Source organism: Anopheles gambiae, chromosome 2 (genome assembly GCF_943734735.2).
Source record: "Anopheles gambiae chromosome 2, idAnoGambNW_F1_1, whole genome shotgun sequence".
NCBI classification, from domain to species: Eukaryota; Metazoa; Arthropoda; class Insecta; order Diptera; family Culicidae; genus Anopheles; species Anopheles gambiae.
Genome location: NC_064601.1, coordinates 20,097,160 through 20,169,248, shown reverse-complemented (window position 1 = coordinate 20,169,248; position 72,089 = coordinate 20,097,160). Strand labels below are relative to the sequence as shown.

The 72,089-nt window shown below is 43.5% G+C and overlaps 1 protein-coding gene across 21 annotated transcripts; it reads left to right on the top strand.

Moving 5' to 3' along the window:
- The first annotated feature begins 33,599 nt into the window (after positions 1 to 33,599).
- Positions 33,600 to 64,666, top strand: LOC5667581 (protein sidekick-2). Of its 21 annotated transcripts, XM_061644202.1 has the most exons (14): positions 33,605 to 33,833; positions 35,891 to 37,007; positions 47,027 to 47,193; positions 47,801 to 47,927; positions 48,090 to 48,213; positions 48,572 to 48,753; positions 52,740 to 52,927; positions 60,758 to 60,872; positions 61,834 to 62,040; positions 62,128 to 62,405; positions 62,525 to 62,641; positions 62,744 to 62,889; positions 63,598 to 63,811; positions 63,890 to 64,666. In XM_061644202.1, exons 2-13 carry the CDS (start codon positions 36,920 to 36,922, stop codon positions 63,788 to 63,790), a joined length of 1,932 nt encoding a protein of 643 aa, XP_061500186.1. In that variant the 5' UTR covers positions 33,605 to 33,833; positions 35,891 to 36,919; the 3' UTR covers positions 63,791 to 63,811; positions 63,890 to 64,666. The 21 variants fall into 21 exon arrangements, with proteins under 21 accessions (XP_061500201.1, XP_061500204.1, XP_061500186.1 ...); XM_061644217.1 differs by having other exon boundaries at positions 33,600 to 33,754; positions 36,292 to 37,007; positions 63,598 to 64,666; XM_061644220.1 differs by having other exon boundaries at positions 33,603 to 33,738; positions 36,292 to 37,007; positions 63,598 to 64,666.
- Positions 64,667 to 72,089: the final 7,423 nt, after the last annotated feature.

Sequence of the window (72,089 nt, the reverse complement as noted above, 5' to 3'; positions counted from 1 at the left end):
CCTGAGGTTAGATCGAAACCGTAATAAACAATGAACGAAGCCATAGAAGAGAAACAAACAAACACACACGCACACATATAAAAGCAAAAAAAAAACAACAGAGAGTTGAAACTGAGAGATAATCAATCACAGCCGGCTGCCCAAACCAGACGAAGCAACTGAGTCTATTCATCATAAGCCTCATGATTACCGTACTTCATTCCGCACACAGGTACGAATCGGCGATCCGCTTCGAATGCTGCTCCGAGCTGCTTAAATTCTTCTTCTTGCAACTCACGCTCGCTGGAAAGCGTGCTCAATCTCTGGGGCATTAGCACCAACCGAGCAGTGGCGCTTTCAACGGTGTCGTTGCTTCCAGATTGTTGACGTTCGAGAAAGAAGAATTTTCCTATCAGATTAGATTCATTTCATTTGTCGAGCTGTTTTTCTTTCCCGCCGCCTTTTTCAACACTGCGCCCTCGCAATGCTCCTCTCGGGTGGACATTGATTTGAATGCCCATCGATTTCATGCTTCGACGCGGTCGATCGGCAGCATCTGGTGTGTGAGCTTTCGCCTCGGTGTGTCTTTGTTTCTTCCCGTTTTCCTTCTCGCTGCTTTATATTGTTGTGCAAGTGTTTTCGTTCGCGATTGCTGAATGATTCATCATAATGGTGATCAGACTACGAGGGAGGGGATGCTGGGCGACAGTGGCAGGGCAGGGATCGAGCGCACGAATTGATTGCTTCCGGCGTGGCCGCCCGGTCGGTGGGGATCGAAAAGATTTCGCCTCCCTTGACGGCAGTGTCGTAAATCATCGAACAGCTAAGGAGTGCGGCGAGGAGGACATCTTAAGAAAACGAAGCCCATCCTTCCGCTTCGGGCCGGAAGGTGAAGGCCGGCTTATTGTATTGTTTTGTTTTTTTACTTTCTTGCTTCTTCTTTAGCTCAATTTGGGCTTTTTTTATTCTTTTGCTTCTCCGTAGCAAACGAACACATCCCACAGGCAGGATGCACGCTGTGTCCCGGAAGTGTCAGCATTCCCGACCCAGCTCCTTTCCCGCCCACCAATTGGGGCACTGTGTCGAGTCGCTCGCCTGGAAAACATCCGATCCTACGGGTAGCTGCCTCACCACCACCGGGATCGAAGCACTTGGAGCTGATGTGCGTGATTTGTTCTATTTCTCAACGTCACCGGCCACATCGGCCCCCGCACTAAGCGTTGCCCACCTTCACGCTTTGGCTGCGTCCGCGCTCTCCGCAAGCGACACTCGGCGACACAGGAAAGCGGATCGGGAGGAGGTCCGCTTAACCGATGAAAAATAGTCCTTATTTTCGTTCGTGTCCGACCAGCAAGCCCCAAGCAGCTGATGCGCGGGGAAGCATGAAGGAAAATGGAGAAAGGCTTCAGCAACAGCAAAAAAAAAAAACCGTAACTCCATTTGTTTCCGCTTTCAACAGCACCGGCGAGGAAAAACCTTTCGCTCGGCATCATCCATTCACCCGGTTTGGTTGAAGCTTTTGTGTTTATTTTCTGTGCGCGACACCGATCGCCGGTCCCAAAGCAGCTGTCTTTCGGTGAAGTATTTACTGGCCGGACCGATGGTTCGGTCTCTGCTTTTGGTTCTTGTTGCATTTTTAATTTTTAGTAAAGGGACGTGGTCTTTCGGGGGGGGGGGGGAGGAGGGGGGGAGGGCGTTGAAGTCAAGCGAGCGCGAGGTTGCGCGAGCGTCGCAATTTTCGTAAAAGATTTTTATCGATCCTTTGTTGATCCTGCCTGCGTGTGCCTACATTATGGATGAGGGAAGAGGATACATAATATTGGCTTAAATAAAAAAAGAGGAAACCTTCAAGTGTTTGTGAAAGAGTGGAGGAGTTTGCCAGTAGTGCGAAATTAACTTGTGCTTCAGCACGGTGGTTGCGCACACGAGCGCACACAGCATATGAAGCTTTGAGGGTTTCTCGAAGCAGAGCAAAACTGAGATGAATAATCAAGCCATTTTTGGTCGGTCTTCTCCTGCGGTAAGCAAACAGAAATTCTCGCTTATATGTGTTGTTTAACTGGCTTCCTGCCGGTGCAGGATATACCTGCATTAAAATCTAACCACCATACCTTGCGCCATTACCCATTTGCGAGCCTCGACATCTTACTGTACAACAAGGTACGTGTTTAGAGCCTTCCTCTTTTCCCCAAAACCAGCAAACACATACACTCACATACAGACACCGGGCGGCAGAAACCGTCTCGGGAAGCCTTCCTTAATTGAAAACAGCACGCCAACGGTGGCTTGTGCACCATAAAACAAAGCCCATCGCGAAGTAATACATTCTCCGCCGCCAGAAGGCACATGACTTTCGAGTTGTCATCCGAAATGCCAGAGCACCGCTGATGGGCCAAAGCCGCTTGGGTTGGGTGGGTGGCGGGCTGGTGAGCTTGTCCTGGTTATAAATGGCCTCATCCTTCTCTCTGGGTAAGGCGTCCTGTGTGGATCGCCTTCTCTCTCTGTGTGTTTGTGTGCGCTTTTAGCCACACGAACACGTACCGCACCGTGCTCGCGTGTGGTGCTTTTGTGATGGTTTTTGGGGTTTTCTGGCTTAAAAATAATAGACGAAAAGCTAAACAAACACACTCAAGCGCATCTTCAAGCGGCCGGGAGCTTAGATGCGATACGTTAGGATGGATTGCGCTTGGAGCAGGAGTCATTTTTGAACGGGGAATGGTGGTTTGTTTTCCAGACTACGGACTATGGCACAGCGCGATTAAGTGGTGTTGTAGATTTTTGTAGAATGTTTTGTGTGGGTTTCTACCTCATACTTTTATATTATTTCATTTCGTATTTAGTGTACTATATGTTACACCAAATAAAATGTTACACAAAAATGTAAGCTCACTGGTTTCCGGTAATTGTTTAGCATAAAGCTAAAATGCAGATAATTTGTAGATGATAAATTTTAAATGAATTTTTGAAATTGTTTACACTTTAACGTTTTTATCCAGGTCAGTTTGTAAATTCACTACGAAAGCCTGACTACGAAAGGAGTGAAATAGCACATATTTTTGTTTTGTATGTGCAAACTATTTCTATACAAATAAGCTGATTGTGTGTTTTATTTACGGTTTTTTAATTATATTTTTTACACCACCTACATGGAAACAGAAGTTCTTTGCCTGCCTTATAAGACATTGTTTTGTTCTAAATGCATAAAGTGTAACAAGAGTGTAACTTAGATGCTATCTTACTAAAAACATTTGGGCAAACATGTGGGATGAAATCCAAAATCCAAGGATTTTTACAGAACCGCTTTATGCGTCCCAAGGTAGTTCTGATAAGGCGTCAATATTCACAATTCGTCGAATTAATGCTGACTTATCAGCCAGGTACATTTTCGTTTGCTTTTCCATAATTGCCACCAATGAACAATCCGTGTAAAGAAAATAATGTAAACGCTTCCCTGGAAACGTAAAGCTGAGCAACGAAGTAATGCTACAAATCAAACAAGTACTTGTGCAAAAGTGCATTAATAATGATCGTTACCGTAAGCACCGGCTTCAGAGCTACAGGAACAAGAAAGAGTTCAAAATAAACGATCATAACCGGTGCGCTGCAATCAACAATACCAAACATCTTCATCGCAAACGTTCAATAGTTCAATAGGCAAGGCACAAAAAAAAAAACACGTAAGCAATCGACAAAATGCAAATCGAAAAGAAAGGGCGAGAGTAGCAGTTCGAACTGTCTTTTTGACAGCGAGTAAGCAGTTCCCCATCGCCCACGTCACGAGGCCCAACAATAAGAAAGGGACTGTTGTGGAAGAATAATGAAAAATTATTGGCTGCACATCCGGTTAGTGGTAGTTGATGCTTGAAGCGGTTGCGGGATTTGCATCGAATTTTTCGCGTCTGGCAATGCTTGTTTCGCATACTTATTCGCTTTGCCCATTTGCCCCGTGTTTTTAAGCAGGATGGGTAAAAAGCTCACTGATAAAGTGAAAGAGATAGAGAGAGTGAGAGAGAGAAAGAGAGAGAAGAGTAAAAAATATATATCTATCAGAGGCATTTGAAATATGTATTCTTCCGATTTCTTACCATACAACGACGACGACGACGACGACGGCGGCCATCGGATCCATTCGCCTGATGGGTGCTGAATTTTATGAGATGGTGCAAAGAGTGGAAACATTTATCTTTTTCTCGATCCGCTGGCGCTGGTTTGCATCGCGTGGCGCGCTCACGTACCGGTTCGGTTGGTGCCGCTTTCTTGCGCTTTGGTGGCCGCGAACAAACGGTGCTGCATTCCGTTTCCCCTTGATTGCGCTGCATTCTGGCTGCGGGCGAAGAATTCAAATGTTCAGATTCTTAACCTTAACGAATCGAAGGCAAGAAAAACGGTCGGTTGCCTTTTCAGATCGAAGAAATGCAAAGAAGCATGAAGCGGAGAATGGATGAAATAACACTCACTGCAAGGAAATCAAACACCTACTGGGGGAGGGAGGGGAGGCACTGCAGGAGCAGGGCGGGGAGCTGGGTTTGATTGCAGCTGGAAGAGAAATGTGTGCATCGTTGTTTACGCGCACTGGCAGCGCAGTCAGTGGTGGTGGTGGTGGTTTTGCAACAAAGAGCCGTTTGCGCTTGAGGAAATATTTTGATAAATTTCATCTTAATCTAAACGATGGCGAAACCCGCCCGGGGAATCGTAAGCAACCGTCGCCTGCCGGTCTGCCGGGAGTTTGGTCGGCCATTTTACAACGGGGGCCATTGCGGCTAGCCTCAACGCCCGGGAGGTGGCACTCCCTGGCCCCGGGGCCGGTACGGTTGGAATGCAGAATCTCGACAGTTCTTGTGGCACTGCTGTTGGTACAGTTGCGGTGAGCAGATGGTACAGCCACCAAACGGCAGTGCAAATGGGGTAGGAAAGAATAAGCAGCAAAATTACAAGCGACAAGGCTCCCAGGACCCCCGTCCCCTGTGTACGGAAGGAGTGTTCTTGGAGAGGTGAAAATATTCCATTTATTTAAATTGCATATTGCTCTATTGCCGGTTTTGGAGGTCATGATGGCGGTGGGTGGGAAAGATGCTGCCGTCCGGTACGGTGGAAAACCGGGCAACGAAAAACCGGGTGTGTCGAACTGAACGGAACTGAAATGGAAGAGGCCACAGCCAACGGGCCACTAGTTTCACTAGATTTCCATTGGCTACGGGACCGAAAACCCATTTTCCAATTTACACTCGAGACTTCTTGTCAGAATTTCCAGCCGGGTAGCTCATAAATCTTTTCTCCAGCATCGGTTTCAGTCGGGTGCGCTTTCATGTTTCTGCTTTCTCGCCCGTCACTCTTGCAACGGGGTGGGTGAGGGGGAGGAGGGGAGGGGCAGGGATGGAGGAGTGAGGTGGAGAGTCTTTCGCGCATATTCTCATATGCATACTCGGCGGTCACTTTGGTGCGATGGGACAGTTGTGGTGTCGTGAAAGGTTTTATCGTTTTTTTTGGTTATAAGTAAAAGTATAACAATTTAATAAGAATGTTAACGTAATGGTATGAAAAGCAATTAAACTGTTTTCTTAACAGTAACAGACCAAGTAAAAAAAGGGCATCCCCAGTAACCACTCTTCGGTGACGCACTGTATACACTCTGCATTACATATCTAAACACTTTCCGTGTTTTTCTTCACTCTCCGGCACGTGTGCTGTGGTAAATAGCATCACCGAAGAAGTACGACCGGTAAAGAAATAATTCTTCCCCGCTGAAGCGAGGCGAAATTACAACTCCCCTTGCCCGGTTGCCGTAGGGCCAAAGGCATTAGGCATTAGGTAAGGGTTACATGTCGTACGTTACCGGTTTCCAGCTCTCAAGCGATCACATTAAAAATGATGGCAAGCTTGTTTTACGTCCCGTAGCAAACAGCCCTCCACTCCCCCGTCGCAGTGCCACAGTGCAGAGAAAGGGCCGGAAATGATGGTATAAATAACCGGAATATTTCTACTGTCACCGGAGCCGGGCGGCAGCATCCCCCCGAGCAGGTTTGCGGTTGGGATGAAAAATATGGTGTGCCACGAAAAGTGTGCCCGGGCAGAGCACCAATCTCTCCGATGCTTTCCGATGTTCATTTGTGCTAAAATCATGGCACACTTTTCCGTGTGCGGTGGCGAGATGCTTTCATTCCGGTGAGTGTCAGCAGTGGCAGCAGATTTCGGCAGTGGGAAATGACGTCGGGCAACGGTGCGATCGCATTTAGCTTGGTCGGTGTCGGTGTATTTACACTTTCTCGTCATCATTATTCATCGGCAAACTCGTGTGTGTGTGTGAGTGAGTGGAAATGCATGACCTCTCGCCGCGCCTCTCTTTCATCACGGAGCTTAACGAAGGATTATTGCAACATACACGCCGTCCATTCGGTCACCCCGGAAAGCTACAGAGCGCCTCTAGCTCGATGCAGCAAATATCATATCTGCTGGGTGATGGGGTACGCAGCGGTCCTTCAAACGGATAAAATACCACCGTTCAAAAGAGCACCGGACAACCGGGAAAAGACTCGACACACGGCTCCGCGTCCCCGGGAAGAACGTCGTGCCATAGTCCAAACGGCAGTGCACCGTACCGGCCGGTTGTGTCGCGCTTGGTAGTGGTGGGATGAAAAATATCCCCAACAAATGCACACTAATCAATCGGTTTGACTTTTGCCATTGGAGCAAACATCTGTCCCCTGCAGTACGCCAAACCTACCGACGGAAATGGAGCAACCATTTACCATTGGGAGAGTGGTATGGTATTTGCGGGTGTCGAACGCTTGCGGACGGATTTACTGTCGATTGCGGTTGGGCTGGGAGCGGGCCAGTTGAAACGATGCTGTGCGAGTGCGGAACGGTGGAGTCTTAAATACATCTACCGACGCCGTCTGGGATTACGAGTCCCGCTTTTCGGGGAGGAAGAGAAGGTAGAATTTGCTGTGCAAGCGATACATTGATGGTGTGCACCAATCCATCACACCGAAGCCGGGTAGAAGCTGGATTCGGTTCACGCTTCTCCATACGTGTGCAATTTGTTGCAATGTGAATAAAGCGCATTTGATGGTGAATCGGAGAATGGTTGTGCTGTTGAAGAGAAATCATCAACGACCGGCAGACAGACCCCGGGGTGTACGAGTGTGACGTGCCGGTACAAATTGCAATAACGAGGTTTTGAGGGTGGTGAGCGTTGTGTGGCATGCGTGCGGTATTTAAAAGGTTTCCCATAATGAAATGGCATTAACGATAATTCCTTTATCGTAGAGTGAGATATCGCATCAGTCGCTGTTGAGGCATAGAGAGCTTTTGGGAGTTATTATTAAAATTTATGTTAGTAAAACTATTAACACACAGGTCTAGCTGTTATATACCGTTGTTTTCATAGTATTGAGCCTCATATGAGGGCTGTTGTATCCATAGTATGCAGTTTCTATTTGCATTAGGTGTACTTTGAAACAGAAAATCATAATAATATGATCAAAATGATAGCTTCATTAGGTTTTAACCTTAAGAATTATATTTTGTACAGGGCTGCAATGAGTTGTGGATGAAGCTTGTGTAACCGCGCGGCTACATAAGGTGAAATATACAGCGAAATGAACTATTTGACAGGTGAAATATCTGACAGGTACAGCTAAAAGGTTGGGGGAGATACAACATCCGCTTTCGAAATTCTATTAAAAATAATGTCTTCTTAAGCAGAATATTCCCTATTTGGAAGAAATTATGAACTGTTGACTGAAAATTGATGAAGTACTCGATATTAATGTTATTTAATGGATTTATTAACGATTTTGTGCACGTTATTTGTTTACATTGCACATCAGCTGGTTGCTGTGATGCTTTATCCGTCAGATATATCATCTGTCAAATAGTTCATTTCGCTGTATATTTCACTTCATGTGGCCTCGCGGTAATAAAACTGAGCAAGACATATTTAAACGTACACCATAACAGCCTTCCAAATTGCTTTTTAATCCTAGAAGTATCTACAGGATAGTTGTATTTGAGCTTCTACAGGATAGTTGTATTTGACAACAAGCCCATCCTTTGGCTTCGTTCAGCTTTATCCTGTTTAAATGGGCTGGCAAGCAGTGACTTACACACAGGATGTCTCGAATGGGAAATCAATGCACAACTGCAAATGCAGAAGTCTACGGTTCTATCCGTACCCAATCGAAAAAAATCATGATAAATTCTTGAACTCTAAAGGCCGGGGGACACTGTCCGTACTCGCAAGTCTAATTTTGATTTACACTAGCGCATCTGGCGGCGGCTGGTGGAAGTATTTTTTTGTCATCGAGGGAATGGTCATGCCGGATCTCAAAATTAAGTAGTTTTTCCATCGTTTTTTTGTCATGAAAATGGCTGCAATGCATGCAGAACATGTGTATCTACATTTCACAAAACGTTTCTTGTCCGATTTAAGAAAAAAACATGAAAAAATAACATATTTTCTTCAGCTGCTCCAAATTGTTTGGCAAAATGCTTCGGTCAGCCGCCGCCAGATGCGCTAGTGAAAATCGAAATTACACTAGCGAGTACGGACAATGTACCCCGGCCTTAAGATTATAGGGACTGAGGAACATCGCATCAATGTGTAGAGCTTAAAAATAGAACACAATGAAAATTGTAGTTTGCATATAGTTTCACTTTCAGGTTCTATTTACTCTTTTACCCATAACTTTCACTTTTTTTAACCATCACTAACGCATATAAAGAAGATCTACCGTAGCGTTCATCCGCGGAAATTATGAAAAGATGCTCACGTGTCTATCATGCTTCACCTTACCCTGATTTAAAGGCAAACAAACACAATCTATCATTTATTACCGGTCAGCATTGCATCCTCGGGGCAGGAGCGTTCACGAGCCATACAAATAACTTTGTTTTTTGCTTTCAATTACGATCGCTCTTACCTTTTGCTCGCGTTAGAGAGAGAAAGACAGGGAGAGGGAGATATGATTTTGGGCAGAACACGCAAACTTCTTCCGATTGGGTGCTTGGGGGCAGTATGCTTGCGCTCATCCTACTTTTAGACCATTTGCTTTCACCGGTCCAAATGGCCGTAAAATACCGGAATCAATAAGCTGTATCGGAAAGCCTGGGGTGTACTTTATTGGCAAGCAAAAGTTCGACCAGCACCGTTCTCCTACGCCCTACCATCCGGGTGGCCGGAAGCACTCGTTAGTCCGGTCGGTGGAGCTTGGGCAGGCGCTGCACCAATCCAGGGGTAGGAATTATTTCACCCGAATGAACGTTGACGAACGGATTTTTGGCAACCGTGCGGTGCAAAGGTGCGGTGCCGTATTCGTGCTTCACCGTCGTCGGCCACCGCACAGCGGGACGGAAGTTTTATTTGCTTAGGATTTGCAACTCCACCGGCCGCCCGGAGCGGATCTGGATCTGCCTGCGCCCTGCGCTGGTCGAGAAGCGACAAAGTCGAGATGAAATATGAAACGACCCATTTGCACGTCCACCGATCCCCACTCGTCGATAATGATGGAGTTTTCACCGAGAGGTAAAGGTAAACGAGCGTCATGTGCGACCAGTGGGTGGATTTCGTCACGGGGCCATAAAGGATTGCAGGGTGGAAAAGTTTGCTGATCTGCTAATAACAATAGTCTGCCTGCGGTGCATTCGACCTATGCCGCTTTGCTTGTTACGATACACGTAAGGGGCTGTAGATCCTATCAAACTTTGGCCATCCTTGCTCGGGGGAGGTGTTTGAAAACATCTATGCCAACAAATAATGAAATTTGATTATTGTTTATGATAGTGGATAAAGTGGAAACAACGCCGCCCGCCTTTAGCCAAGCTATCTTTTGCCTCGTTAGACTTGTGGAAAAGGCGGCCCCAAACCACATCACCTTGAAAAGTTAAAGTTACAGCACAAAGGAGGAAAACTGTAATGTCACAGCTATCGCTATCCTAGCGTGGTGCCAACCTAAAACAACTACCAACCTGAAAACCGCCGTCACTCTTCCGGGGCCGAATAATTACCATACTTTGGCTTTTTCCAGCTTCTATGCCAACAAACTCGGCACCACAATCGGAACCACCCGAAGTGAATCGACCAACGGAACGGAACAAAACTTCCTACCCGAGCACCGTAGCTTCGTGAACGGGTGAACCGGTTACCGGTTGAATGGTTTTTTGGTGAAATGCTGTGCTTCAGCAGCAAGTTGTACACACAGTTTCGGTGAAATTTGCATTCAACGGTACTAAATCAATTAAGTAAATTAGAGATACAAATTAACTTTGCTATTGCCCACCCGAAACAGCTGTGTGCCGAAAGTTGTGCAACACGGCGGACACATTTATCTGTGCCAATTTTCATGACGATCGGGTTCGAGAGCTGCGATGAAGCGTCTTCATCGGGCTTGAAGGTTTGTCCCGTACATAAAACCACGAACACGGCGCTTCATTGTATTGAAAGTGGTCCGTTCGGACCGGGCGGGGTTAGATGAGAGGGCGGTTAGTTAGGGCGGCTAAAGCTGGAACATTTTTACAGTTGATTTACACTTTTGCGTACAATTTCTTTGCGGTGAAGCAGCGTGAACGGCTGTAGAACTTTGCTGTAGAAGTTTAATACGGGGAAAAGAAAGTTTTAAAAGGGTGAGTAGTGTTTGTACTTACTTTGTAAGTAAATTTAGCTCTTGAAGTATTATTCATGAAAATGCGTTTTTGAAGAGGATGGTAACCACTCTTAAGTTTAGTGAAGTTGTTATCAATAATTCGTGGCACAGAAAAACTTGGTGTGTACTGTAGTTTCAAAATGTTTTAAATTTCATTACCTGCAATAGTGGAAAGTATTGCTGCAGTCTTAAAAACTGTTGAATACTTTTAAAATGGTAAAATGGGATAATACAAGCACAGTGCTACTGTTAAGTGCTTTAAGATTGCTCCCATTTTTATAACTCTCACTAAAATATTGGATGTATCTGATTGCTACAGACTGCTCACTTTTTCTGTACATTATACGGCACACAACGAACAAACAAATGCACATACTAACGACACAAATCGTCGCACTAATCAGCACATGGCATTAGCAAGCACACCTTGCACTACAAACCCTGAAAAAAGCAATCAAAAATAAAACATGCTTGCCTTTTCTACGCGGCCGATCCGACGAAAATGCTGTTCGAAATCAACGTACCATCGTCAGCTGCTTCCTTTGCCTTCACCTTGAAAACGAGCAGAACGTTCAGAAGGGGGGGGGGGGGAAAGCCTGTCCCTGGCCACACACACAGAAGAGGGAACCGATGATGGCGACGATGGCAAGGAGCATGGCAGCGTGTCTCATTTCTTATTTTGCCGCTTGGCAAATGGTAATTTTATTCTCTGCCTCACTGAAGCACGACGATGAGCTTCAGGCACGAGTGGGTGGTTGTGCGCGCGCGTGTGTGTGTGTGTGTGTGGTGGGAAGTGGAGTGCGAACGGGGTGCGTCCAATCTGGGAAAATCCATTCACCCACCACTCCGTCTCCCACGCCCCATTATGAGGGTTCATAATTATAGGGACTGGTTGAAAGTGGTAGCTTGACCCATTTGTTTCTTTACTCTTTCACCACAAAAATGGAAGTATTGGGACCGGGGTGAGGACGAGTGCGAGCACTTTGAGTTTGGCAAGAATTTGGTGCCGGATTGTTTGGTGCCCTTGTGTGTGTGTGTGTGTGTGTGTGCCGTGGCACTACGGGCCGAGCAAAAACGAGGCTTGCAGGGACAAGTGTGAAGTGAAGTGTGACAGTAGCATCGTTGCCTGTTCTTGCTTCCATTAGGGAGGCTTTCGTTGATTGTCGGCCGAAATTGGGTGGACGTATAAACTGACCAAGTGTGCGTTTATCCGTTTGCATGTTTCACTGTTTTTGTAGTTTCAAACTCTACCACTCTGAATCGATTAGAGGATTTTTTGCAGGTTTTTGAATGCGTGTATAGTTTAACTTTTTTCAAAGATTTATCTTTCAATGCAATAGACTCGTATAAGATGGGAGCATACACAAAAAAGTGTGTTAAATATGAAACCTTTACTTAAATATGTTATCGTTTGTGTAACATTTGTCCAAAACGATTAAATTGATACCCGTTTAAGAGAGACTTCAAGAAGAGGGTAAACTAGAATAAAAGAGAAAGTGTTCAAGGTGTTCCAAGCACTTCCAAGCATTAAAATTAAGTTTGTGTATTTTCCGATGGCCATTGTTCCACTGTTTACTCTCACTGTCTCACTAGACAAGCGACAGGAAACACAGGAAAGCTAAAACCCGTCGAGTAAACGTAAGATATAATTCCCATGTGTAAACATCCCATTTACCTTACCGTACACATCGTAGCGCATGATGGAAAATAATACAAACCCACCCTGAGAATTTGCCAGTGAATAGTTCCTAATGAATCGTACACAGCGTCATAAAACACTCAAGTCTTCCACGTTAACCGCAGACGTAGCCGCGCACGACAGTCTTTGCAGTGCAGCTTGGAACTGGAAACAATACAACCAATCCTCTCCGGCATATTCGCACCAAGAACTCGAATGTATCCCGCCCTACGCTCCACTTGTCTTGTGCTCCATTGGTCGCTTCTTCCCAGGCTTGATGCGATCCGTGCAAACCTGATCTTCACGGCCGGTGCATATTTCCCACATCGCTGTGCTGGGCCGCAGGTTTACGTGTTCCATGTGTGCCACCCAACGCCGCTGTTTGGCGCACAATGAAGTGCCGATGCGGTGGAAGTGCTACGGCCTGAGACCGAGTCTGTGTAGGTTTGAATTTAATTAAATGTTCCATCAGTTAAACCGCCGGGTACACGACGCTGGTGGTGGGGGAATACCAGTCCGGGATACCAATTAGGAGGAGCGTGCGATGGCACTGGCCAGCGTCTGTGTGGGCGGGCGAAATTATCTTCATTATGGTGTTTGCATGCGCCGCATGACAACTATGACAGTTGTCCACGGGCCCATAATTGGGCACTTCAATTACAGCCGTCACGGTGCATCGTCGGATCGATTAGCCGCTAAAACTGGGCCGCCTGGCCTAGAGCATTTGAAAATAATCATTCAGTTGTGCGAAATGGAGCGTATGTGCCATTCGGGCGCTGGATGGGGTGTGTGATCACCTCTGCGATATAGAGTGTATGTGTGTGTATTTTTAGGGGTTTAAAAGTGCATATGTATTTATGATGGATTAAAACAAAGGTAGCGAATAGGGCTAAACACATGCAGCTCAACGCAAATTAGAACGCAAATCAGCGCTTTTATAATAGAAGAGATGATTCAAAAAACCAGCACACATCATATAAAAGAAGTGAATATCATATTGAGGATAGGGAAAAGAGGAAATAAAAACACTGCAGCTGCACAACTCTAATGGTGGTTCAGCATCATCAAAGACCTGAAAGAGCCCGTTTGTTTACTAACATCGTTGGCTTTGACGCGATAGCGGGTACTGCTGGAAGCAATATGTCGTTTTCACACGTGTCGCCTCCAGGCAAGGATGCGAATAATCAGTGCAAAACCACCTGAATTCGTCGTGTGTTTTTTTGTTGCTACTGTTGCCACATTTTCGTTCGTTAAACACGCGCGAGCGTGATTAGTGGGACACGGTACGGGGTAGCACTATGGCCGGAAGCAAGCGGAATCCGGCTGCCTTTGGACGGGACACACATAAAGCAGCAAAGGACACACCCGTGATGTACGAAAACCGACCGACCAGCCAGCCGTTGCTCGCTGCTGTCGCCTGAAGATGGTTCTATTTGGGACGGATTCACTGCTAGCTTCTAGCTGAATGTCTTTCTTTTAATGGTTTATCTCGCCGTACGGATAAATGTGAAGAAGCATCAACCAAGAGAAGCAGATAGAAGAACAATGCGTACTGGTGGTAGCATGCTCCATGCCATGCTTTACCTCCCAACCCTGCCGGCTATGTAGGTAATAGAAAAATTGAACCCATCAAGCCATTTTCACTCAATCCGACAGCACGACGGCATCAAGCAGGCATGCTCGGTGAAGTGTGCTAATAATTTCTGTCGGAAGCGTTTGATGTTAGTCCTCACACCGCACCCACCGCACCCACCGTAGACACATACATAAAGTCAAGGGGTTTCTCTTTTCACACCTGCCGTTGGTTGTCGGATGGTATGGGGCAGTGTGGTGCTACACATTCAATGGGTAAGCCAGCGTGTTCTATTCAGATCAAAGGGATGCCGGGTGCGAAGTTGTGCTTGGGCTGCGCTGCACTAAGCAAGAGGGACTGAAGGTGCGAAAAAGAAGAATTTTAAATGTGAAAGGCACGTGATACGCCAGCCCCGGCGACGCTGGTCGTGGTGGTTGTGAGTTGACGAGGGGAGGGGGAAAGGGCTATGAGCAGCGGGTGCCGTATCGTTTGCCGAGTTGTTCTGTGACTGACGACCATTTATGTCTGATAAACTGTGGCTAATGTGACAATGTGAAAGATAAGTTTGACAGACTGTGCTTTGTGGTGAAGTGCTGTAGGAGATGAGCATTTGAGCGACAATTGGCTGTCTTCATTTGAATACGAGTTGGTAAGTGGAGTAGTAGCACATTAGCCATGCTAGAAATGCCATACATTTTACGAGCAACGTCTGCTGCCAAGATGCTTTCTTCGTTTTTATATATGATGCATACACATATGTATTTAATTGCTTTGATTCAACAAGAAAACATAATATTATTCGAACACATCTCGCGATAAAACATATCATTTTGATTATATATCCCGCCCCATTAATGCGCTGTCATCTTTTACCAAATATTGTATAACATTGCAATAAAAACAAAGCTTTCATTCGTTTCGCAACATGTTGCAATATAAACGCTTCGCCGCGTCAGGATGAAGGTGAAGGGAAATGAAATTAACAAGTTTTCTGTGCCCTAGATAATGGGAAGCTCGTCGGTGTGCCGTCGCTGGTGCGTTGCTGAAGCGAGCCCGGTGTCAATTAGTTTTGAGGGATGGGATAGAATGCCACGTTTTAGCAATCAGTCCCATGGTAGTCCCAGCGGAACGTCAATCATGTAGATAGTGCCTGGACATACGGGAAAACGTGAGGCGACTGTATGATGCAGCTCGTTAGTGTTGCCGTTTTGCCAGCATCAATCCACGATGACTGGTGGGATTTAGTCTGCCATCTTTTTCTTGTTTTTTTTTAGCTCCGGTTTGCAGCGAGTCTATGGCTTGACCGGGGACCCCCAGGGCTTCAGGGGTTAACTTCGAAGTTTTCTCTGCGTTGTAACGGATAGACGTTTTTTTTTTATTTAGGAGAGGTGAAAGCATGTTTAAGTTACAATTGTAATGTTGTCATGATGTGATCAAATTTATTTATTATTTCTAATATTGGGGCCCTTTCCGTTTTAAGTTCGTAGGCTGAAATTTCAGTCTGTCAGCTGTTTGCATTGTATAGCAGTTTTCGAGCAGCTTTCTAAGTGAGTATAATATACAGGTGGGCTTATCCCAAGGTGTTTGAATTTATAAGGCTGATTTTTATCGCTTCGGCTTCTGAATGCAGATTTGAATGCAGAGAGCCTCCAAAAAGCTCGTTGGAGCAAAAGTTCTGTCAAAAAGTGATGTTCAAAATTGGTTATAAAAAAGGCTATGAGACCACCTGGACTACATACACTTTGATTCCAGATTCCACCACCTGATCTCTTTAATGCACCTTGGGATAAATGTAAACAACAGCGTGTTTTCGAGCAGGTACTCGAATCTAATTGTAGTTTTGAGGCTAGAATAAACTAGACTGAAAATTGCAGGCTAGTTTTTTGTGTGGTTTTGTATGGAGTGTTTACATGATTTCAACCTCCAACTGTCAAACTCCATACAAAAAACTAACTAGAATCGTGAAGGCCCCCATTAGTAGATATGTTTGGGTGGTTTGTTATACACGATCCGATACTTGTCTTATCGAAGCAATCGAAAAATAAAAAAAAGCTTAGGATTTTAAAGCTTTATCTAACCAATAGCACATTTGAGCGTGGTTTCTCAATGACCCCAAGAAACTTTTATGTCTTAATGAACACACCACCTTCACTTCGGTTTGCAATGGAAAGTACCATTGTACCACGTTCTAAATCTTCATCACTTCATCACATTTCTCCGGCTTGTGTTTGCGGTTTGCTAGCGGTAGAAGTGCTTGCTACTATCGCCCACGATCGACTTGTGCGTGCCCGTAGGACGTCTTGAAGGATTATCATGCCTTCAGCTTCGGTCGGCCGGCTAGCAACCACACCCACAAAATGCTGCAGCTCTGCACCGCAGTGCATTACAGTGGATTGCTCTGTCTCAAAATAGTTTGATCAGTCATGTCTTGGCCGTGGTTGGCGTTTGTGGTAAATCAACATTGATTTATGCAGCCAGAATGGGTGATCCTTGCCTAAGGAACAGAGCAGCAGGCTAGCACTGGCTTGTGGTTGGACTTTCGGCCTTTTACAGGCGTGTTTGCTCCCGGAGCGTTCAAACGGTGCTCCATTTGAGAGTGAGAATTCTTGTTTGACATAGTATCTGTGTGCCCCGTGGCGTCTAGCTGCAGTTTTACGGCACCATCGACTAATAGTAGAAGGTATAAATTATGGGTACCATCTTTGCTATAAATCATGCTAAAGCCTTTATTGGCCTGCATGCATGAAGCACATGCGAAGCCTGCAAGGTCGGATGGGAATACGATTTAATGAGCAATACCTAGCCATGTCCAGTCTACTGATGTGATGCATTTCAATTTGTAAATATTTTACAAGATCAATAAAATGAAGTCTTAGCCTTTCGGGCATTGTAGGTTGTCTTTGTAAAAGGGCATACTACACTGCCCTGCCAAAGCAACTGCTGTAAGAACATTGACTGTGGTTAAGAGCATCATAAAATTATCCTCTACTTGGTACCGTACAAATACAATAATTTAGCAAAAAGGTACAGGGTCAGGTCAGGGTGGTGTCTGGGAGTTAAAAGATACTGGCTCAAGATCTGGCCGATAGAAGAGAGATTTTCTATGCCGATCTGTAGGAAAGGGTGTACCCAGAAGGAAAAATAATTACTTTCCTGGGATACGATTCTCGCAAGGGGCATGAATAAGTATAATTCCAGTTGGATAAATTTGCCACAGGCATTGGTAGCATTGAACGGGGACATAACGGGGTGTTGGAGTGAAGGACGCTTCGGCTCGACTGGGTCAATGAGCCATTGGATGCAATATTAAGGCAGCTTAATGTTTAAAGAGACACAGCCCGTATTGCTCGTTTGTTCGTTAGTAGAGAGTGTTTTTTTTTCTTCTTTAACATAATTTCTTTCATCCCTTTGGCGCACACAACTGCATCCAGCAAGATCAGACTGTGCTTGCATCATTCATGAAGAACTGCTTTGCTTTTCCGTCCAGGGGTGGTTTTACTTCGCTACGATTAAGCGACCCATTGGCTTGTTGATTTATCCTTCACTTCCCAACGTGCAAGCACCATCGTCTGTGCTATTGCCGCCCTTGTTGATGCCGGTGTAGCAACCCGACTGTCCCGAGCCAACCAAACAGCACCGATTCTCGGGGTCAGTTTCCCGTTACGATTGTCAACTGCAGCGCCCGGAGTGCATTATGGTTTGCGGGCGTGCACATGACTGCAGTGCACAAGATAAACTTTCTTCACCGTTCGCCAATCGTCTTGCGAGAACCGAAGTGGATTCCCTGATCGGGTTCCACCGACAGCACAGGAGCCGTAAGCGCTAGATCACTGGGCGCACTCGAAGTGCACTCGAGAGCCAGCCCCGAATGCTCGATATTGTCTAATTGTCTGCTGGTTTCCGGGATCAAATGTTCGGCAACAATAGACCAACCCGCTCTACTACCAAATCCGACAAGGCTGCAGGGCCCATGGGGTAGAGGGGTAGCAAGGGAGCATCAAATTGTGTCAGCGCAAAAAGTGCCAGTAGTACTGGCCATTGTCTTCCGGTCGTCTAGTTTCCGTGCGCTTAATGGAAATGGAGGGTTTTGGACTAATTACTCAAATAAGTCGCTCTTGTGCTGCGTTTTTTTTCACTCTCTCTCTGTGTCCTGTCTGCTACTTCGGAGATTATTAGCAGATATAAGAAGTTACGGGTGCGGACCGGCTTGCAGTCCAGTACAGTGTGCAAACACTGGAAAAAAGTCCAAAGAGACTGCGACTTGAGCGTTTCGAGCAATGAAATTAAGCGCAATAGTAACTCGGGAACACATCAATGGCCGAAACAGTTGAAATGAAAGTTCTCTTGTGTTGATTTTTCCTTCTGTTCGTTGTCAGAGCAAGTGTACTATTGCTGTCATGTTTATCATGTTTTAGGGGTTTGTTATGAAACATTTATAAAAAGTAGGAATAACTAAATTAAATTTTCATTATCATGATTTTTTATTGAAATGTTTTTTATTCGAATGTGTTCGAGCGAAGAAGTACTATAACGATTGATACTAATATACTACTACTTAAAGAAGTAATGGTTGCTTTTCAAAAGTCTTATTTAAAATTAGTCGGGTTGCCATTCATTGAAAGATATTGAAAGCAATTTAATTGAATTAAGTAGCTAGAAACAAAACCCATGTTTTTATGCCTAATAAATAGTCTTGTTTCCTTTCATTTAATTCGAAAATTGAATTGTATCTTTATTTAGTTGTATTGTTTTTGGAGATAAATCAATATACAAAATATAGACTCGTTAACTTCTAAGTGAAAAATTTCAGACTACATAATTTTATCTTCTCTTAAATTGTTCGTTTCTTTACTATTCGATTACGATTCGTTTATTCGATTATAAAACTATTCTACATTTGTCATCTAATCACTCTTTCTCTCTCTCTCATGCTCTCTTGCTCTATCTCTCTCTGGCTCTCTTCTTTGTGTATCACACAAACACATACGTTTACTGTTTCTCATACAATCTGTTCACTGAAATGGCCATTTTCCGCGGCATTACTTTATTGCACTATGAGCGTTTTCACACGTGACGCCAAATCACAGCACATTTCCCAATTCCCCTGCCCGCAGCTGCGTTACCAACTCTCCACCGCCTACTTTGCCCTAGGATACGTTTTAAATTTCATGAGCAGAACCATATGTCTTGCGACATTTCCCAAGCACCTTGTATGTGTATGTGTATGTGTGTGTGTATGACGAGCGTTGTTATGCGTCGACTCTCGGTTTGGCTTTCAATCTACCCTGCCCTTCCCTTCCGGGCAGCCTGCCCGCTTCGCAGCGCCGTGGGAGTGCGTTGGCAAATCACAGAACAAAACCAAACGGAAGAAGGGTTTGTTGCCACACGTGCAGGGAAAAGTTTTGCCACAGCCAGCCTCGGTCGGTTTGGGTTGGTTGTTTGGCAGCTCCGTTTCTTCTGCCGTCGCTTGTTCACGCGTGCGTTTGTACAAGGGAAAGGAAGAACAAAAACAAAAAAAGGCCAGAATCACAGGGACGTTCCGTCGCTGTCCCGTATTTATGGCCGTGTCAACCGAAGTTCCGTGTGGAGCTTTTTGTGTGTTGATAGGTATGTGTGTGTGTGTGTGTGTGTGTGTGTGAGTGAGAGTTTGAACGTCCCACACCTTACGAGCAGAAAGTTTTGTGTTGATTTATTTTGGCGCAGGTGCCACTCGGGTTGCTTTGTTTTATGATTTAAACCGTCCAGCCCGTTTGCAGGAGCTCTGCCCGGGCGTGAAAGGGCGAAGAGTAGGAGCAGAATAGGCGGGAGTGTCCTTTTGCTGTGGGTTCGGTTTGCAGCGTCAATTGGTGCGCTGACGGGAATAGAATAAATAGGTAAAAGACGAACGAAAAGGGTTCCCATGAAAACCCCACGGGCGACGATTGTGGTGGTGAAATGTGCTGAAGATGATAAATATTCAACACACTCTTTAACATCTGCTGCCAATTTTCAACTCACCCGTTGTCGGAACGGGAAACACAGGCGAGCGCTTCCTGGCTGGTAGTGCTACTGGTTGGTGTTTTAATTGCTGCCAGCTGTTGGGAAAGCGGTAAGGAATTGTTTTATTTCTTTAGCGTGTGTAAGCATGCCTTCTCATAGCAAAGGAAGGTGCAACGAAAAAGGACAACGGAATCATTGCAATCATTCAAACTTTTTCATGAATATGTTAGGGCTATGTTGTCCATAAAAGTTTATGTTGGAAGCACTCAAACTAAGATATTGTTTATTATTCAGCTTATTTTTATCCAACAAAAATCATTTTCCTTTGTAGTCTGTACATGAAATTTCATCAGCTTAGTGTCCTAACACTTTTGTATTTACAGAAATGATTTTGGGAAAGAAAAAGCTTGAGGATCATCAGATCATTAGGTCATCATCATATGAGGTAAAACATAAGTAGAAAGAAAATTATAACCTAACAGAAACCATTACTTGAAATGATATCATGTACGCTGTTTTAGCCACCGCTGATAAATCCCTTAATCTACTCACTGGCTCCAGCACCCGATGAAACTGTTGAAACCACTAACTGCTAGCAAAAATACTGCAAACGTTACAATGAGTGGGGGGAAAAAAGCACGAACCAAACAATTTTACCCCCATACTTTGCACTAGCGATGTCTTCCACTCAACCAGCTTCACGAAATGAGAAGAAAGCTCTACTGTTGATAAGGGGGAAAGAGCGAAGCAAAATCCCTGCCCAGCACTCGTAGAAAGATTTGTGGTCTACGAATGGTTTAGCGTGATAAAAAATAAACAACCATCTAGCACCGTCAAACACTCACAGTGTGGTTCGTACTTTTTGTTTTCCTACTTCTATCGCCGGTTCTTTCGCTTTCCTTCCGCTTCGGTTAAATAATTAATTGCCCAGCAGGTTGGATGAGGGAAAACATCACACGATGAAGCCACTCGAAATTAGTTGTATCGGTAGTGTCTTGGCCACCCAAACCGGTAGGATAAGATACAAATCCTTGGTTGGCTAAGAGGATTTGAGTGGCCAAGAGGTCTGCCCTTGGGAAGGGAAATGGGGGAGAAGATGCACGGTACACGGTTTGAATGAAAAAGTGAGGGAACGGCAAAGTAGGAAGATCGGTTTCAGTGGCTCAATTCTTCTTCAGTTGGGCGAAAAGAAATATGACCGTACCTGTGCTTTAGAGGTTTCTCTGCAGAAAGTGGAGTACGGGACGAAGATGCTGAGGTTTTCCCATTGAGGTGTGCTTTTGTAGTCCATACCAAGCTGGCTGATTGAGATTTTCTTCCGGATCATCGCACTGGAGCTTAGTTTCGATTTACCTAAGCAACTAAAAACTTAGTAAAAGGCCTTTGGATGGAACATCTACAAACGTTTATTATTTAACCAAAGCTTTTTTTACTGTTTTAGATGAATATGAACCTATATTTGCACCATAACCTGGAACGTGACATAATTTGAGCTGTTCGTTTACACAGTTCCCCAAACATTGCGTTCAAGCAACCACTTCGTGAGACATAAGCTGATTAAATTTCCATTTCATGAGTCTCGTGTGTGCAGTTGCAGATTGCAACAAATCCCAACGAGAATGCAAACGGCGCAAAGAAAAGAGCTGTTGCAAAGGGTATTGGCGTCTGCCGGTTGGAAGTGGTGTGCATTTGGCTTTTAAATGTCGATGCTGTTCGAACAGCATACAAGCAGCAAACAAAAATCCATCCAGCAAAGCCAGCTTGCGAACGGTATATTTTAAAGCCATCATCGATGGCACAGTCTGCCGACCTGATAAAGTCGCTCCCATGCGGCTTTAGTTTGGTTATGCAAGCGAAAAGAGGTGAAACTTTCAGGTGTTTTTCTTTATTATTTTCATGGAAATAATGCGATTCCTATGGTGTTGTGGCATGCGGGACTATCATGCAGTGGCCGTACAAGATGGGCAAGCATCGAGAACGGTCTTGAAGCGGTGCATGCCCCAAGGAAAGTTGGTGAAAGTTGTTATGTGAGCGTGCGGGTTGATTAAAACTTGCAACCATATCAAACAGAGAGAATTGTACATACTCACGGGTGGCATATGGGTTAAAGCAAGGTTCAGCGTACAGTATAATTTAATAAGCGAAGGTTGCTATTGGTTGAAAGTTTGTGTACAAAGGAGTACTACTGGATCATGAATGAAGCATCAAATGGTGCTTATTCGTAAAAATATAACCTAGTTATAAATTAACAAATAATTCAATAATCAATAATAAATAAGGATAATTTGAACATAATACAGGGATTTCCAAGTCACTTGTGAATGTAAACATTGTTATTTACCGCGTGCAACATGTTAATCCACATCAATCAATATTTCATTACCATCACAAGTATTTTTAATTTCATCAGCATGATTGTCAACATGGCTCAAGCTGGAACGTGTTTCACAGTTCTTTATTATGTGTTGAATATCATGCTTATGAAATAAAAAATTATGATGATGGAAATGAAATATCGGATTGAGGTGCATTAACAATTAGCACGCGATGAATAACAACATTTACATTTGAAACTGACTTGGAAAATCCTGTAATGACGTTTAAATGTTCACGCCACATTCAAAACTATGAGTTTTTTGGTGGAGAGCATTAGCAGAGCGTAGCTCAAAAACATTATAAAACACTGACCATTTTAAGGTAAACGAAATGTATTAAATTCAAGTGGATGGAAACTACTCTTACCCTCCTCAATACTGGCATGTGTTTGTTTACTCTACCTAAAGCTTATTTGCACAAGCACACACACACACATACACACACACACACACACACACACACACACACACACACACACACACACACACACACACACACACACACACACACACACCAAACATAATTCTAATATTTTCTATCCAGCGTGTATGCGGGCTGCACTTTTGTGCCTACGTAATGTTGGGGCTTTCGAACCGGTCTGCTACATCGTGATGACAAACGATTGTAACGATATAGAGAAAGAAAGAGTATGCAACAACAACAATAACAACAAAAATAGTCCAACTCATCCATGGGTGGCATGAGCAAACAGTTTTGAAGTTGTTATCTTTTTAACAAACTTCCGGATCGGCACTCGTGAACGAATGCACAAGAGGCACAGTGTCGAATGCGGGTTGCAAGTGCGGGCACGTGAAAGCTTCACCCCAAAGCAAGACCCCACTGATCGGTTCGGAGTACGGAGTGGCACGGGTGAGCGAGAGCACGCTTTAGAGGTTTGTCGCTACTTAAGAGCATCCTCGTCAATCAGTTCGGTGGAAAGCGTTCCTTCCGTGGTCAAGCAATGAAGTAACTCGGTAATAGAATGTCAATCAATTCGTTTGCTCGTACGCCACCACGTACGTGACGGGACTTACCGATGCGCGCTGCGCTCTGTATCGGTCTACCGGGGTTATAGCTGGGCGCAAAGGAAGTAAAGAAGAGCAGAAACTATAACAAAAAAAAAGGCAAATACACACATTCAGCCCATCCAGAACCGAAAGCTACACACATACACAACCGTACACACATTGGATCACATCCGAAGGATGCTCCGCAAACCGAAACGATCTATCTTTTTCCCGGTGCCAAGTGTCATCCTTTCCCAGTGCGGTGCGGTAGCTGTTCTGCAAGACCGACCCTTACACCCTTCGCCACATTTTCCCCATCCCGTAACGTACCGTCCATCATCTCATCTCCGACCATCCAGCTGTCGATCCAAACCATCGCCCGAAACGAGTCCACACCCATCGTCCGGGACGTGGATGGGACGGACCAATTTATTCATGTGTGAAGAGATCTTAAACGGACACCCACGGGGGAAAGGCATGGCATTTTTTTCCCCCTATACGGCCACTGTGTGTGTGTGTTCAGTAAAGTGTAGAACAGAAGGGGCGTACAGATTCGACGCGTGCTGTTCCGGCTGGGCAGGGGATAGGATGACCCTTCGTACTCGTTAGCTTGCACTAGGGGTCGTTTCGAATCCGGAACGGGCGGGCATTCATTCGGTTTCGTTTATTCAAATGTGCAACCGACCGACTTGCCTTGGCTGACTGCGAACATGACTTGCCCGGGCATGGCAAGGAATGGCCCGTAACCTGCTGCTGCTGCTGCTGCACCACCCTTGTAATTAGATTCCCAGAATGTGTCCCACCGGCTCCTTCCGTACTGTTTTGCCACGGGCGTCACTTCGTTTACTGCATGAGTAGGGAGTTTTTTGTACTACCATGGGTTCGTTCCATTTTTCTGCCATTCATGGGTAAACCGTCCCACGAAACGGGGACGGTGACGGTGTGGAATGCTTTGTTTCGCAAAATTGTTACGATAAGGGCTGTCCAGTGATTAGTGGAACAATAGTTATACCCTCTTTGGAATATAATTGAGTTGCTAAGCAGTGCGCTTGGCGGAGAGCGCGCTGTGCAAACCATTCGCTCGTAGGGGTGAAAAACTTTTACAATGTTTTCTGTTGGACAGGAATAGCTTTGTCTAGTTTTTGGAAACGAAGTTTAAAAACAATTTCATTATTGTGTAGCAAATTAATTGAACGCAAATGGTTTTATCCCAAATGAGCTTTTTAGTGGTGTTATGAAATAAGCGTTTTGGTGTAGGAATAAAATTGACGACATAAGTCAAAACAAAAGATTGAAATACAATACAGTAACATAATAATTAAAGATACAAAAAACATAAATTGATTATGGAATATTCAGACATTTTTCCAACAGTTCTTTTCATGGTGGAGACGCATGGTAGTTGACGTGAACATACGATAAACGATGGAGACGCATGGTGGCTGATACAAAAAAATATAACGAAATGTGAACATTTACTAGGTACACACTATTGAAATATATTAACTAAAAGGGAATGATACAATGGTATAGAATCAAACAACAAATGAGTCAGTTATATTTGAGTATGGTGATGCTATAAAATCTATAATTGTATTATTTTAGTAAATTTCAAAAAATACAGTGAAACATAGAAAACGCAGAACTAAAAAAAAAAAACTTTGCATGTTCGCAATCATCAATACAAATTGATGAGAATCGATTTGCATGTATTGATTTTTTTCATAAAAAGGATAACGTCATGTAATATCTGATTTATTATACTGTCAAACCTGCTTTATAACTGAATCTGTATTACTAAATACAAACTCTCATTTTTTAATCACTTTATTATCAGCAAAATGATTCGAGTTCGAATGAATTCAATAGCTCATTTGAAATCTAAAAGTTTGACTAATTACTAACACAAAAACTGCTACCTAGATGTTGCACCCCAGATATTCAGTAATACAAACAAAAGCGAACGGGAGAAAAAAGTTCCATTAAAACACCCGAAATAGAAAGGCACAAAGTGAAAGCTATCAAATTACACACGATTTGTAAATAAAAATAAATGGTCACAGCACTATTTTAGCTGGCTGCAATCGCTGATGTATGGGTGTGTTGGTGTGTGAAAGAGTGGGTTTTTTTCCCTGTTCGTAGACAGGGTAGCTACAGTAAGCAATTTCGATAATGATACTTCTTCATCACGCAAGAAGACAACTGACTGGCGGCTGGCCGGACTGGCCACTGTAATGTACGTGTGCCATTCGGATCGACAGATATGCAGCGACTGGAATGTGTTGGCGCCTGTAATACGATCTGATTTCAGATTTTTTCCCATTACTCAGCCAACACGCTCCTAGCGCTGCCCTTGCCTCACCTACGGGAAGGCTACCGAATGGCCTTCCCTTACCCGGTGGAAAGTATTAATGGTACCACGTTTCGTTTAACACGGTAACGACATTCGGCTCTCTGTATGTGTGTGTGTGTACAGTATCGGACAGAAAGATAGGGCATTGGTTTTTTAACGCACCGTGCACCCGTTGGGCCAAGTTTATGTGTGGTTTGTATGTGTTTGTGTGTGTGTGTGTATGTGTGTGTGTGTGTGTGTGTGTGTGTGTGTGTGTGTGTGTGTGTGTGTGTGTGTGTGTGTGTGTGTATGTGTGTGTGCATGTGTGTGTGTGTGTGTGTGTGGATGTATGTTTGAATGTGTATTGATGTGTGTGTTTGTTTCACAAGTAGGTCGTTTCGGATAGATTTGTAAGTAGTTTTTTTGTGTTTTGGGTTAGGTTTTTGGTGTGATAAGCAGGACCACCGCCCTCGCGATCAGTGTGTTTTCGATATATTAACAATGTTACGGTCTTCTTTCGCCGTGGTCTTCTGAGGACGTCCGGTTGACTTGCGCGTTTCGGTTGTCGGCAAAAGTGCGCGATCGTTCCATTACGAACTCGATCCTTTTGCGCTTAATGCCAGCAGCAGCCATTCGCTTTTACATATGGCGCTGATAATCGGTACAACGTTTACCTCGACCTATTATTACTAATATTGCTTGCTTGGACCGTCAAGAACGCGCTGGTTAAAAACATGGACACGGCTGATCCCGTGCTCTGCCTGCGTTATACTTCTATACGCGATGAATTACATCGTTTTGGAGCAGCGAAAACATCGCATGGATAAAAACTATCAACGAGTACACGAATAAGCGTCTTCCCTTCAAAATCGAGAAAAGAATACTGCCGCGCTCATGAAACAAAACGCCCATTGAAAAGAATAACTGCGCGCCAGCTCAATGCACGCACAAAGTTTACCATTCGCACACAACGTGCAACGCAGAGATGCACGAAAGCCTTTCAATGGCGTGCACTGGAGAAACACCTGTGAGGGAATGCCGAGTTCATTGCTATTGTGCGCGTGTCCATTTCGCACCGGTGTCGCGTTCACATTCATGAAACAGCACACCTGCGTTTTCGTCCGAGGAACAAGCGCTGCTGTCGATGCAAACTTTAGTTTTTATCCAAGTGTAAACGCACAATGGGCCTCATCGCGAACGAAAGTCGATAAAAATTATCCGATCGGTTAATCTGCTCGAATCCACCGGTGGAATTTATTTTCCACCGGTGGATAATTTTCTCCACCGGTGGATAATTTCTCCACCGGTGGATAATTTCTCCACCGGTGGATAACTCTTTCCGATTCGAGTAGCCATTGATTTTGCCTATCTGTCAATCACACTTTTGTTTACATTTAAAGGTGTTGTTTTGCGGAATGAATAAAATAGTAAATTTGGCTTATTTACGGACCATCTAGTGAAGAATCCACACCAGGCCTTAGACAGTACTGACTGTAGGCCTATTCAAACAATCCGGGTAAAGTGTAAAACGGGTTGTAGGCTGAACAAGTATAGTTGAAACAAAATCGTATGAACTGGAGGACGAGGTTTGAATCCTTTCTGAGCTTGCCACCTTCACTGACGCTTGTCCTGTGCCATATACCATGTGCGTCCATCAACTCCAGCCACCGCGAACGTTGGATCCGTGAACGTCCGTATTTTACGCCCTCGTGCAAAAATATATTGAAACAACGCGGTACACTTATTCCGTGCAATAAGGAGTGTCCGAAACCGCTTACGGTCTCTCGCCCTCGCCAGTCCATTATCCTGGCCTTAATGACTGACGCCTTCAAGTCATCTGGCCACTTAAATTAAAAACTTACTACGCCCTCTCCGCAATTGCGGATTTAACCGTAAGCGGACTGATTGGCCGCAGGAGGCTCCGTGGATATAAAGTCCAGCATATATGGTGTGTACAGTAGTCTCATCGTGGACCTCCATGAACGATAGAGGCTCCATGGACGAAGGGACTCAAAGACTACAGGGGCCCATATATGAGGGATTCCGACCAATACCCTGGGGGGGCTCCCCCAAGAAAAAAATTTAAGTGTATTTGATTCAAAGCCAAGAGATGAAATCTCCCCCCACCCCCTCTCCCTGCACAACACCTGGGACGATCGTTTCCATGCCTTGAACAAGGACCGTCCTCTGAAGACTGGCGAGCTTGATACGACAATGAGTGTGCTTCCACACGTACGATGATGATTGCGTCAGATTTGATAAAAATAAAAAAACTACATTAAAATTGTAATGTATGTGATTCAGAAGAGAAGCTATTCAAGTGTACATATTCGTTTAAATGGATAAACAAAAAAATTCATTGGGTGACACGTTTGTCACGAGGCGTGGAACATAGCGATGTGTGTGTCAATCCGAACACTCCCGGGCTGTACCCTTCCATAAGCGACCCTGAGTTTTTGGGGATGGTCCGGAAGGTACAAGTAGGCACAACACCTTCGATAGGTGCAAAACAACGCAAACGATTCCGACCGGAACTCGCCGCTCCAACGGATATGAGTTGCTTATAATTTCTTGTACCTAGTGATAATACTGGTCTTCCCAATCTCGTTGCATTTACGTGTCGGAACCGATTCTAACATGCCATAAGGCCATAACATAAGGATGGATAAAAGAGAAGGATTAGCAGAAAAGGATTTTTTTTATTTATTATTTCTTAGCTTGAACTATAAACACTAGATACCTGTTATCAACCTAAATTTATGTGTTTTGATTATTTATTTAAAAAAAATAGGTAAATTTATATTTTCTAAAAAATAATATTTTAGCTAAATCGAGTGATAAAACATCTTAAATAACTCAAACAGCGATAAAACATCCTTTTTTGCGAGCTGTGAAACATGGTTTTAATATTATTTAGTTTTCCACTGTTATATCAACTGGGGTGGAGCAGTAGATATGGCTATCCGACTGAAATGGTTTTTTTTTATATGAAGTTTTCAACTGCATATCCCACTGCTCGACTTTTTAACCACGTTGCTATGGCGGCAAACACCATTCCACTCCACTGCCAAACCAATCGGTTAGCGAAGATTCTGATTGAGAAAACGCAATTGGATAACATTGGAATTTTGCTAACCGATCGGCTAAATTATCCACTCCGTTATCGACTTTCGTTCGCGATGAGGCCCAATGTTTCACATGATAACACACATAATAAGAATAATTTCAACGCAATATGACATCATGGCAAGCTATGTTTTTCAGACACAAACCCGCGCACTTGCAAATACACATTAAAAAGCACACTCTCTTTCTACTACTACACACACACACACATGCACACACATACACACACACACTCACACACACACACACACACACATACACACACACACACATACACACATACACACACACAAACACAAGTAACGTGGTAAAACAAGTGCACGGTGCATTGAAAAAAAGGGTCCTATCTTAATGTCCGATACTGTATGTGTGTCTAGGGGAGCGGGAAGCGGGAGACTAGCGCACGGTATGTTTGTTGTTTCGAGCGCAAGGCCATACCCACACCGAAAAGGTGGAAATGACGTGACGCATTGTCGATTTACGAGCGGTCGTATTTCCCGACGTTTTCATTTCCATCAGCCAGCTGACCGGCGGTCGGCTAACACGGCCAAGGATGAACCGTGGTGTCCCGTTCCCGAGATCTAGCGACCGTGCACGGGCACGGGTAAATGCGGACGGAGGGAGTTGATTAGTAGAATTAATGCTTAACTCAATTTCGTGGCCGTAGTGTGGTGTGTGTGTGGCTGGAATGGTACAGGAATGGTATTTTTTGTGCAAAGAGTGTGTGTGTGTATGCGGAGTGTACTTTATGCGGATAGCGGTGTGCGAAGGATCAGGAATAAGTTTTTACGAGTTAGATGCCAAGGATAACTGGGCGCAAAGGAAAACGGGAAAAAATGCGAAAAAAAACACACACACCCACACTTGCAAAAGCAAGACAAATACAATCGTTGAGAAGATGTGGAAGGTATATGTTTCCGTAGGTTGCACACCGGAAGAATCGCTGGCGCGTTTGGGGCGAAAGGGGGACGCGCTGAAGGTAATAAACACCAGCCAGCTTATCAGCGGACAGAGAGCGACTTTGAGAATTTTACGCTCGACATGCTTGCTGATTGCTTTGGCGGAGGTCGGACCACCGGGAGAGGTGAAATATTTATTGGCATCACAGGTCATTCCGGTTGAGGAGCTCGAGTCGCTGAAACCTTCCCCTAAGGAGGGATAACCAACGCCATCGAATCATCGGGCACGGTCAACGATGTGGCTTTAAGAGATGTAGTTAACGGACGTGTCCGTGCGCGTGTTGGTCGGTCGGTCGGTCGGTCAGGCTCTCGCACCCCTTATGATTTCTTTACGGCGGCTGGATAATGGAGAAGTATACGAGCGTTGGCGCCATTCCTGCGGGAAACTAGGCTATGCGCTGGTAGAACGGCCGACGGTAAAATGGCTGAGCCGGAGCTGAGGTAATGAGCTTTTTACCCGTCAGTGGGTTCTAAATGTGTATAAAGCGAATTTAGCTTTGTGAGCAGCAATTTATACGTTTGCAGAAAAATGCAACCATATTCAATGTGGAACAGACATTTACAATTCAGGGCCAAATGTACAACTGGTGACACTCAAAAATATATCAATTCATTTGATTATGTATTTGTGTTTAAATGGTGTTATTAAAATTTGTTTTGATTATACGAGAAAATGTGCATCATAATCCTGTTGAGGATGTTTAATAACGGTGTTAACAATGGAATCCATTATTTAAGAGTATCACATAGGGTCCATAGTACAGAACCGGTCCATACAGCAATTCAGACCTTTTTATTTCAATTCTGTTTTCGGGGGATTAGTTTAGTGTCTACGAGCCGGTCTCGTAGTACAGTCGTCAACTCGTACGACTTAACAACATGCCCATTATGGGTTCGATCCCCAAATAGACCGTGCCGCCATACGTAGGATTGACTATCCTGCTATGGGGGGAAATCAATTAGTCACTGAAAGCCAAAGCCCACTAGTGGTACAGGCAGGCCTTGACCGACAACGGTTGTTGAGCCAAAGAAAAGAAGAAGAAGTTTAGTGTATATGTATGGAGTAAAATGTTTGAATTATTATGCTTTCTTCATGTCTATATGTCTAGTTTGTATGCCAAAAACCTGTGCAAAAACTAACCAACAAACTAATGATATGCTATAAATAGTTTGGCGATCGTTTTTATTTACAAAGTTTATTGAAATATGATGTAAAAAATACTTATTGCCCAATTAACAGTGCACTACAAATCAGCCACTCCAATAGTTAATATAATGGTCGAGATGCAATCACGATATAACTGACCGACTTCAACTGCCCACAACCTTCCACACTTCTGCTGCGCTTGTGCTATGTGATCATTTTCACACGAAGGCAAACCAGCAAACCATTACAGGGCAAGTGTGCTTTACAAGTCGAAACAATCGAGTTCGAACTCTGGCAACTACCCCCGGCTGAATGAGTGGTCAGGCAGAAAGTGGTCCCTAATGGAAGCAGAAGTTATCTTAATTTTTATTACCCCCAAACATCACCCGCTACGAGCATCCCGATGAACCGCAGCACCCGGCGGGACGGACAGTACCGGGTACCGGGTTCCGGATGAAATGTATGGATTTGCTGCGGTTGATGCCGCCCTTCCCCTGGAATGGATTGGGTGGCAACTACTAAAAGCTTCTGTGGTAATACAGAACACACAGCGCAACAATGGTAACCCTCAGCAGGGCACGCGGGGTGTTTGTGTGCTGGACACTGAACAAACTTTACCAGATCGAGCGGGTGGGAAATTAAGTCCCTCCGCCCTCGCAACTCCTTCCGGCAAGAGTGACAAGTGTGGTTGTCTAACGAAAAATGTTACATATTTTAACTACACGAACCACTTGCTTACGCAGCAGGATGGTAGGGGCGCAATTTCTGCTACACTCTGGTTGTAGCTTAAATGGACGTACCACAATCAACAAAAAAGCACCCCTCGTTGCATAACGTTTGGTGAGTCTTTGCTGGGGAGAAAATTATTTTCCTCAAAGGTGTATTTTGCTCACAGACAAATACACACAGACACTTATACACACGATTCCGCCCATTCCAAACAAGTTCAAACGAAGACGAAACTTTCTCGCTCTCACCTGAAGTGATCTTGCTTTTAATAGAGTATGTGTTTTATTTTAAACCGCTCACCGGGTCACAGCCGAAGCTTTACGGCAAAGAACGCGGGTACCAGCGTCCGAGAAACAATAGTTTGAGGAGGCTTTTGCGAAAGCGGAAGTTCCAAGACACAATGGGCGACTTTTCTTTGTGCAAAAGGCCAGCCCTTGAACCGCTGAAGGGTGCTGTTCTTTTCACTTTCCATGCGCACCTACAGCTGTCAAGATGTTCAATTTACAGTGAAGGACACTGTTTGGTGCGCGTACTGGCACCTGCGGGCGAGAAGCACCCTCATAGAGTCCATCGGTGAAGTGGAGACATAGGCGTAACTGTACACGACACAACAGAACTGCATCCCAATCGGGAGCAGAAACATAAAACCACAGATATGATTTAGAAAGGGAAAGATGGAGAAAGAGAGAGAGAGAAAGAGAGAGAGAGAGAGAGAGAAAAAAATGATTGCTTAATACAAAGGCAGTGGAGGCTTGTGTACGTAACAGTATTCGTCGAAGTACAAATCCTTGTTTCACAAGTGGCACGATGCACCACATAGGAACTATTTTGCTACGAGCCTCCGGTACATTTGAGAGCATAAGTAACCCTTTGAAGTTTGAAGGAAGCATTGTTATGTTGTTGTAAGTTTTGAGAGCTTTTCCGTGTTGCACAGGTGTGAGTTTTGGGTTTGCGGTGACTATGTTTGCTAAATTATTGGTATAGCGCAGGATTAGATTAATACACAAGCAAAATAGTTCAATAAGTTAGATTATATACTTATTTTATTTCCAAAAATGCTATTATCTCCAGTGCAATTGACGACCCTATTCAAAAAAGAAAATTAACGAAATCATATGGTATGCGTTCTACACGGAACTTTAAAGAATTTTGTTTATTTTGACATGCACTCAAATTTTACTTTTTATGTATGGTAATATGTGTGTTAACAACGTTACGTTGTGTGTTGATGGTTAATATCATATTTTTCGCAATTTAATTAGACCCAATTAAATAAGTTCTTCTCGGTTGAGTGTCTTTTTTTCTTTTAAATCGCTTCCGACAATACTTAATAATTGAATTGGCTGTCCGATTCGATGAATCCATTGGCCACTTTTTGTTCGCCACTACCGCTGTGCGTCTCTCTTAAACGCCCCGTAGCAGTATAGTACATCACGCAGCTGACGGCAAGCAGCTCGTTATGATGAGTGCAAGCCGATGGCAGCTAGAATGACGCTGATAAAAAGCTCACTTATCACTTTCCCCTCCGGTGGCGGTGGTTGTCCGTGCCCTCGCAGGAACACCATACATCAAGGGGTGTCAATGAAAGGAGATTTATAAGCTCTAAACGAATCGGTTCTGTCAACCGCGAGAGTTACGTAATCAATAAGAGAAAGCTGTTTTGCCCGTTGCATGACATTTTCTCTCGGCACGATCCGGTCGGGCAAACCGCCACCGAAGGTTGCCGCCGCCTAGCTGCGTCTCTTTCGTATCCTGTCTGCAGCGTTTCCCTTAATCAGTGCGCTCTATTTTTATAACATGCTTTATTTATTTAGCAAACCACCACCACCAGCCTTGCGCCAGCCCAGCGCCAGGAGTGTACGAGGAAGCACACTTCTCCGGCCACTCGATACGTTGTCTCGCTCGAGACCGTAGCTGGTGCTACCGTGTGTACGCTGGCAGTTCACGCTCGCGCTCTTGATCCCTGCACTCTCTCTCGCTCTCTTTCTTCTCGACGTCTCGGCGGAAACTCTCTCGCCTGGAAGAGAGTGCATGCAACAAGGGAAAATCGAGCTCGACGAAAACTTCACCAGAGCACGATACGTTCAGTATCGCATTATCCTTGTACGAGCGCGCACCTGATGGTGAGGAACAGCTGCATTTGCGCGAGGGCACCGGTCGTGCATACCGAATAATCGGCAAAGCGTTCGGCGTTCACGTGGGAACGAGTGAAGGTGGCATATCGGTTCCGTGAGTGAGTGTGTCTGTGTGTGCTCACACACATAAGCCCTCCCCCCCCCTTCCATGGCTGTGTATCGTTGAGTGGTGGGTGAGTGTAGATGCATGCGTGTGTGTGTGTGTGTGTGTGTGTGTGTGTGTGTGTGTATTGAGCATGGTGGGTGGAAGTGAAAACAAAGAGCCACCTTCTTGAAGGAGTTAAATTTCGCTGGGCCAGCAACTCGACTGCCGAGGGCAACGTAGTGCTCTACTCTATTACGGCCGTGCGGGAGTGTTTGTGAAGCGAATGTGTGTGTGTGTGTGTGTGTTTATTTTTTGTTGCCTTCCCACACAAGTACGATAGCACATGGTGAGTGAAAAAGGGTAGCGACATACAGAACACGCTGGATAGAAAATAAGAAAAGCATCTAAGCGCTAGCAAAGCACGAAATATCACCACCGTCATCGTGTCGCCCCGTGAACCTTCTTGCGGAAGTTGCAGGCCGCACGAGTGAAAATAAAGCAATTACGGTGGATTAAAAATTAAACCCCGCAACATCAAAAACAGCGAACAACAGCGTGTGCGGGAAAGAGTGATGATTATGTTTTTTGACCGTTGGCTCACGTTGTGAACGATTCAGTGCGTTGTCCGCTCGACCCGCTTGAAGCACATTCGACTTAGTAGCTAAGGGCCGCTGGCCACCCTTACCGTCGCCGTCGAAATTATCATCCGCAGGAAATGCATTTGTGTTCCTAAAATGCAGCTCAGTTTAGCTACGAGTATTTGCACAAGCGAACCGAGGTGCGGCAGCTGGACGGTGGATGAGAGATGCACATGCAACGTAAAACAAATATAATTCATCGCCGCAGTGCCTATTGGAGTTTCAAAATCGTTTCAGTTTAGTGCTAGGATTATTGGCAGAGAAAAAGAGAGAGCGATGAAGAGGGAGAGATCGGGAGCGATGGAGATAGAAGAACAAAGAGCAAGTGCATGAATGTGAAACCAAATCGAGTAGGCGGTGAGTGTGCAAACAAAGTTTGTTAATGGATGCAATCGATCGCCGAGTGCATTTCACGAATGGTTGCGCCGGAAGTGTATTTGAGAAGAGTGCAATTGATCTAGAAATGTCCGCGGTGTAACAGTATGCTTCATTTTCTATGCGGATGATGATGGATGATAATGTTCTAGAAATTAAAAGAAAAAACGGTACGAGTTGGATGAGTTTGCTCGATAGTTTTATGAACGATACAGACGAGCTTTACACCCTTGTTTTATATGTTAGCGTTGGAGAAGAAATTTTTATTTATCAGAATGCTTAGTTTAAAATTAAATATTTGTTGTACCATGTGTGCAAGTTCTCTTCTTCTCAAATCAAATCAAATGCTTATTAAATTTGCACCGTAAAATATAATGTTAGTATATTAATATATTTACGATCTATCATTCATAGCTAGACATTCATATTTGTACACCAAAACTCTTACATGTATAGATTATGTTTACAACCATTTTAACAAACTTCTCGAATTATTAATGCTATTTGTTTATCAGTACAGGTTTCCCCCGATACACGCGATTTTTTTTTAAATTTGACAGTTCTTTGAGCACATTGTTTCTATTTGATGCATCAAATGTCGTATGCCTAATAAATTCCCCTTGTGGTCGAATTAAAAAACCCATTTTAAAAGGTTGAAAAACGTAACATTTAGTTGATATCAGCATTCATCATTCATTTAATCAAAATAAGCAATAATTAGACTATAAAACTCTAAATTCGAGTTACGCTAATTTTCGAGACACGCTATTGCCTCCGGTCCGCATTAATAGCGTATATAGGGGTATACCTGTAATTTAAAGTACTATTATAATTGTGCCTTAAGAACAACCTTGTATTGTAGAGGAGGAAGTCGGAATATTTTTTCAAATGACTAAGAATTGATGATTCTTCATTTGCTAGCTTTTAAAAATAATTTATAATTCTCTGTTTGAGGAAGAAGCGGACCTTCCCTACCTACATAGTTTCAGTTCACCGTGTGTGCAATTTGATTTCATATGTTTGCGGTATCACCCTTCGATAAACCCCTTCCATAAACGTTCTAGAGTGAGTTGGTTTTAGCCACTAATACGCCTGCCCGTCACGTGCTACCGCATGTTTATTCTTCAAATAGATTGTGTTTCAACCTTGGACGAGTGCGTTGATCGAATCATCACAATAAATCAAGCCTATTTCTGTCTCAGCGTGTGCCGTTGTAAGCAAACGCCTTGCCTATAAGGCACGGTGGTGTTGCAAAAGGCTTCCCAAACAGGCAGCGCGACCCAGTAAAGAAACAACACCACAACTGATAGCAACTTGTTTTCGCCTGTCAAACGCATCGGACGCGAACGCAAGTGGTACAAACGGCGTTTGCCAGCAGGTCCGGGGAGCCGCCGAATAACAACGTCGGTTATGCTTTACCTTTCCCCACACTAACACCCCTTCTCTTCAACGCCCTCTTCCCCTCATCCTTCCCCACCAGGATGGCCATCCTTCGCACATTAAATCAACACTTCTCTCGGTTTATGGCAGCAGTATGGTGATGGGTGTTGTTGTTGCTGGCAGCAGGCGTAGCAGCGAAAACAACGCTCGACAACCGCGACAGTTCGGAAGAGCAAACAAATAAACAACATGGAAGTGAAATAAATTCGAATCGAAATTGAAACGAATCTGTGCGCCGTGGCCGCATAAAAGCATGTGCGAAACGCGCCCGCACCGATGAGCGACGACTGGCACACCAACACAGCGATCGACACCACGCGGCGTACCCGTGTGTGCTACTTTTACGACCGTGCGAACGTGATACCTCTCTATATGCGTGCGTGCGTGCTTGCGTGCCAGCTGTGTATGTGAATGGGTTGTTGTGTATGTGTATAGGGGAGTGAAAAGCTTGCTCAAGTGAGGGAAAAGTGTCTGTGCACACGCATGTGTGAATGTGTGCGTGTGATTATTGTGAATCGCTAGCCCCCCGTCCGTAGGAGGATTAAATCGCGTACGCGCCAAACCCGCTCGCGTTGGATCTGGCGCCGGTAACGAACGTCGGCACACCCGCCACAGCACCCGCTGCGTGAGCGAAACGTCCTTTCCCATCCCTTCGACGACAAAACAGAAAAAAAGCAGAGCCCGGCGTGTGCTAACGAGCCCGTAAAGCGGAGACTGCACGATGACTAATCTCGTTAATACCAACCTGGGATTTATTGTCTATGGATTAATTTTTGCTTCGTTCTACGGCAGCGCAACGCGGATATTCGGTGAGTGTGGGCGAAAGAACAAAAGTGGTTTTTACCGCGGGAAGGAGTGCGGCTGTCGCATTAGGATTTCTGCTTCACTATTCCGTTTGTACCGTTCCGTGTGTGCTTTGCTGGGTAGGAGCTTTTGGTTGTTGTTGTTGTTGTTCGTTGCGTATGTACCAAGGAGATATTAATTTAAAATTTAAAGCTCGATGTACTATTCCACCAAACCGTTGCTGTGCTTTGTTTGAAGATAGTTTATACTTTCTGTGGATTATCATAGCATGGGCAAAGATAATGGAAATGGTTACGGTAAAACCTATCGTATTTAATTATAACATTTTCATTCTTACTTTTTGAGTTTTAAACTGAAAACTTCATTGGTCTGTGCAGATGCATTCAATATATAGGCTTAGGGCCTGCATGGGATGGACATAGAATCAATTATTATTGTCATCAGCATCACAGCAACATCGATACCACGATATCCATATTCAGAATAACATTCTAAATTGAATACAAACGCTGACAAAAGTAAATCACATGGATTGACACTACATTGATAAACGAGATGCGTATTTGAGTTTGGGATAGTCTTTATCAAAGTCTATGTAATACAGAGGTCGATGCATAGCTCGATTTTGGTACACCATTTTGAAAGCTTGTTTTGACATCTTTTTTGATATTTGTCAACTGTTTCAAGAACAAGATTATGAACAAATCAAAGCTTTCAGACTGCATACACAACAACTAAAACCTTAATGCATCATGCGATGAAACTATTGAAGCTTTTTCATCCAGCTGTCAAAACTTTCCCACGCTTTTTGATCAAATGTTCTGGATGACTAGACCTCTGTATTATATAGACTTTGGGCTTTACATAGGATATACAACATTGGGCCCCTTTCCGTTTTTAGATAGTAGGCTGAAATTTAAATTAAATTTCATTTAGTTTCAGCTGTCTGCACTGTAGAGCAGTTTTCGAGCAGCTATCAAAGAGGGTTTAATATACAGGTGAGCATATTCCAAGGTGTATGTATTTAGAAGGCTGATTTTGATCGCTTCTGCTTCTGAATAAAGATTTCAAGAGTGTTTTGTGTATTCGTCAAGCTACCAGAGAGCCAGTTCGAGCAAAAGTTTTCATCCGTACTGTCAAAAAGAGACGTTCAAATTTGGTTATTGGGAAAAAAGGCTATGAGTCTACCTGTTCTGCATACACTTTGATTCTAGATTCCACAACCTGATTTGTTTAATGCACCTTGGAATAAATGAAAACAGCACCTTGTTTTGCATTTTTTTCGAGCAGGTATTCGAATCTAATTGTAGTTTTGAGGTTAGAATATACTAGACTGAAAATTTCAGGCTAGTTTTGTGTGTGGTTTTGTATGGAGTGTTTACATGATTTCAGCCTCCAACTGTCAAACTCCATACAAAAAAGCTGACTAGAATCGTGAAGGGCCCTATTAACGGAATAGTTAAAAGAATCGCAGTGTCAATGTTTCCTATAAGGTCGACAAAGGATCGGTTTCCATTTCAATCGTGTCTTTACCCGTTTACTTGGAACAATTAAGTCTAGTAATGCTGTTTCAACCCGGGCATGGGTTCGACAGCGAGGGGTTCATGTTCAGAAGCAAAGGCTGTCCCTTTCAAGCAAGGGTACAGTTTATATTCTGTTAAAAAAAAATCTTTGTCCCATTACTTTTGGCAGCCTTTTCTTTGTATTCCCTTTCCACTTCGCAGGAAGTTTCCAGCTTGTGGAATATTTGTAATCTTTTCAAACAGCACAAAGACTACAGCTCAGGGTAACTAAACTAAGATGAATACCGTGTGACACTCGAAGCTTTTCGCAGACAACCAGTTTATCCGACCCGGCTTCCTTTTGATTACCATTAGTAGTAAGTTTCCATGACCTTTTCTAGCAACCCACACCCCGATGGAGAAGGTTGGGGTATGGGAGGTGGGGGTTGATAACCCTTTTCAAAGCAAACAGTAAACTTTAAAGCTGCACAATCTGAGTTAAATCGATGAAAGAGCTCCCAGCGGATGTGGCCATGCTGTAGGCAGGAAAGTGTTAGTAAAAGCAAACCTAATCCAATGTGAAAATCAGTTCGTTTGGGCCGGGCTGGAACGGGGCCTTGCAAGGACGCAGAGGTAGTTTCGTGCGGGTTTGAAATCCCTTTTGTAACTCAGCGCTTGGCAAGTACACGACAGCCGGTTGCCTACGGTGTGCTACACCGATAAGAAAAGTTTCAGGATAGTATTCGCCGCTGGGTTGGCTCTTCTTTGTGCCCTAATGGTTGCATCGAATTGTTTTGCACTGGTACTGACCTTTTTTTTTTATTTAGCTGTGGGTAGCAAGGATGAAAATTAGTTTGACAGTTCGTTTGTTTCTGAGTGCGTCATGTGAGTTGAAGACTGTACATGAAGTGAAGGAATTTTCCTACAATCAAAGGAAATTGCAGTGTGATGACAACCGTAGCTATACGATGAATATTGCCAAAACTGTTCAATAACTTCCGGAGCTTTGTAAAATGCTCTTCGGTAGAGCTTTTTTTATTCGTTGGAATGTCACAGAACGCTTTTTCTGGTAATGGGTCTGGTTCGAAAAAAAACGTTGTGCCATCGACTCTCTACATGACTGTTATGCTCATGCATGGAAGCCCTTTTGTTATCACGGGCTTAAAAGTAGCTTCTGCTCGAAATTTCCAATTGCAACATTATCACACGAAAAGATAAAAACACAGGTCGTCAGGTCGCTCTTGTTTGTATGCAAGGAAATTTTAGCTACATTTCCACGAAAACATAAACTACCACGTATAGCTAACGTAACGTAGTAAACGGTTAAGCGCTTTATAGAAAAGTTTCATCTGAAATCTACCCCCACGCACGTGTGTTGTTCCTGTGCATGGTTACAATAATGGTTGATTGTGTAGCGAGCAGCTTAAATTCGTTTCCACGAAACGGAATGATCCTCCCCAGGGGGCTCTAGAATTGCATGTCCCTGGCGTTCCAAGGCCATGTTAAAGCACACCCGCTCTGCGCTGCAAACAAACAGCAACAAAAAGAATATAATATAATCCCTCGCACAACAGAACCGGCCAAAACGGCACCGCCCGTCCATCATGTCATGTGTTTGCCCGAGGGGGGGCAGAGCAAAGCAGAGTGGGTGAAAAGTTCTACCAGCTGCACCATCACATCGCATCTGAAAGCTCGCACCATTGTGCGCTGGCACAGTGCCAAGGCGGAAGAAAACGTGAAGTATTATCGATTTACGACCAGGTCGCACATAAAAGCGCTCGAAGGAAAAGTGTCGTGGTCCGATTGAATACACCCTGCCGCCCCGGAGCGTTGAGCGCGCGGTAACATTGGGCGGGACGGGGCAGACGGCGTGTGAAACGGAAACGGATAGATCGTTATCGTAATACTCTTTCTTTTGCCCGTCACCCGTATTGTAATGGTGTGTAGCCGTTTTGTACAGCGAACATCAGATGGATTATATGGAACGGATATTCTGATCATTAGTAGACGAATGCCACCGATCGCCAGAATACCTTTCTAGTCCCGTGCTGAATTGACTCGTTACACACAAACTGCGGGCAGTGGCAGGGTGGGTTCAAGATGTGCTGGAGGGAAATGCGGTTACTGTTGCTTGGCGAGAAGAAAAGGCACAGAGGTTTGTTAGATATGAATACATTTTGAAAGCTTGCTGTGCTATGTTATTGCTTTGGCTCGATGGGACGGGTTTTGGATGACACAGGAACATTATACCGTGCGACAAGTCCCTGTAGAATCGATGGTCGGGTGCAAGAACAAAAAGGACGGATGGAACTGAATGTAGCAGCGTGTAATTTGCATTGTTTTTATGTATCGTCAAGTCAAGAAAATGGTTTAACATTTTGATAAAGGATCTCTAGAGCAAACTTCAAAAGCCTTACATTTCTAATATTATTATAGAGATACCAAAAAAGTTGAAATGTGATGTGTTTTCATAATTGATTTATATATGTTGACAAAATAGAAACGGAAATCCAATGTAGCTTCTTCTATTGCATCCATTTTGGCGCAACAACCTACATGGTCATGCTGATCTAAACCGGATTTCCAGACATTTATACCGGGTTACTAATAGCATTAGTACCACGTAGCTAAATGAGACGTACTTAAGAACAGTCAATGAATTTGGAACAAGCTAAAAAAATCGTTTACTTAGCAAATTCGTGCTGGACCGACGTGTATAAGTCTGCTGTTACAGTCTATTGTATGTTATGTTGATTTTATTCGAAGAACGTATACATGTTTAAAGACATATAATTGCAAGTTTCAACATTCATGTAGAAACAAATTAAATGACAATAAGGTGTTTTTACCATTATTTAATCAATGCCATTAAATGGGCTTGAAAGGTCAATTGCTTTACACATAATTTACTGAAATAATTCCCTTTGATGCTATTTTGTGTATTTTGTATATTTGTGATGCAATGTTTGCTATACGTGATCTAAACGAACTAATATCGATCCTAAACTAAATTACAAGCTTATTTAAACTCATAAAATTTGCTACCAAAACTTCTCTGTAAAACCATCATTTAAAATCAGTTGACACACAGGGTACGGTGGTTGAAATAATTGAGGATGAGGAGGATATTGAAGTTCGGTGTTATTAGATTTAGTTCAACTTTATTATTTTTATATCTGTTTCATATTTTTCTTTTCCTCGTTCTGTGATATTTTTATATTTACTTTGACAGAAGAAAAACGATAGACTCGGGCGATCATTTGATTAAATATATCGATGGAATGAAGGGAAGGGCTTGAAAACAAGGAGTGAGTTTTTTCTTTTCTGAGAATAGATGATCCTTGTCCTTTTGCATCCTTTTCTCCTGTCCCACGACATTCGGCTCCGTCGCTTATTGTTCCCCCCTTGTTTTTGGCACTGATAGACCGAAATCTATTGGTTGTATTATTTTATTTTAGGTCATGTGTTTGGCTCCAAAAACGCTATCATAGGAAGCATTTATCTTCGTAAAGCCAGCAGCAGAAGTAGCAGCAGCAGCAGCAGCAGCAGCAGCAGGAATGAGAAATTGGTTGCCCAGCTTCGATTGGCAATGATTGCTTTGATCGTGGGGAGCGGAGCAAGCGCACGGGTGTACATCCTGTACGGATTGGTGCTGATACCTCTCCCCTGATAACCTTTGCCGCAGCGATGGGCTATTGGACATTGGACGATAAAACAAAGCGGTGCGCTCCACTTTCACCCATTTTATTGAAGAGATTATGAGCTAAGAGAAATAAATTGCTTCTTTCCGGTGGCACGCCAACCAGCACGGATGTGAAAAGAGCTGATTCAACCACAAACAATCACCGGTGCAGGCTGGCGCTGCTGGTCACCCGGTTTGTAGTGTGTTTCTTTTATTTCTTATTTTTTACCCCCAGTAGCAGCCGCCGATGCCATTTCCCTTTGATCCGGCCGCTTGCGTTTGGCTTCAAGGGATAGGATTTGGTTTGAGTGGTGTTATGTAAGAGGGCGTCTGATAGAATTTGGTAGACATTTTCCACCCGTTATTCCAACGACTGTGGAATATTTTGTTTTTTTTTCTCTCTCCAATGGTTCCGGCATTTCAATCCGGCCCCGGGTGTGCCATGTATCGGCTGAAAGTTTTATCGGATCGGAGTTTTTTGTGTTTAGATCGGACCGCCCAACCCGGGTTGATTCAGATTCGCTTCGGTTGTTTCTCGCACATCATCAAATTTTGAAGAAATCGCCGAATAAGAAAGAACCCACATCTAGCGCAACGGAGAATCGAAACCGTGAGACCAAAGAAAACAAAAAAAAAGCAAAGAAAAAAGGATAGCTAGCGGACCGACCTCCTTAACAAAGGGGAACTTGTCCCAACCCCGGAACATGCTCATTGTTTTTCCGCCACTGTCAGCATGATATTGCAGGCTTCTTTTTTACGCTGGCCCGATCCGGCCTTTTATGCACGCTGTTCGGGGCGAGAAAGAATGGTGTTGAAAACGAGAAGAACTTTTCTCGCAAAACTATTAGCAATTCAAATTTTGTGCTGCAGCCGGCTACGGTCACAGGTTCATGGGAATGCGCAACGGCATTGAAATCGAGCCATTGAGGCTTTTGTCTACGGTCGGGCACGGTCGGTGGGACGGTGACGGTGGCGTTAGGATGCCGGGCAGACGAGTGGGAATGGCGTATCGAAATGCCGTTTCTGTGTCGATTCGTTAAGCTAAATTTATTTACGTTTCATGCACTTGGCATGGAATGGAGCCGCTAAATTGGAGCGAGATTGATACGGAGCGGTGTGGTAAAACAGCACTTTTGCTTCTGATTAAAATTAAGCTACGTAGGTTGTGTAATTTAGGGATGAGTTGATAAAATGAGGGTAGATATTGAATGTGGTGTAGATTTAGAAATTACAAAATTACTACGAAATGCAATCTAAATAGAACATCCTAATTAATTTAATCGATGGTATTTGAATACGTGTATTTTCAAATTCATTCAATAATATACTCTATTTGAAGCGTTTCTCGCAAAACTATGATTCATTCATTCGACTGTCGTGTACGTTTTCGATTGTTCTTAATATTTGCATACTATTTGTGGATTCACGACTACCGTGTTTAACATTCGCCGTACCTTGAATGTTTTAAAAACATCTTCTATATGGTGTTAACGTCGTACGCGAACATGTCGGCCTATACAGGCTTGCGAGACTTTACAGGGTTTCGAATCATATAATGGACTACTTGATCCACTCGGTGGAATGTTTGAAATGGTAAGGGGATGTTTGCAACGTTGCTATGGAGGTTTGCATGCATACCTATAGTTTGATGTGCACATACAGTTTGATGTGCATGCATTTTTATTGTTTGTAGGAAATAATATTTCAGTTGTAATTTGAATTTACAGTAAACATTCTTCTATGTTACATTCTCTACGCTACTATTTTCTCTCTGCCGCGATATATTTCCTAATAATCAAATATAATCAAATTACCCCCTTCTTTAATTACCCTCATTACATCTGATTCAAAGAACCAGCCTGGAATCACTGGGCTACCTTCAAACCTTCAATTTTTCAAACGATTTATTCCAATGCTTTGAACACACGCTTAAGAATCTTCATATTTAAATACATCAGAAAATGTTGATGATGTGAAGAAATAGTAGAATTTAATGTTGAATCGGATTGGACGTAGGAAACAGTTACATAGTGAATAGTTATTGCGAATAAATTTTATTACAGATTAATTACAATTTATTTCTAACCGCGCGGCTACACGAGGTGAAATATACAGCGAAATGAACTATTTGACAGGCGAAATATCTGACGGATAAAGCATCACAGCAACCAGCTGATGTGCAATGTAAACAAATAACGTGCACAAAATCGTAAATAAATCCATTAAATAACTTCAATATCGAGTACTTCGTCAATTTTCAGTCAACAGTTCATAAATTCTTCTAATTAGGGAATGTTCTACTTATGAATATAGTATTTTTAATAGAATTTCGAAAGCGGATGTTGTGTCTCCCCCAACCCTTTAGCTGTACCTGTCAGATATTTCACCTGTCAAATAGTTCATTTCGCTGTATATTTCACCTCATGTAGCCGCGCGGTAAGGATCCTAAAACATGTGTTGCTATAGTTATAGCTGGATAGCTGGATGCAAACCTCCATAGCAACGTTGCAAACATCCCCTTACCATTTCAAACATTCCACCGAGTGGATCAAGTAGTCCATTATATGATTCGAAACCCTGTATTCAGTACCATGCAATCCTGGCTACATGGGGGAATGGTCCATTCTATATTTGTAATCACGATGGACATATGATTGAGTCGTAGGAATTGACGACTGTACCACGGGACCGTCCATCGTACCGATATCTGGCTAGTAATGTCATGTGATCGAACACGCGCTAGCCAGGGCGGCCTTCCAACACCGTTACCGTGCAACCGGACACATGGAGACGATTTCACTAGCGTGAAAAAATAGCCAAAATAAACATCACGCCTAAATGTATGTACCCAGCTGTTATCGTGTACGGTGCGATGACATTCGTTGAAATGCTAAAATTTTCACGTGCCCACACATGACGTGAAAAATTCGCCGTACATCTGATTGTTTTTGTATCGACCTGTCATCGTATAGTATCGAGTGTCATCGAATTTGGCAGCACGCTTCACGGCGCAACGCTATTTGGTGGGATGTCTGGTTGCACGGTTTAGGTAGGTTACGTTTTGCCGATGTAAGCTGCACTGAAGAGAATTCTTTTCGAAGTGGTCTGTTCGGTGCTGGGGATTGAAATGGAAGTGTTGGGGCAAAGAGGCCTTACCTTGGGTAGTTGGACACTCCATACTCATGAATTGACTAGACTAATATTTGTGTAGGACGAATCAATCACTGATGGTATTATGTATGCTTAGCTTAGGTTGCGGGCGTAGATATTCAACAATATGTCTTGATTATGGAGGAACTGGTTGTTGAAAATTGCAAAAATATGGTCCATATGTAAGGTCATACAACTGAACGACTTTAGTACGAAATTATAACTTTGTAGTACCTATGATTTGTGTGAGTAATTTGTGTTAATAAAGATAAGGAACGTGAAACAATTTCAATAAAACAAATACATACACAATCAACCCGCCCCACTTTTGCAACAGTTCGTATTAAAAACAAAAACTGCACACACACACACACACACACACACACACACACACATAAGCACACCAAAAGCACTGAACCGTCGGGTGGAAAATCAGTGCTTCACCTTTGAAGTCGAAGGTCTTTTATCTTTCCATGTGGTGCCTTTTACTTTCATGTCCTTAACCCCGACCTGGGTCTGGGCTGAACCAAATATACAAATTTGCCGTTTGCGTTTTCAACAGCCCCAGTGCACTTTTAGTTGTCCCTTGTGTGTGTGTGTTTTTTTTTTCTCATTCGATTCCCTATGGCGGAGAACTCGCTTGTTCCTTTCCGAGTTTGGGTTTGGCGATCGCTTTTCCAACGTACGTGTGTTTTTGTTTGATTTATGTAGCCGTTGCTTCGGACCGGCGGTTCACTCCCCCCCCCCCCCCCCCCACACTCCCTAGCGACTCGCCCGACTCTCGTTCACCCTGTCCCACGTCCTTCCAGCGCAGTAGGGAAGTAGGGCGTCGAGCTGAAACGAACGAAACCCTTTTCGCAGAGAAATTGGCCATCCCATGTTTTAGACCAGGCGCGCGCGCGCGAGCGCGACGTTGAATCGTGATTTCCGGCAATAGTACGGCCGGCTGGGCTGTATTTTTTGGATGGCACGACACTTGCTAGCTCGTCGCCGCCACATGCGACACTGGTCGTCGTCAGCCGTGTCCCCGAGTCCCCGGCACCCGTGTTCGGTACGGGCTTGACGTTGATTTATGTCGGGCAAATGGTGCCATTTTGTCGGTCGCATAATGGAGCAAAACCTCACCTTCCATTGTACCGTGTAGCCGGTGTGGCCGGGTGTCGCGGTAGCCCTAGCCCTAGCCGGAACGATTCCATACGCTAATGCCAAGGGCAGGGGCAATAAAAAGTTATGGGCTTGTTGTTCGTACGGTGGCCGCTGGCCGTTTTAACGCGCGCAACCCGCCACCCGCCGTGTGTTTCGCTTTCGTACACTTTATTTTATTTTGCCATCGAATCGTATAATTTTTAATTAATTTTCCAACACGCCGTCCCGTGTGTGCGTGTGTGTGTTTTTGTGACCGGTTTTAATTTATGAGACATTTGAATTATTATTAGCATATTCATAATTTTTAATTTTCTAGCTGCATTTACAACTAGCCACTTCGTCTAGGAAACAAAGCAGAAACTGAAACGATGCATTGCGTGATGGTGATGAGCACTGTTGTTAGAGCATTAAAATGGGACTCTCCCTCGCACAACGATTGGGCTGTTTAATTCGATGTTTTTGTTTTCTAACCTAATCCTTTGCCATTGCCCTTTTTGACTCTATTTTTTTTAATTTCTCTCCCCCTTTTCCGAAAACCATACAGATATTGAAAACATCCCGGTCGTTAAATACGTAGCCGTGGCCGGCCGGAACGTTACCATCAGCTGTCCTGGAGTGAACGAGCACTCGCTAATCGATACGCTCATTTGGAAAACCACACAAACCGTAGCCGAGTACGTTAATGGGTCGCCGCTGGTAAACAACCCGAGGGTAAGCTTTCCAATCTGCTCGATTTAACTGTTTTCTGTGCGTGTGTAGATGGATGTGGGAGAGGGTAGAGCGATTTTTTGTTGGCTTTACCCATCAAACAGCACTATGGAAACTGTTAAACTACAATCAAACAAATACTACGGTGCTAGCGCTCTACGCTTCGTTTGCTGCGTTGGAGTTTAAGCACCAGCGAAGTGAAGTGCGTTGCTACACAAACCTAATCACTGCGAACCAATATGGAGGTGGTTGTTTGCTTAGAGTTGTTGAAAAAAAAACTCGAATGAACCTACATGTCATTCAAATTACTTCCTATGGTTCGGTTAGAATCGTGTCTTGATCCGCACTGTTTGCATTTAATCAACTTAATGAGCAAATTCTATGTTTGCCCTTGTGCAACATTTTGTGGTACAACATATTTATTCATCATATACAAACAAGATGCACACTGTTGCGGTACGTTCAAAGCTGGATCTTCCCGGTAGCTGCACGTACCTGTGCTACAAACTCGGTGCCCCACACGAACTCGGTGCACAAAGTCACTCAAACTAGAAATTAAATTTTGCAATTTCGACGATACTATCATTACATTCTAACTGTCGCTGCACAGATCACGCTGCTGCCGGGCAACTTTAGCTTGCACATCAGTCCAACCAGCTCGGCCGATACGGCCGAGTACACCTGTCTGTTCAACGACCGGCACAGTCCGGAAGCGATAGCGGATCTGCTAGTGCAAGGTAAGAGTTTCATCTCTCATTCCCGTTGTTTTTCCTTTATTTTTGTGTTTTTTTTTTGCTCTCTTTCTTTCTGCACATAGCAGATTGGTAAATTGGATGCCATATTTTTACCTCGCCCCTTTTTACAACGTTCCCGTATTTTTTTTTCTCGCCCGCTCACAGACGTGCCGGATCCACCTGGGCGACCGCTGGTGGTAAGCTTCACGTCACGTTCCGTCGATTTATCGTGGGCCCACTCGCAGGACGCACGGAACGCACCGGTTACGAATTTCATCATCGAAACAAGGTAAATATTGGTAGAGTCGCTGCTGGTTTACCGATGCAGGAGGGTTCTGCAAGCTGACCGGGTGCCCCCATAGTGTTACTTGTCCCAAATGAAATGTCAAAATTTTAGGAGACGCAGGGAGCATTCGGTGTTCTCTTCTCTTTTCTTTTTCGTTTACCGTGTTCACACTAAGATCAAAGCGGGTCGTGCTGGAATGAATTTTCGATTTGCAATGCGATAGTATGAGTTTTTGAAAGCAAACTAAGCTGTCTTTCGAAGGGACGGTACATTTATCGGGCGTTTGTGGGGTGTACAGCTAGGGGGAATAGAAAGATACCCTTCACACGTGCCCACACTAACGTGCGCTTGTCTTTGGCAGGGTCGGTGAAAATGGAGACTGGAATCAGGTGCCACCGATCTACACTAAATCACATCTAACCACGTACCAGGTGACGGAACTGCTACCCTTCACCGTGTACAGCTTTCGTATCATTGCCGTTAATGAGCTGGGACATAGTACACCCTCGAAGGAGTCGTACTATTTCGTGACGCTGCGGGAAGGTAAGTGCAAGGGGGGGGACGAAAAGATTATGCGTTTGCGTTGAATGTTTAAATTGGTTTATTTTGCGGAAGGGTACTGTGGGTGTAGTTTTTGTTAAAATACGAAGGGACAATCGTTTAATTCAGTGGGACAATCTAAGAAGTGTCACACACGTTAAAGCATCACTTAGAATAGTTTCCTTACTATAGTTCCTATATATTGAATCAACTTTACAAGTGGCGAAGGTCAATTGAATGGAATTAAGAATAGTTTTTTTTTAATAATAGGAAAATGTTTAATTTTGCATAGTTACATTCTTAAAGACATCAATTATATCTAAAAGCCAAGAATAAAATTCCATTTGTTGGGCTTTCTATTTATCTATTTATCCGAGAAAAAGTCACATAAATGCGTATAAAGCGTTTTTATTAAATCTACTTACATACAGAAATAGATATATTTGACATATCTAGGGTAAGTGTACCAATTATGGCTTTATTATGCCATCAAGATACGGATTTTACTCTAGCATAAATAATTATTAAAATTTTAAAAGTTTATGTGATTTCTTGTGGCATAAAATGTAAAGAACACGAGATTATTTTTATTTTGACTCAGAGATGGTTGAATTCGTAGAAAATTTCAATTAAAAATTGGATCTAAAGGTGGCTATAGCGTTCCTAGATATTCTCCATAGCCTTACCACTTGTGGCTGTGGGCCAAAACTCGATGGTTTTTAGACTAAAAATCATTTTGTTAAATTTAAATCAAATAATGATAAGTTCACTGCAGGTTAAAACTTGTATGTAAACACCATTGAACAAGTAAAATTAATAGTATCATATCTCCGTTTTCTATCATTGCAATGCCCTAGTTGTAGTGGTTGTAGCCACGCTCAATTAATCGCACATTTGATGGGGCTAATCCTTCTAAATCTATAATCTAAACTCTATCCTTGGGTTCTAGACACAAATTGACTGTTTTAGAGCGAAAATATTGTTCGTTACAGCCATAATTGGTGCTATAGCTACAATTGGCACACTTACCCTACTGTACTTTCAAGTAAAAATCAAATTGAATTGGAAATGAGATTGAAAATTCAAGGAATATTTTATCCTATGATCTTTGATAGTCATATCATAACATTGTTCGAACAAGTTCACAAACACCGTGCACAACTTTCCTAGAAATTAAAAGTTTCTGAAAGCACACTTTATCAGACGGGAAAAGACAACTTCGCGAGAAACAATGCCAATATTGAACGATTCATTCGAACACATTCGAACACTGCACAAATAATCCTCGCTCCGGGAAGGACATGACTTTTCCTCCGAAACAGCACAGCTTAAACACGATTGCCCGGAACATGCTTCACCGTTGTTGTTAACCGTCATGTTGTCTGTAATGGGAAAGTTTAGAGAATTATTTCGTATCCGTTTTGCAAGGCGCCACGCCAACCACGAATCCGCCCGTCTAGGCAAGAAGCAACGCAACCAAACCAAAAAAGAAAACCACAATGAAACATTCCCAACCGAACGAACCGTCTTCCCAGTTTGACGATCTTTGTTTTGGCAACATTCTGCTGCATGAAATTAGCATTTGATGTGCTTCACTCGGCTCTAATTTGCTAAACGAGAAACATTCTTTTGGGGACGTAAAGAAATGCGAAGAATTTTCTTTCCGCAAACCCTCATCCACTAATCGTGGCCCCGGGCTTCGGGCAGGCAACCTGTCTGTCTTGCTGGAAAACATGAGGATGAGGGCGAACAAAAAAAAAAAAAAACAAAATCGAAAAAAAGCACACAAACCTCGCGTACACCTTCGCACGGGCAGCAGCTGAGCCAACTGCTTTTTAAAGCAATCTTTTACGAGCGCGTGTTTTACGTGTTGCTACCGCCCCAAGAAAGTTAATAACAATTCCGGAAACGGTAAGTGTGATTGGCAAATGGGTCGATCCCACACCTGGCGAGGTGTTTTCCGACGGTCCGCCCTTGCCTCTCCCGCCAGCTCGCGTGTGGCGCCATTTAATTACAATTATGGCATAAATTTGCATAAATTAAAACGATTCGCCTTTCGCCGTCGTCGTCGTCGTCGTCGTTGTTGTCGCCGTCGCCGGCAGAACATCGGAACCAGGTACAGCAGCAATGTGCAGCATTTCTTCGCTCTTTTCGCGCTAAAAAGGGGATCCTTTTTGGGGTGCGCTGGGGCCGAAGACTGTTTGAAGGGATTTGCGTACCGTTTAACCCCGGTGTGTATTTGTTTTGACGTTCGTTGATTTGCGAAGCCCCGCGAGCGCTAGCAGTCGGGGTCGGAACTGGAAAGGGGCAAGCAGCGTAAACACACCGACACATATAACACATTTCGCACGGAACGGAATGTTTCGGGGTATCTGCGAGTGTGGTAGGGGATGGTAGGGGTAGATTTTGGGAACGGACGTTCCGCAAACAGCAATTATCGCCGTGCACCCGTCAAAAGGGGTTTCTGTTTGCTGTTTATGCGTTGGCAGGATGGGGTTTTTTTATGGCAGAGAGAAAAAGTTGCTCCCATTTTAATGTGTGCTTTAATTGGGTTTTCCAAGCCGTGGGAAGTTATGTTTCCAAGCAGGTTTTAGGAACGTTTGTGTTATTTTTGTCAAAATATAACGTAAAGAATGAAGTTGTTTATTGTGTTCAAAAGGCTTATTGGAAAAAAAGACAACAAAAGCAGTTGCGATTGAACACAATGCTTGTTTGTTTGTTTTCACGTTGACATTGTTGTGACTTCAAGCCACACTAAGTGGTGCATAAAGTCAAAAATTGGCAAAGTCTCTAAGTCAGTGGTTTTTAACCTTTTTGAAGCCTCCCTTCCTCCATGTGGGTGTATGTCATGAATTTTCCATTCTGGACCGTGCAGAATCCCCTCCCTCCTAAAATTGTAAGAGGAGAATATAATCCTCTCTTACAACTTTAGGAGGGAGGGGATTCTGCACGGTCCAGAAAGGGAAATTCATGATTTTTGTCGATCCGGTTTTTCAACTTCTAAACGTGTCGAAACTGCATTTGTTTCGCATGCAGCATTTTGCCTTGCAGCATTTTATTTTCTCAGTCTCGTTCATTGCCTGTTTCATCATGGACCTTTTCCCACGATCATCACATGTCATTTTAGATGCTTCATCTATTGTATTGAGTTGATCTTGAGTTGGCAAAGCCGTTAGCGCAACAAAATTCAACGAATCGGTGATCGGAATTGAATAATCTTTGCTCACTGCCCACAAATCACTGCAAATTTTAGTTTTTCACATTTTCAACAACATTCTACAATGTTCAGCTACAGCTGATGATTGGATGGTTCATCGTTTTTTTTCGATTCTTCCTTTGATGATACAAATATTCTAGGTATGGGCCATTGAATTTTGTGAAAGTTTGGTCGAAAATTCTACTCCCTACCCCTCTCCCTACAATGTCAAAATTCTACTTTGGGGAGAATTCCCTCCCGTTGAGCTCGCTGCTTTAAGTCTAAAAACTAATCTGTTTCAAAAATGGACTATACTTACAGAATGCATTGTTATGAAGAAATACACTTTCTTCACAATACAATACTTTTTTGATATGTGCAGTCTCAGTTTCTTCCTGTGCAGTTGTTTGACAAGAAAAGGCCTAATATGTAACGTATCAACTAAGTGTACAAAATTGCGAAAAATTCTGCAAACTTGCTGAACAGCGTTGCGAAATTCCTTCCACAGCTATCACATCACACACGCAAAGAGCGGGAGCTATCATATCACACGCATTTAATAATTTAAATTTCCATTCCTTCAATAAATCATCATTATGCTCATACTCCACTCCAGCAGCAGATACGTTACATCCCATAGTCAAACAATATACTTAACATATACGCTTCCCCTGTATAACGCCTATCTTTTACTTATCTTCCATTCTCCGTGCACCGGTACCGATTGAAATCAACGCAACGAAAAATGAATGAAATAAATCAACGATCCACCACCACCACCATCGACGAGCAGCACCGACCGGCAAGCCGGTAACGACGATAGCGCACAACACATCCGCCACCTCGGTGTACATCTCCTGGAAGCCGCCGCCACCGGACACGATTCTGGGCGAGTTTCTTGGCTACCGCATAACGTACCGTACGCGGGACCGGCATCCGGACGACGTGAAGGAGATTTACATTCGCGACAGCACCGTCGAGGTAAGTGATTCGGCTCGAAGATTCCGTCCGTTCCACTCAAACTACCCACGTGCCGAACGGTATCATTGATTGATTTTGCTAACGTGCGCGTCGCTAGATAATTTCGTGTGTGTCTTCGTTTCACTTTTTGGCGACGGATTTTTATCTTTATATTTCAAACTCAGGATTTCACGTTGTGTTTTTTTGGCCGATGGCGCTCCGACCTGACAATCTTGTACAAAATGTAAAAAAGAAAGAAAGAAAGAAGTGTGCATGATATCGTCGATGTAACACGCGTGTCAAATCTTGTGACATTGCCCCATTTCTTAACGTACGCCTATTGTGCTTGGTGTCTCGCATGATGAAGGTGGGAAAGTTTTTGGAGAAGGAAAACGGGAAAATAAAATGAAACCGAACGGGACTGTCATTTTGTTTTCTCCGACCCAGTGATCCAGTATCGGTAGTGAAGCGCTCGAAATATGCGTTCCATGTCCAAGATTGATGGATAGAGAAATTAAAATTGATTTTATTTGAAGCTTTTTGTTTGGAACTTTCCCAAACAAACGTAAGGGCCGTACGAATTGGAAACTGTGCTTTGATTCGGAGGCAAAGTTTTTCTTTGCAAGCACAAGAACATGTCTGTTTGTGTTTAAAATATCCCTTGTCACTGTCAATTGTAATGTAAAAAAAAAATTAGAGTAACGAAACAGCTATGTTACACTAACGAGACACCATTTCGGTGTTTTTGTTGGTTTGTTCCGTACACATGTTGCGATGTGAAAATGTTTTGCTATGATTAATGCGCATCATAAACCAAAAATGAAACCAAACCTGTACCGAACGTTCCGTACCGTGCGCGCACGCAGACGCTTCTGCTTCCGATTCGAGCTCGCAACCTGTGGACCCGCCATTATTATGCAGTTTTCGCTCACTTACGAATTTTAATTTTTCATAAAATATCTGTTCATCTTGATTTACAATTTTCGCTACAGAAACCGAATGCGAGGGCGAAGAAAAAGAAACAGATACACACACACTGTTGAGTAGCGCTACGATTCGGAAAGTAAATCTTTTGGCAAAACCTTTTTTACATGCACTTTTGATAAGATCGCATAAAAAATTAGTTTTATTTGCTTCCGTATTGTTCGACTTCCTTTTTGCTACTGACTTTCCTCTTTCTATCTCTCACACTCTCTCGTTTTGTCGCTCTCATTTCTCTTCTTCTCGCAAATCGCACTCTTTGCGGAAGCAGTTTACCGCGTTCAAGAAAGGCCTATTTACCTTGTCTATAGACCTATATCGGATTCTGCGGTCGTACCTTACACCCCCACCCGTAATCCTGGTCTGGTATCACAGGCCAGTGTTACTTTATATCAACGACCGCTAAATTACACGTCCCTCTTTTAAATATTCCACTTGCAGTTCTTACTAATGCTTGACGGCACCTATCATCTTTAGAGAGTATAACCTCCTCTATAACTCCTCGTATCCATTGTTTTCTGTTTTTTCCTTCTGCTATGAACACTATATCTCCTTTCTTTAAAGGGTTGGACTCGGCGAACCATTTCGATCTATTATTTATGCCTGGCAAATATTCATATATCCACCTCTGCCACAACTGTTCCACGTATAATTGTGATAGCTTATACTTATCGCGAAGCGCTTCTGCATTATTAGGGCTTGCTGAGACCAAATGTGGTTCATTTGGAGATACTCCCCTTAAAAAATTGTTCGGACTTAACGCGTCCGACGATTCATCCGCCACATACGTTAAAGGTCGCGAGTTTACCAGGTCTTCGGCTTCCGTGATCGACGTAAGAAGGACTTCATCTGTCAATCGCTTTCCTTCTTGTAGAACCTCTAAAGCAGCTTTAACAGTCCGCACCATTCTCTCCCATGAGCCGCCCATATGCGGTGTACCGGGTGGAATGAATCGCCAAGAAGTTCGCGCGTTAGTCAGCTCGTTGGCGCATTCTTCGTCGACCGCCTGCATCCGTTCCACTAGTTCCTTACTGGCTGCCTTCAAATTCGTCCCATTGTCTGAAATAAATTCTGAAGGAGGGCCTCGACGGCAGATAAATCTTCTAATAGCCATTAAACATGACGATGCACTCAAATCGTAGGCTACTTCTAAGTGCACCGCACGTACTACAAGACATGTGAAGAGGACAATCCACCTTTTTTGACGACTGCGACCTACCGTCACCTCGATTGGGCCGAAATAATCGATTCCGACACTGCTGAATGGGCGTTGCGTGTTGCTGATCCTTTCAGGAGGTAATGGTGCCATTCTAGGAACTGCCGGCCGACTTCGCTTGACTTTACACCACACGCAACCGCTTACGGTTTTTCTCACTGCTGCATTCATATTTATAATGAAGTAACGTTGCTTAAGATCGTTTTTCACTGCCTCTCGAAAAGCATGTCCATGCTTTTCATGGTACCACTGAATGATTTTTCCGGTGATGGAGTGGTGCCTGTGCAGAATGATTGGAAATCTTAAATCAAAAGGAAGTACTTCTTCATTAATGGTGCGCCCTTCCATGCGCATAATTCCATCGCCGTCGATCAATGGTGTTAGGCGATATAACATGCTCGACTTCTCAAGAGGAATCCACTCTTCTGCTGACAAATTCATGTTATGTCTCAATACCTTTAGTTCATCTCCGAAACATTCCGCCTGAGCCATTTTTAAGAGAATACACTCTGCTTTATAATGCTCTTCTTTAGTTAAAGGAACGTTTAATTTTTTCCAATTTGCCGTGATTATTTTCTTCCGCTGTAGTTTGGTCGCTTTAAATGTTTCTAGCTCTTTCCCATCTCGTCTACGTTTACAATTGGATATAAATCTAATCACACATGCCATAGTGCGAATTAGTATAGTCCATTTTGAGATACGTGTCACATCAATGAGGGGTTTCTGGAGATCTACCTCATGGTACAGGTGAATTGCGCGTAATCCTTCTTCAGTGTTTGCGCCAATACTTGGTTGATTTGGCCATTCTAATTCATTTTTGTATAAAAATGCAGGTCCTTTGAGCCATACTGCTTCCGGATCGAAACACCATTCTTTACAACGTTTCGTCAGTTTATCTGCTACATTTTCATTCGAAGGAGTCCAGCGCCAATCCATCACACTCGACGTTTCCAAGATTTCACCAATCCGGAAAGCAACAAAGGGTTTGTATCGATGTTGGTCGGATCGTATCCACGATAATACGGTACGAGAATCGCACCAGAGAAATTGCTTCGTAATTGCCAATCTATGCATTTTCTTTACTGTGTTCACTAACCTTGCGCCTAGAACTGCTGCGCATAGCTCTAACTGTGGAATCGTACGTTCTTTGATAGGTGCTACCTTTGATTTGCTCATCACCAAAGCACACTGGATGCTATCAAAGAACACGGCTCTGAAGTACGCTACACACCCATATGCAGATTGACTAGCATCCACAAACACATGCAATTGAAGCTCTTTGATCTGTTTTGTAGAAAACCCACCAAAATATGCTCGCGGGATTTTAATCGCTTCGATTTTTGGCATCAATTGTCTCCAATTTTCCCAATTTTTTAGCGTCGAATAGTCGATGGGTTCATCCCAATCGCATCCAGTTCTCCATAACTCTTGAACGAGCATTTTTCCTAACACTGTGAATGGTGTCAGGTATCCCATTGGATCAAACAGCGACATCACGCAACTGACAACTATTCTCTTCGAAGGGTGATCATTTTCATAAGCTTTAGAAGGTGGTGCGAATTGAAATGTGTCATCCTTTACATTCCACATTATGCCCAGAACTCGATCAACTTTCGTAATACGCTCTGAACATTTCTCTTTAAATTGGATTGATAGCGCAGGATTTTGTTCTCCCATGTCCTCGCTAAATCCTTTTCCATTACTGACCCAATTTCGTATATGGAAACCACCTTTTGAGTGTACATATGTTACTTGCTTTGCCAATCGTACTGCTTGTTCTATTGAATCCGCACTATCATAATAGTCATCAACGTAGTGTCGGTTCTTTATTGCATCGCAAGCTTCAGGATATGTCTCACTATACTCGTCGGCATTCTTATTTTTTACAAACTGTGCCGAACATGGCGAGCATGTTGATCCGAAGGTGGCAACATCCATAACGTATGTTATTGGTTTCTCATTTTCTGGGTCAGGGAACAAGAATCTTTGAGCTTGTTTATCTTCCTTTCTAATTGCAATTTGGTGGTACATCTCTTTGATATCTCCACCAAATCCAATTGGACCTTCTCTGAAGGGACATATAACCGATGGCAGCGAGCAAAGCATATCAGGGCCCTTTAGCAATTCCGTGTTCAAAGACACACCTCTAACGGTTGCAGCTGCATCCCAAACTAATCTGAGTTTTCCTGGTTTGTTTGGGTTTTTTACCACATTAAGTGGGAGATACCATACTGAAGCAGGGTCCGTTTCATCTAACTCTTTTTTAGTCACCTTATGAGCATAATTCTTTAATTCATACTCTTCTATCATCTTATATATGGCTTCTTCCAGTTCCTTGTCCTTCGCCATTTTTCGTTTCAAACCATCTAAACGCCCTTTTGCCATTTGGAAACTGTCAGGAAACTTTCGTTCATCTGATTTCCAAAGGAGTCCCGTCTCAAATCTGTCACCTATACGCACCGTGGTCGCTTGCAAGATATCGTTCGCTCTGCGATCTTCTTTAGCTACTGGCAGCTTGGCTCCAAGAACGTCAGAATTTTCTAAAGTGTATTGCATTCTTAAAACGTCATACAGCTCTTCGTTGGTAACTGGAACGATAGTATGGTAATTAATGCGTTCATTTGGTATATTGCTTACCGTACTCTTCGGGCCATAAATTGACCAACCGATCTTGCTTTTCACGGCGATTGGCTCTCCTGGCTTGCCAATTTTCGACTCCATCGGGGCAAATAAATGCAGGTTGTCCAGTCCTAGCAGTATCCTCACGGGCTCATTTGCCGCCTCTTCAATTGGCACACCTTTCAGGTGTGGGTATTGCTGCTGTAGATAACGATAGGACTCTCTTTGAGAAGGAAGCACAAGCTTTTCCACGGTTCGTGCTCCCTTTAGTAGAAAGCTCTCTGATGATCCTCTTGTGGATAAAACGACATCGATTTTCCTTGACTTATCTTCCCGTCGTTCGACGTCTGCACTCCAGCTCACCACTAGCGGCTCATTTACGCCTTGAATGCCAAGCGCATCAGCAACTTCATCCTCAACAAATGTTCCCGAAGCCCCTTCGTCCAGAAAGGCCACCGTATCATAAGTACGATCACCCGCCGATAACGTAACTGGCATCGTTCGAAAAACCGTGGAAGGGTATTTTCCACGATGTGCGTTGCACGCAGCTTCCACTAGGGTAGACGTCTGATGCAGCAAAGGATGGTGGTGATCGTTGCATCCCTCAAACCCGCATGCACGCCTAAACCGACACACAGCTCTTCCGTGATTGTTCAGACAGTTCTCGCATAACGAATTTTTCCTTACGTAGTCCAGCCGGCTTAGTACTGAAAGATTCTTAAATTCGTTACATTCTCTCACCTTGTGCGAAATGCTGTTGCAAACGTAGCACTTTTTGACGTCCCTGTTTTCGATCGCATGATGATTTAGGTTTGCACGGGTCCCGGAACGGAAATTTCCTCTGTTGGTCTTGTAGCTTCCGAAATCCTTCACTTCCGTGATATCCTCCGTAAGGGCAGTCAGGTAGCTTGAAAACACTTGTAGAGATTTTCCACGCCTATGCCGTTTATATCTTACCCAATCCAACTGGTAACCTGGAGGGAGCTTCTCCTCCAGCTCTTCGACGAGCAAAGGATTGCTTAAATGCTCCGTCAGCTTCGCACCCACGATGTGTCCGACCAATTGTTTTACTGCGAGTCCGAAATTTATAAACGTCTCCAGTCGATCAGCATCCGGAGCAGGTACAGCTCGAACCTTGCGTAACAGCGCCTTCAGGATACGACGAGGTTTCCCAAATAAATTTCGCAGCTCCTTTATCATGTCCGGAACAGCATCCGCGAGCATCAACGTTCCATTTACCGCTTCCAATGCATCTCCACTTAGGCTTTGTCTCAATCGTTGTAAGTTTTCGAGGTTAGAAAAGCCACATGCTTTTGTCGTGTCCTCGAAACAGCTGATAAACGCCGGCCAATCCTCGGGGGCACCACTAAACGGGGGTAATGGCATCGATAAACGTTTACGTGCCGACTCTTGACGACGCGTAAGGGGTTTTTCTTCAACCTCCGTTTCCACATCACTTTCAACGAGCTCACGATCACCGCTAGATAAATCCTCACTCGCCGTGCTGCGCTCATCCTCATCCATCTCCTTTGTTGCACTACGACTTGTCACGCAAGGGTTATCAACGGGACGACGTTGATTGCGTTTCAATTTGGAAACCTTCAAACGCAAATTCTCAATCTCGTTATCTTTCTCTCGCATCTCTGCGTCGTATTTGGCTACAAGCGCATTGATGCTTTTCTCCTTGCTCGATTTCGTTTTACTTCTTTTCTCACCGTTTAGCTTCAATTGCTGCGCACCACGTGTCTGCTTAGTGGTGTGCGTCTGCTGCGCCGATTCTCCTTTCTCGATCATCTCCACTCTCGCTGCAACGGCCAATACGGCATCCACAACGTCGCCGGTCTCGTTCTTACTTTCGGGAATACGCTGCGTCGTCGGCTTCGATTCCCGTGACGGTCCAGCCTCTTCGTCGTGCTCCGTTTTGCGTTCCATCGTCTGGCAGAACAAGCACTCGATGCAGGTAGAGATTCACGATCACTTTTAGTATTGTGGTAACAAACTAATTTTTTATTGTTGAGTAGCGCTACGATTCGGAAAGTAAATCTTTTGGCAAAACCTTTTTTACATGCACTTTTGATAAGATCGCATAAAAAATTAGTTTTATTTGCTTCCGTATTGTTCGACTTCCTTTTTGCTACTGACTTTCCTCTTTCTATCTCTCACACTCTCTCGTTTTGTCGCTCTCATTTCTCTTCTTCTCGCAAATCGCACTCTTTGCGGAAGCAGTTTACCGCGTTCAAGAAAGGCCTATTTACCTTGTCTATAGACCTATATCGGATTCTGCGGTCGTACCTTACACACACACAATCACAATAATGTGCCCGTGGTACGTTCATGTTTATTCAGCGCTGAGCAGCAAGCTTTCCAGCTCCGCCACCCTTACCCACACGTGATGCTGTGCGATGTTGCGATGGATACGGTCCGAAATAAATGGGCCCCGGGGCGGTTGGCCTGGGTCGCCGGAGTGGCCGGAGAGTGCGAGTGCTGTACGATAAATCTACATAATTTCACATTATTCATAAACTTGCCACACCATTTTTCCACCGTTTGCATGTTATCTCAGCGGGTACGGTTGCGCTTCGGCAGTCCAAAGGCTACCGGTTCCATCGGGCCCGACGCGGCGACACTTTTCATCCTTGAGTTGTTACTATCAATGGTACGGTGAACGCGATAAAGACGACGAAAACGACGAAACATGTCAAACTGTGGTACTTGTAGTGGGCGAAAAAGAAAAAAAAAACACGCGGGAACGAAGCCTGAAACAACTCGCTGCGTTCTTCTTCAGATACTGCCCTTCTATCCAACGCTGCATGTCTTTTTTTTCTCTCTCTCTCTTGTATAATGATATTTTGTTTGCTGTTTGGAAGGGCTTTTTTTAAAGCTCCAATGTTAAAGTAAACAGGGACGACGGATTCGCTTGAACATTCTTACCTTTCTTACCAACCTTCACCATGATCGTTTTCAATTTCACTCAAATCAAACATTTGTTTTTCTCTTTCTTTCGCTCTTCCCCATCACTTTGGTGCCTATTACAGAGCCACGAGATACACAACCTGGAAACGTACACGCAGTATCTGGTGTCGATACAGGTGTTTAATCCCGAGGGATTAGGCCCACCGACGACTGTGCTGGTGATGACCGACGAAGGTGGTAAGTAGTAGAAGGAAGAAGGGCGTGGAAATGGGAAATGGATAACTTTTCCCGCAAGCTCCGGGAATACAAAAGGGTGGAAATGAGGGCGCTGAGCCTGTATGTCGATGCCATCCTTCATCTATGGCTGACCTTTTTTTTCGCTCCCTTAAAGAAGGATGTTTTAAGCGTACGATTGTACAGCGAAATAAGAATTAAGCTTTGGCTTTACTGTTGGTCAGGTTTGGGGAACATAAATCAGTATTAATGGAAATGTTTTATTTTCACAATCATGTTAAAACATGGGGAAGGCATGGCAATCAAATTAGCTTGATCATTTGCTCAAAGGAAAGTAGTTTTATCGGAATGCCATACATTTGGCATGAGAATTGCATAGCTTTAGGCGTCTTAGAATAATTGCCACTACATTTGTCATGATAATTGCATAGCTTTAGGCGGCTTAGAAAACAATATAATTTTAATGTTTTGTCTGGTAATAAATAACCAGGTTTTGTCAAGAATGAAAAACAAATACCTATTAATTACTTTACCTAAATGGTTTGAGCGTGATAATACGGGCCTTCTAAAACATTTCTGCCCGGTGTATTGAGTTTCAAATGCGAACAGGTGCGCTAAAATCCCACCTGCATTGAACTTTATCGAAAAATGCTGGTTTGTTTGCTGTTTCTGTACTGTTTATGCTCAGCAAACTCCCGCGCAAGTGACGAAATGCAAAGTTGGAATGTTCAGCCATAAATAAAATTGTCCAAACAAAGACTAAACAATGAGTTAAACCGAAGCAAGTAAAAAAACAGTTCCCCCAAGCGGCGGAATGAAGCGGCTGAAAACTTCTTAATTGGTAGTACGCCGTTTTTGTATGTGTGTGTGTGTTAGTGTCTTGCTGGAGTTTCTGTAGAAGTTGGCGAACATTTAATTCTCCCTTTGATCGTTTCGCTCCGTGTCCTTTGTTTGCGGCGAACAGTACCGACCAAACCGAGAAACCTGAGCGTGCTGGAAATCACGTCAACGACGATCCGCATCAGCTGGCTCGAGCCGGAAAAACGGAACGGTGTCATCCACGGGTACCGGGTGTATTACGTCTACCAGAATCAAACGCTGCTCCATCTGCCAATCCTGAAGAACGATGCGGCCCAAAACTCGGTCTTCTACTACACGCTGACAAATCTGAGTGAGTAATCGCGCGATTGGTCACCCGGGAAGGAGACCGGTGCACCAGGCTCGGTGGTGTATTTATCTTTTGCCCTCCCTGATACAGAGCCCTTCACGGATTACCGGATCATAGTGACAGCTTTCACGCTAAAGTACGACGGCGAACCGTCGGAGGTGTCGTTGCGCACGGACGTCGGTGGGCCGAGCCCACCGAAGGTGCTGAACCTCACCTGCCACTCGCTCGACACGCTCTTCTTCAGCTGGCGGATACCGCGCGTCTACCATTCGTCGATCGATTTCTACATCGTCAACTACCGCAATCTGGAGTACGACGATACGCACGAGATACGCATCTCGGCCAACGCGTCCATCGTCGAGACGTCGGTAGGTTATTGTGTGGCTTTTGCGGGCGCCCTTGCTTTCTTCGTGCTTTTTTATTCCCCCGCCCGAGATGGTTGGACTCGGAGTAATAAATCCCCTTTTTTTGGCGCTTTCATTGGCAGATGGTTATTCCCAACCTGACGACGAACAGTGCGTACGAGGTGAAGGTTCGCGGGGCGACCGTAAGCACGGTGAATCCGAAAAAGGTTGTCCTCGGCACCTATTGTGAACCGATAAAGGTAGGTTTTTTGTGTACGCCGATTGCTGGCTGATGGTTGTTTAACGATGAACCATCGTTGTGGTTCGGTGGTGGTATGGTATGTTCTCTTTTCCTGGTACAGATTGCACTCCGGGCGAATTGCGAACAGTATCAGCCGCCTCCGCTGAGACACAATCCGTACGTCGATCAGGAGCTTGTCATACTGGCCGGTATCGTGATCGGGTGTTTCGGGCTGCTGCTCATCATACTGGCGATAGTGCTGTGGAGGTAAGTGACTGGAGGAGGAAGGAAAAGCGTTCACAAACCGTTGGTTGGCATGTTTAGCATACAGATGACTTATTTTCTTCTAGCGTGGAGAGCAAGGGAATTCAATAAACATGCCTTATTAGTTGTATCTTTCACAAGTTTATTCCACAGATTATTAGATATTTTTCGTCCTTTGTTTGGGAGCTTCTATGTTGCTTGTACAGATAAAATGAAGCAATCTGTTTTACTTTAGCTAGCCTAACATTCAATGTAGTATGCCAAAAATTGATAATTAAAAACATACCATCGAAACCAGCAATCAGAAAATCCATACAAATACAATTCCAAATCATCAGCTCCTAAGCCTCATCTGGCTTAGAGCTGTTCAAGCGATACGTTCAACGTGCTGTACGGTACAGTTAGAGACCTAGAGTTGTCAAAACGTATCAATCAGCTATTGCAGGAAGACATCAGGAAACATGCATCATTTAAAATCTCGGTGAAGTATTACCTGTTTCCGGATTTACTTTGCCCTTGCCGATTCTGTGTAGCAATACATGCAGCTCAATTTCACAAAACATCTGAACAAAATGTATATTGAACACTATGTCCAGCTCATACGCTCAACGATTTTGCAACGATGCAAATCCGTTACCATAGATGCCATGATTTGGAAACAGCAAACTAACCCACCCGTTCGTAACTGTTCGCCCATTTCACCCTTTACAGGAAATGCTTCCACGCGTCGTACCACGAGGCCGGCGATCAGCGACCATCGGAACGGACCGACCATAAACCGACGGTCCAATCGAATGGGTGGAAAACGTCCTGCGATTCGAACGGTATCGTGCAAACGTCGATACCCTCCGAGGAGTACATCAACGGACAGCAGCAGGCGATGATCGATCGGTTCCATCGCTAGGCCCGAGATGACTGATTAATGGTAGGCAATGGTTGCTGCCGGTTGATGCGCACGTACTGCACGGTCACGAACTGAGCCCCGGTGTCTCTGTGCTTGCAGTAACTCGACGGACGGCCGGTGAGCCTCGCTGGCGGGGACGGTTGGTATGCCAACGAAAATCGGGGCGCACCAGGCTGTTACGTATGGAAAGTACCTGACTAGGATAATTTAACGTAAGTCGCTTTAGGAAATGGCCGATATCTAGTGAAACACATCGAAACAGACTTGTTGCGACAGGGATGATGGAGCGTACCGTTCTGCCGCCAATCGTTCCTTCCGATGTATTTTGTTAGTTTATTTTTTCGTTGTATTTAAACATTTTTCTTTCAAACAGTTTTGAATATAGTTTTTTGTTGTAAAAGAAGAAAAAATAATAGCCTTGCTATTGTGTGTGTGGGGGAATTCAATCCAACACAGGCTCGAATAACTTGATTCTACGTTCACTATCATCATTATGTTTGTGTCATTCTGTGATTAAGCTTTGCGTTAACGTTATCACTTGCATTCTCAAGATGCAGCTCAGCTTTTTCTTAACCACGGGTTGAGCAAAGCATTCAAACCGGGAAGGAATGCAAACATTTTGCTGGTGCTTAGCGTAGCTGTTAGAATATTTACCGTGAATGTATTACACAAACCCGTCACGCGGTTGTGCAAAGCCACGAATCTGCTGTGTGAAAAGTTGTCGTTTCAAGCGCCTGTGTATATATACATTCTACTACTATTTGCTAGTGCGAAGTAAGGAAACTGGACGGAATGAATAGTGCTAATAAATTGATGATGAAAACAAACAAAAAAATAAAATAAAAGAAAAGTAATGACATTGACTGTGCAACGAAATTGGATGGTTTCACTGTTTCCTTTTTACTCATCCATCCGAAATGGGTCTAATCTGTTTTGGGTAAGTACTGTTGAGAAAAAGATCGAGATCAAAGTCAACGTTATCGCATTCAACGATATTTTTTTTTGTAAAAGATTATTTTATATCGTCGTACGCATAAACATAATACACTTTGCAAGTGCAACAATGTACAAGAATGAGCGAAGGTTTGTATATACTTTCTGGACAAAAACTATCCGCAACGCCTCATTGTCCGCATTGTAGCGTATGCGGCAAATCTAATCGATTGCATTGCAATTTCGGTGCACATTAAAATTCCAGTCATGCACTTGCAACACAAACGCTCCACGCGTATCGTGCAGTTCATTTTGCGGTCGGATGAAGTTGATACGGAGGTTTATTTTGTATTTATAGTTTATAAATTGCATAGTTGCTACTGAGTGGTTGAAAATTTGGATGGTGGTCACCAATTATTATACACCTTAACAGCCGCATCGATTTCATCAGCCATTAGCCGCAACATATAATCATAAATGGTGATTCTAAATATTTGTCATTGAGGTGAAAGTTCGCAATTGATGGATGAAATAGCTCGCATGTTGCAAACTGTTCCATAATTAATTATGATAACATTCTTGTGTTTTGGAATAAAAACAAACCTGCACCAAATATTTGTTCCGAGCTTGCACAATGTTGCAACACCATGCCACGTTCAATAATTCCCAGTGCATGATCTAAACGGAAGCGTTCCGTTACACCGTACCAAAAAAAAAAAGGTGACGCATTGTATAATCACTGATAGTATTGCATCATCGATTAATTATGGAAAGGGTCTGGATAAAATCGATACACAATTGAAACTGCCAACCCTCGCCCATCCCGTTGCCGAACCGAAGTTGTAATTGATTTTGTTCTTTTTCCGTTCGGCCACACACACACACGCGCGCGCGCGCGCTCACACATGCACCAGACACCATCGGCAACAACACCGGCCGGGACCTTTGGGTATCCGGGGCCGGGCCGAAACATTGCACACTCACCACGGTAAACATGGTTTAGTTCCCCGTGCAAGTGCATTATACCGTCAGCTCAGTAAACTGTGTTCGATCGTTTATCTACTGAATAAATTACAGGATATCGACGTGGGACACATCCGGACGCATACGCTTCTCCGGCCGAGCTTCTGGCGGGGGATAGTGTAGTGTAGTGTTCACCGAACAGAGTCCGTGAGCACGGTTGCACGGGCGTTGCATATTCATGAACGGTTCACCCCTCTCTCGCGCCAGACGGTGGCCGTTGACTGGTTGAGATCACCAGGTGGTTTGAATGGTGAATACATTTCGTGTTGGCGTTATTGGGAACAATCTTTCGCCTGAAGGAGGGGAAGAAATTCGGTGGGAAAACACAGCCCTCTGGTGAGATGAAAGCGAACGGTGCAGCTTCGATAGTATCGTAAATAGTTTTTTTTTATAAGCTCAATATTATGATGGAAAAAATGTGTTGCATTAATGCTTTCACCGAATCGAGCGATGGGGGCGTTTAGCTAGAAATTAGTTCATTCTTATCGAGCTTCTGGGGGAAAAATAGTTAATTTACTTTCTTTTATTCATAAATATTGCAAAATACCAATTCAAATGAACTCAGCTCAAAACAAAGAATCTTATACTATTTACTAGTAAATGAAAAAAATAATACTCAGGATCAAACATTCAAACATAATTACAAATCGGTTAACAGTCCAAATTGCATATTTTGCGGAATTACTGAAACACTAGAACACAAATTTAAAAACTGCAGACAAATTGAAGATTACTGGGAAATGTTTAGAGAAATTATTGAATCGTACCACATAAAACCTCTTGCATTCAACGAATTATCTAAACCAGAACTGAGAGGCATAAATAAGCAAAATGGCAAAAAAATCATGAGTCTTTTCTTAAACTACATATAATTGATAGAAAATAACGAAATAACACAAATAACGAAAAAAACCACGTTGAAGGTCATGATAAGCGAGGGAATAGTTTGTAAGCAAATATACGGATTTGTATTGTTTTAATAAAAAAATAATATATTTTGATCATTGATTCGATCATTGATATGAATTGATCATCATTTGATATGAAAATTTAATGTGAAATATCATATATATTTGTCCTATCTTTCTTTAAACAAGTACAAAATATGTTTTTTTTACAAACTAAACGTACAATGCTCTGACGATTATAATTTTGCTTCGGATTTGATCGATTGTTTCCTTAATAAGGACTGTAAGAGTTTTTTATTAAGTAGACTAAGTTATTAGTCAGCCAAATGGGTTTGAACGCACGCTGGCTAGCGTGGCCTTTGAACACCGCTAAGGAAGGACATCGTTTACAGAAATAAGCAGAATTGAGGTAGATAAAGTAGTGGATTAGGCAGTATCCCATCTAACCGGCCGCGTGAGGCTCCGCTAACAATTAAATTTGCTTCTCAATCTTTATCTGGCCTCAAACATTTCATACAACATCTCGCTCAACATTTCAGATAGGCGTGAGACCACTCAGCACCGTCACTCGTGTTAATCCAATCACTGGTTGGATACTGTTTCGAAGCGAACTTATCGACACTTGATCGTACAGGCGATCATATAAATCTTACTGGAAACGGTGGAGTTTAGAGGCCCTACCTTGGGTAGGGGGACATAACTGAACTCTTTAAATGAGAAGTCGATGGATGTAGGAAGAGAGGTTCTTAATTAGTTTAGTTTATCTTTTGTTGACAATAACGTTGGAATCCTTGTCGCTTTGCATCTGTTTTGGGTTGTAATGAATGAGCCGTTCCTGCTTTGGGTTCTCTTCTTCTTCTTCTATTTGGCGTACGCAGCCATGCCGGCCTATACAGGCTTTCGATACTTCGGGTTTTGGGTTACGATATGTTATTTGTTGTTAGGGGTTTGTCTATCTTTGCTGCACGTTTGGCCATAAGTTGCTGTGTGTTCTCGGTTCATCTTCTTTTCTGTAAGAATGTTTTAATTGTTTTTGTATGAACGGTGTGACCTGAATTCTTCTGAGGTTTGTTGTTGGTGTGGACTGGTTTGCTAGCTAGTTACAATAAATGTGTTACTTTATGTCTATATCTGATAGTGTGTGTGTGTGTGTTATGATGAGTTCTGTACAGAAGATATGATACACTCCAATTTAATTGAAGCTCCAATTTAGTCACCTGTATTGGCGTTATCAGTTTTATCTTGTTTAAATGCAATTTTGCAAAAGAAGCTTATAAGACAATAACAAGACTACATAATGCTTAATCAAATACAAACGGTGGAGTATGCAAGTTTGCTCCATAATTATAAACAATCGTCATAGCCATTTTTCTACCTCTTATATGTTTTCTATTGCTTAAAAAATATAGATAAGAATAAAAATAGATATAAACATAAAACATGCTCAGTTATTCATTTAAGCTGCAATACCACGCGATTGCTGGCAGTTGCACAAGAAACTTACAACCTTCAGCGATTTGGCACTGGCACACTGTATATAAATCATCATTTTCCAAGCATCAACAATCCTGATTCCCTCATCTATCAGAATCATGCATCCCGGTTCTGCGAAACGAAAAACCTCTCCATCAAAACGATTGTTCGGGATGTTGGTGTAGCTTCTGCCAACATGTACAAGAATTGTGGTTTTGCATGTTTTTACGTTGAGTTCTGGGGTTACGCTCTTGTGTTTTGTGTGTATGTTATGCTTATTTTTTTTTATCGTACAGCACCAAAAATGCAACAGCAACCAACGTGTAGCATCTTTTTTTGTAAAAGAAGAAAAAAGTAGCACAACAGTTGTGCTCGTTAGTGGAATTGAGTCTTAAACCACGGCCGAAGGCACGTTCGCGTTACCGCTGAAGCGAATAAAGAAAATATCATTCCGCACCAATGTTGCCCAGCGGCAAGGAATGTGTCTGTAATAACGTTTGCACCCATGATAAGCAAACCTGCACGACGAATCGTCTGCGAAGCAGTCAGACGTACCAGAAGTTTGTGCCTTTCCCTCTCTTCACTCTTTAGCTTACTGTCAAAGTGTGGGAAGATGCAGAGATTGGGGCAAAAAACTATTCGTCATTTTTGGGGCTTTTTTTGGCTTCGTTAGTTTTTGTTGCCTATTTCAGCTTCGTATTTGTCGCTTTCGTTCGATCTGGGCGGTTTTCTCTCGTAGGCGTTATCGGGACTTTGGCGCTTTACAGCTCCTTCACAATTATGGCGTCGAAAAGTTAGCACAAAGAAGCAGCCGAATGATGGTAGCCGGCGGCTCCGGATGATAGTGAGGGCGTGTTTTTGTTGATGGAACACGAGAGAAAGAGAGAGAGAACGAAAAAATGTAATACAGATCTCCCAACCGGTATAAAAAGTTAGTTGATTCCGGTTGTGACGCGACAGTTGTCGGATGATGGGTGTAGCCTATCTTTCAGGCGCAGCACAGCATCGGTGAAGATGGTAAGTCGAACCCAGAGAACAAAAAAAAAAAACACACACACACACACCACACCACACACACACACACACACACACACACACACACACACACACAGAGAGCGTCCACTTTTTGTCTCTTTTTGTAACGTTTTGCCAATTGAATAGAGCGTACAGCAAGGATAAGACTGGCATTCATCATTTCGAATTGGTTGGAGTAGGTCACTAGCGACGAACGATGGGAAAAGAAACTGGCGAATCATAAGTAATCAAATGATTAAAATCAATTTGGATTAGGCTGGCGTTATTCGAGGGGAAAGCATGATTCTTCTTTTTGGAGCTGGAATGGAAAGGCCTTCTATCAAGAGTATAATTGGTTCAGTGTTAGAAAAAAGGTGAAGAATATGTTGATAATCGTTGTTGCATTGAATAATTAAACATAAAAGGGTGTAAAACCATAAAAAAGATAAATGCAAATTTATTTCGAACTGCGTTGGAAATGTTTCTTGTAAGAGTTTTAATATGTTGATACTTCTGCTATTTACAAGGGGTTTTTATTAAGAGTAGCTGCGGTTATTGAAACGGCCTATTTTTTATTATAACAATCAACTGAAGAAAAAAACACCCCAAAACAACAAAGATGGCAAGAAAGTTTAGTTTTGGTTAGTTCAAAGCCAACACATGAAGTATTCTGTGGTGTGTTCTCATTTAGCTAGCGTAAAAAATAAAAAAAGAAAGAAAAAGTGAAGCATCTTGCAATGCAAACACAATTGCATTTTTTTTGTACAATTGTAGCTGTTGTTGCACTCGTTGAGCATAAGCTAACTAATCTACCATGATCTTCACTTGCAAACAACATTCAAAGCGGACACTATCGCGGAGCCATTGTTTCTATTGTGCTGCGCACCAGCGGGCGCAGCTATGGCGCGTACCATCACAAGCAATGCAAACATCAAAGACAACCGAGTGCCAGCAAAGAAATGAATTGTGCCAAACCGAAAACCCCCCCGCCTAATGCTGCGTAATACATCAAACGTCATCCGGCTCGCCCGAAAGGCACTTTTAAGCTTTCACTTCATCCGCCGCATCGCTCTTGAGCGTTGGTTCCTACAACCTCGGTTAAGAGGAACCGAAGCCACCAGAAACGGGACAAACCGGATGCGATGCAATTGCTGGCGCGCTAGCTTCTGAACCGTGCGGGAAAAGTGCACGTTTTATGCAAATTAGAAAAATTACGCCCCAAACTGCACTGCAACCGGTGTTGGTAAGAGAAAAAAGAAAGAGAGTGAGAGCGCGCGAGAGAGAAGGAGAGGGAGACATGGAGAATGAGCGAATCCTCGGGCTCACTTTCTAGTTCAAGCACAAGTACTTTAATATTACTCCTGCCATGCCTCATTCCCAATGCCAACCACTTAGGACCGGAGCACATCAAAGTGTTTAAAATCGTTGCATTCTTCAGCTCGGACCGTGGAAGTTCGTATGCCGTGGCTCAAATTTAAACACGAGCGAAGCATGTTAATGTGCAACCAAATTCTAATAAGCGTTATCTTTTATTTTGCCTCTACTGCTTACGGTTAAGTCGCTGACGGGTTTTTGCATTGGCCAGTAAAATAGTATGAGCGGGATTTTCTATTTTATGCTGAGTTTGGCTTTTCTGCTTAACAGCCATTGTTACCACTGCTGAGGGAAGCTAGGGCTTTCTTAAATCCATTCACCTTCCTGTACGGTTTGGCGGGTATGCAAAAGGTACCCGGTTTGATATCTCCCTGGCCGGCAAACCGTAATCAAGTGGAATGATTTTTATGGCTCAAAATTGATGAAATATAGCACGATTTCCGGATACTGGCGAGGATTTGCCTAGGTTGGCTTGAATTTTCTCCACCGAACCGAAGACCGTCGGCCGTGATAACGTGAAGGCGCATCGATAGAATAGTTTCGCAAAGCGAATGTAGCTCACCATCGGCCGGATATGGGGCTGGTGTTCTAGGAAATGTTGTGGAAATTGTGTACCTTCTTTCGTGGCATTATTGACGGGCGTACAATGGATAGTCAATGAACGTATGATGTGCGAGGTGTAGTAGCATGATGTGAACGGTAGAAATTGGGCAGTTTGCATACATTTTCACAATATTATTTTTCCAAAAAGTACATGAAACACAATATGATTGGAGAATCTCAGTAACGTGGTTCTGCATGACTATCCGTGTCATGCATTGTTTAACATAAACAAAAGAGCTACGCACTTGACTTTCTGTATGTACGATTTCCACGTATCGTGCATTATGATGAAGCCGATGACCGTTTTCTCTCGGTATGACCTACGAGTTTGGAGGTATGCCGTTTCAACGGTGCAGCTCGAAATAAATATCCTTTGGCCGCTTGCTGGGAAAAGAATTGTTGATCGTGGCTATAAGCTTACTTCCCAGAGCGATGTAACGGAGGTACACCGCCGGGGAGCACAATATATTGATGCGTGCACACTGTGGATTAGTGCTTCTGATGATATTTATCATACATGTTGGCAGTAACAAGTTGATATGAGCTATTTTCAAGTCACTGGGCGAAGTTCCGTATTGCATGTTTCAAACGCACTTAGGCGGACTACAACTGTCTTTTAGCAATTGACAAGCTTATCTTCTTTTTTTATTTGGCGTAACGTCCTACGCGGACATGCCGGCCTATCTATACAGGCTTTTGAGACTTAATTCATTACCACACAGCCGGAAAGTCAATCCTTGCTACGGGGAGACGGTGCATTCTAGCTTTGAACCCATGACGGGCATGTTATTAAGTCGTACGAGTTGACGGTTGTACCACGGATCCGTCCCCCAAGCTTATATTAGCATTTATTTAAGCTTTCTGATTATTTTATCATACAATATTGTGTATACAATTCTCCCTTACTCTATCATTTACAAGGCAATGTATCTACGCAAGAGACCATTTGACTGCCACTTATAAATTTCAGA

Bases quoted from the DNA above. Each gene is read 5' to 3' on its own strand.
- LOC5667581 (XM_061644217.1), top strand. From the start codon at position 36,920: ATGACTAATCTCGTTAATACCAACCTGGGATTTATTGTCTATGGATTA. The intron at 37,008-47,026 runs GTGAGTGTGGGC...AAAACCATACAG, and splicing joins CAGCGCAACGCGGATATTCG to ATATTGAAAACATCCCGGTC. The intron at 48,754-52,739 runs GTAAGTGCAAGG...ATCGACGAGCAG, and splicing joins TTTCGTGACGCTGCGGGAAG to CACCGACCGGCAAGCCGGTA.